This window comes from Mustela putorius, unplaced genomic scaffold (assembly GCF_011764305.1).
Source record: "Mustela putorius furo isolate JIRA1106 unplaced genomic scaffold, ASM1176430v1.1 tig00003923_pilon_pilon_pilon, whole genome shotgun sequence".
NCBI lineage: Eukaryota > Metazoa > Chordata > Mammalia > Carnivora > Mustelidae > Mustela > Mustela putorius.
In genome coordinates this window covers 9,252,628-9,324,716 of record NW_025422068.1, presented here as the reverse complement: position 1 = coordinate 9,324,716, position 72,089 = coordinate 9,252,628, and positions in this window count along the sequence as shown.

Sequence of the window (72,089 nt, the reverse complement as noted above, 5' to 3'; positions counted from 1 at the left end):
GTCTTCCAGGACACTCCCACGGAGGACCTGATTTTTCTGCCGCCCTACCAGGTCTCCCCACCCCCATCTCCTCCAGTAGAGGCATCAGGGGCTGTCAAGGGAGTGCTGCTCCCCCTCCCAGATGGAGGGGCCCCCATGCATGGGCCGGCAGCAGGGACATGTGGACGGACCCATGCAGCGGCCCCAGCCTCAAACCTGGGACCAGCCGATTCCGTTGTCCTTCCCCTCCGCACCATGGGACCCCCCGATGAAACAGGGGGACAGCCCATGTTATATTGGCCATTCTCTACTAGTGATTTATACAACTGGAGAACCCAACATGCAAAGTTCTCCGATAAACCAAAAGATCTGATTGGTCTTTTGGATACTGTTCTTTTCACCCAACAGCCCACCCGGGATGACTGTCAGCAGCTCTTGTAGGTTCTCTCTACCACTGAGAAAAGAGAGAAAATACATATGGATGCCCGGAAGTCCATCCTGGATGACAACAGACAGCCAACTCAGAACTCTGATCTTATAAATGCAGCTTTCCCCTTGTCTTGCCCCACTTGGGACTACAACTTGGCAGAAGGTAAGGAGAGGCTCTGGGTCTACCGCGAGACTCTAATGGCAGGTCTCAAGGCTGCAGCATGCAAGCCTACCAATCTGGCCAAGGTATATGATGTAAAACAGGGTAAAGATGAGAGTCTGGAAGCATTCCTAGAAAGGATAATAGAGGCATTCAGACAGCACACCCCTATGAATCCAGAGGCCCCAGAGACCAAAGCTGCCATAATTATGGCTTTTGTTAACCAAGACGCTCTGGACATTAAAAGGAAATTACAGAGGGTAGAAAGACTAGGAGAGAAGAGCCTATAGGATCTGATAGTGGTGGCAGAAAGAGTCTACAATAACAGAGAGACCCTGGAGGAGCAACAGGCTAGGATAAGTGACCATCAGACTTGGAACCTGGCTAAGATCCTACTGGCCATGACCATGGATAACTCACATGAAAAACAAAGACGTCTCAAGAAGCTGGCTTCAGGAGAAGAAGTTTCCCCAAGCAGGGGCAGAAACCGGGGGAATGGGATTGGCCCAACATTGGCCAGCAATATACATTGAACTAAAGCCAAGAGCAGAACCAGTCAGAGTCCGCCAATACCCCATGCCCCTCACAGCATGGACGGGGATTTCCCCACACAGCCGGCGACTTCTAGACTCAGGCATACTGTGGCCTTGTCAGTCACCATGGAACACTCCCCTGCTGCCAGTACGAAAGCCACACTAATGATTATAGACTGGTCTAGGACTTGAGGGAAGTTAACTGATGGGTGATGGACATGCACCCTATAGTCCCAAACCCCTACACCCTCCTCTCCACCTTGCCCCCACACAAGACTTGGTATACAGTGCTAGACCTAAAGGATGCCTTTTTCAGCTTGCCCTTGGCCCCAAAGAGCCAAGACCTCTTCGCTTTTGAATGGGCAGACCTGGAGAAGGACATCAATGGCCAACTCACCTGGACTCGACTACCGCAAGGATTCAAGAATTTGCCCATCATCGTCGACGAGGCACTGCACGAAGACTTAGGTGAGTTCTGTGCCAAACACCCTAATCTGACTCTATTACAATACATATATGATATCCTGTTGGCAGCAGAGGACCAGAAAACATGCCTACAAGGCACCAAGGACTTTCTTCAAGCAATAGCTGCCTGATCTAACTAAGCCCTTCCATCTTTACGTGAATGAAAAGGAAGGGGTGGCAAAGGGAGTCCTAATTCAATACATGGGCCCCTGGAAGAGACCAGTGACATATCTCTCAAGGAAATTAGATGCCGTGGCCGCTGGATGGCCTCCATGTTTAAAAATTATTGCTGCAGTGGCCACCATGGTTAAAGATGCAGATAAGCTGACTATGGGGCAGGAACTATATGTCACTACCCCACATGCCATTGATGGGGTACTCAAACAACCCCTGGACTGATGGATCAGCAATGACCCATTACCAGAGCTTGCTTGCGAACCCTACTAGAATTTTGTTCCGGGTGCCAACAGCCCTAAACCCAGCGACACTGCTCCCTAACCATGATGGGGAACCCCCCCCATGACTGGCAAGAAATCCTGGCTCAGGTGCATGGAGTCAGAGCTGATCTCCAGGACCAACTGCTGCCAAATGCAGATGACACCTGGTATACAGATGGCAGTAGGTTTGTCCAGGAAGGAATCAGGTATGCAGGGGCAGCTGTGGCCGCAGAGACAGAAACTGGGCGGAACCATTGGCGGCTGGGACATCTGCCCAATGTGCAGAACTGATTGTGCTAACCAAGGCACTAACAATGGGAGCAGGCAAGCGGATAAACATCTATACTGATAGCAGGTACGCCTTTGCCACAGCCCACATCCACAGAGCCATTTATAGAGAAAGAGGACTCTTAACAGCTGAAGGAAAGACTATTAAAAACAAGGCAGGGGGAGGAGTCAAGATGGCGGAGAAGTAGCAGGCTGAGACGACATCAGGTAGTAGGAGACCAGCTAGATAGCTTATCTAACCATTGCGAACACCTACAAATCCAACAGGAAGTTGGAGAGAAGAGCAACAATTCTAGAAACAGAAAATCGATCACTTTCTGAAAGGTAGGACCTGCGGAGAAGTGAATCCAAAGTGACGGGAAGATAGACCGCGGGGGGAGGGGCCAGCACCCAGCAAGCAGTGGAGCAACAGAGCACAAGATCAGGACTTTTAAAAGTCTGTTCCACTGAGGGACATCACTCCAGAGGCTAAACCGGGGTGAAGCCCACGCGGGGTCAGTGTGGCCCCAGGTCCCACAGAGTCACAGAAGGACCAGGGCTGTCTGAGTGTCGCAGAGCTCGCAGGTATTAGAGTGGGGAAGCCAGCTACAGCGACAAAGCCGAGGAATGAGCTCTCAGGTCGGGTTACCTTGAACCGGGCACAGGCTGGGTGAGCTCAGAGCGCAGCCAGAAGCCAGGGAGATGGAATGACTGAGCACTTTTCTCCAAGCACACGGCTGGAGGCCAAGGAGACAGAAGCCACCGAGCACCTTTCTCCAAGCGCGACCAGAGGCTAGGGAGATGGGGTGGTTGGGCACTTTTCTCTGAAGGAGCACTGAGGGGCGGGACCTGGAGCTCTCAGCTCCTCCAGGCCAGAGATTGGGAGGCTGACATTTTCATTCCCATCCTCTGGAACCCTACGAAAGCGCTCAGGGAACAAAAGCTCCCGAAAGCAAACCCGAGCGGATTACTCAGCCTATCCCCTAGTAAGGGCGGTGCAATTCTGCCTCGGGCAAAGACACTTGAGAATCACTACAACAGGCCCCTCCCCCAGAAGATCAACAAGAAACCCAGCCAAGACCAACTTTACTCACCAAGGAGAACAGCGGAATTCCAGAGGAGGAGATAGCAAATCTTATCTGGACAAAATGACAAGGTGGAAAAACTCACCACAAAAAAAAAAAAAGAACAAGAGGCAGTACTGAAGGCTAGGGACCTAATCAATATGGACATTGGTAATATGACAGATCTAGAGTTCAGAATGACGATTCTCAAGGTTCTAGCCAGGCTCAAAAAAGGCATAGAAGATATTAGAGAAACAAAAAACAGAGGCTCTTACTGTTAGGATAAATGAGGCGGAAGAAAGAATTAGTGACATAGAAGACCAAATGACAGAGAATAAAGAAGCTGAGCAAAAGAGAGAAAAACAAATACTGGACCATGAGGAGAGAATTCGAGAGATAAGTGACACTGTAAGACGACACAACATTAGAATAATTGGGATTCCAGAAGAAGAAAGTGAGAGGGGAGCAGAAGGTATATTGGAGATAATTATTGTAGAGAATCTCCCTAATATGGCAAAGGGAACAAGCATCAAAATCCAGGAGATGTAAAGAACGCCCCTCAAAATCAATAAAAATAGGTCCACACCTCGTCACCTGATAGTAAAATTTACAAGTCTTAGCGACAAAGAGAAAATCCTGAAAGCAGCCTGGGAAAAGAAGTCTGTAACATGCAAGGGTAAAAACATTAGATTGTCAGCAGAATTACCCACAGAGACCTGGCAAACCATAAAGAACTGGCATGATATATTCAGAGAACTAAATGACAAAAACATGCAGCCAAGAATACTAATCACTGAAGCTAGGCTATCATTGAAAATAGAAGGAGAGATAAAAAGCTTCCAGGACAAACAAAAACTGAAAGCATTTGCAAACACCAAACCAGCTCTACAGGAAGTATTGAAAGGGGTCATCTAAATGAAGATAAACCCTTAAAGTAGTAGATCAGAAAGGAACAGAGACAATATACAGTAACAGTCACCTTACAGGCAGTACGATGGCACTAAATTCATATCTCTCGATAGTTACCCTGAATGTAAATGGGCTAAATGCCCCAATTAAAAGACACAGGGTATCAGAATGGATTAAAAAAAAAAACCCAAAACCCATCAATATGTTGCCTACAAGAAACTCATTTTAGACCCGAAGACACCTCCAGATTTAAAGTGAGAGGGTGGAAACCAATGTACCATGCTAATGGACATCAGAAGAAAGCTGGGGTGGCAATCCTCAGATCAATTAGATTTTAAGTCAAAGACTATAATAAGAAGTGAGGAAGGACACTATATCATACTCAAAGGGTCTGTCCAACTAGATCTAACAATTTTAAATATCTATGCCCCTAACATGGGAGCAGCCAACTATATAAACCAATTAATAACAAAATCAAAGAAACACATTGACAATAATACAATAATAGTAGGGGACTTTAACACTCCCCTCACTAAAATGGACAGATCATCTAAGCAAAAGGTCAACAAGGAAATAAAGGTCTTAAATGACACACTGGACCAGATGGACATCACAGATATATTCAGAACATTTTATCCCAAAATAACAGAATACACATTCTTCTCTAGTGCACATGGAACATTCTCCAAAAGAGACCACATCCTGGGTCATAAATCAGGTCTCAACTGGTATTGAAAGATTGGGATCATTTCCTGCATATTTTCAGACCACAATGCTCTGAAGCTAGAACTTGATCACAAGAGGAAATTTGGAACGAGCCCAAATACATGGAGCCTAAACAGCATCCTTCTAAAAAATGAATGGGTCAACCAGGAAATTAAAGAAGAATTGAAAAAATTCAAGGAAACAAATGATAATGAAAACACAACTGTTCAAAATCTGTGGGACACAACAAAGGCAGTCCTGAGAGGAAAATATATAGTGGTAAAAGCCTTTCTCAAGAAACAAGAAGGGTCTCAAATACACAACCAAACCCTACACATAAAGGAGCTGGAGAAAGAACAACGAAGAAAGCCTAAGCCCAGCAGGAGAGGAGAAATCATAAAGATCAGAGCAGAAACCAATGAAATAAAAACCAAAAAAAACCAATAGAACAAATCAACAAAACTAGGAGCTGGTTCTTTGAAAGAATTAATAAGATTGATAAACCCCTGGCCAGACATATCAAAAAGAAAAGAGAAAGGACCCAAATAAATAAAATCATGAATGAAAGAGGAGAGGTCACAACCAACACCAAAAAAATACAAACAATTATAAGAACATACTATGAGCAACTCTACACCAACAAATTCAACAACCTGGAAGAAATGTATACATTTCTAGAGACATATAAACAACCACAACTGAACCAGGAAGAAATAGAAAACCTGAAGAGACCCATAACCAGTAAGGAGATTGAAACAGTCATCAAAAATCTCCAAACAAACAAAAGTGCAGGGTCAGACGACTTCCCAGGGGAATTCTACCAAACATTTAAAGAATTAATTCCTATTCTCCTGACACTGTTCCAAAAAATAGAAATGGAAGGGGAAACTTCCAAACTCATTTTATGAGGCCAGCACCACCTTGATCCCAAAACCAGACAAGGATCCCATCAAAAAAGAGAATTACAGACCAATATCCTCGATGAACACAGGTGTGAAAATTCTCACCAAAATACTGGCCAATAGGATTCAACAGTACATTAAAAGGATTATTCACCACAACCAACTGGAATTTATTCCAGGGTTGCAAGGCTGGTTCAGCATCCACAAATCAATGTGATACAATACACTAATAAAAGAAAGAACAAGAACCATATGATCCTCTCAATAGATGCTGAAAAAGCATTTGACAAAGTGCCCCATCCCTTCCTGATTAAAACTCTTCAAAGTGTAGGGATAGAGGGCACATACCTCAATATTACCAAAGCCATCTATGAAAAACCCACTGCAAATTTCATTCTCAATGGAGAAAAACTGAACGCTTTTCCTCTAAGGTCAGGAACATGGCAGGGATGTCCATTATCACTAGCATTATCACTGCTATTCAATATAGTACTAGAAGTCTTAGCCTCAGCAATCAAACAAAAAGAAATTAAAGGCATCCAAATCGGCAAAGTCAAACTATCACTCTTTGCAGATGATATGATACTATATGTGGAAAACCCAAAAGGCTCCATTCCAAAACTGTTAGAACTTGTACAGGAATTCAGTAGTGTCAGAATATAAAGTCAATGCACAGAAATCAATTGCATTTCTTTACACTAACAACAAGACAGAAGAAAGAGAAATTAAGGAGTCAATCCCTTTTACAATTGCACCCAAAACCATAAGATACCTAGGAATAAGCCAAACCAAAGAGGCAAAGAATCTATACTCAGAAAACTATAAAGTACTCATGAAAGAAATTGAGGAGGACACAAAGAAATGGAAAAATGTTCCATGCTCCTGGATTGGAAGAATAAATATTGTGAAAATGTCTATTCTACCTAAAGCAATCTACAAATTTAATGCAATCCCTATCAAAGTACCATCCATTTTTTTAAAGAAATAGAACAAATAATCCTAAAATTTATATGGAACCAGAAAAGACCTCGAATAGCCAAAGGAATATTGAAAAAGAAAGCCAAAGTTGGTGGCATCACAATTCCGGACTTCGAGCTCTATTACAAAGCTGTCATCATCAAAACACTATGGTACTGACACAAAAACAGACATATAGATCAATGGAACAGAATAGAGAGCCCAGAAATAGACCCTCAACTCTATGGTCAACTAATCTTCGACAAAGCAGGAAGGAATGTCCAATGGAACAAAGACAGCCTCTTCAACAAATGGTGCTGGGAAAATTGGACAGCCACATGCAGAAAAATGAAATTGGATTATTTCCTTACTCCACACATGAAAATAGACTCAAAATGGATGAAGGACCTCAGTGTGAGAAAGGAATCCATCAAAATCCTTGAGGAGAACACAGGCAGCAACCTCTTTGACCTCAAGTGCAGCAACTTCTTCCTAGGAACATCACCAAAGGCAAGGGAAGCAAGGGCGAAAATGAACTATTGGGATTTTATCAAGATCAAAAGCTTTTGCACAGCAAAAGAAATAGTTAACAAAACCAAAAGACAACTGACAGAATGGGAGAAGACATTTGCAAACGACGTATCAGATAAAGGGCTAGTATCCAAAATCTATAAAGAATTTAGCAAACTCAACATCCAAAGAACAAATAATCCAATCAAGAAATGGGCAGAGGACATGAACATACATTTCTGCAAAGAAGACATCCAGATGGCCAACAGACACATGAAAAAGTGCTCCACATCACTTGGCATCAGGAAAATACAAATCAAAACCACAATGAGATACCACCTCGCACCAGTCAGAATGGCTAAAATTAACAAGTCAGGAAATGACAGATGCTGGCGAGGATGCGGAGAAAGGGGAACCCTCCTACACTGTTGGTGGGAATGCAAGCTGGTGCAACCACTCTGGAAAACAGTGTGGAGATTCCTCAAAAAACTGAAAATAGAGCTACCCTATGACCCAGCAATTGCACTACTGGGTATATATCCTAAATATACAAACGTGGTGCTCTGAAGGGGCACGGGCACCTGAATTTATAGCAGCAATGTCCACAATAGCCAAACTATGGAAAGAACCTAGATGTCCATCAACAGATGAATGGATAAAGAGGAGGTGGTATATATACACAATGGAATACTATGTAGCCATCAAAAGAAACGAAATCTTCCCATTTGCAACGACATGGATGGAACTAGAGGGTATAATGCTTAGCAAAATAAGTCAATCAGAGAAAGACAATTATAAAATGATCTCCCTGATATGAGGAAGTGGAGATTCAATGTGGGGGGTTTGGGGGTAGGAAAAGAAAAAAATGAAAGAAGGTGGGATCGGGAGGGAGACAAACCATTAAAGACTCAATCTCAAAAAACAGACTGAGGGTTGCTGGGAGGGAGGGGGGACGGGAGAGGGTGGTGGGGATATGGACATTGGAGAGGGTGTGTGCTATGATGAGTGCTGTGAAATGTGTAAACCTGGCGATCCACAGACCTGTACCCCTGGGGATAAAAATACATTATATGTTTATTTAAAAATTTAAGAATTAAAAAAAAAAAAAGGCAGAAATCCTTGAGGTCCTAAGGGCCCTCTGGCTGCCTAAGACACTGGCCATTATCCATTGCCTAAGACATCCAAAAGCAGACACACCAGTGTCCAGGGGAAATAGGCTGGCCGACTTAAAGGCAACAGAGGCAGCTTTTTCAGTGGATCATGTCTTAGTGATCACACTGCCTGATCCAGGAGCACCAAGCTTGCCAGACAACCCCAACTACACTGACGCAGACTTACAATGGATTAGGCGTCTGCCTGGGACACAATGCCTACATGGCTGGTGGAGAGCTGAAGAGAGCAGCATAATCTTACCAGAGGAACTGGGACGGCGACTCCTTTCCAAAATGCACAGGAGTACACATATGGGAACAAAAAAAAAGGAAGACTTGGTGCAACATGCAAAGATCACTATCCAAGACTCCCGATCAGAGATTGAACAGACTGTGGCAAGCTGCCATGCATGCCAATTAACTAATGCCACCGCCCATGGATCTAACGCGGGCACCCGGCTCCAGGGGGACCATCCAGGAGCCTACAGGGAAGTGGACTTCACCGAGATAAAACCTGGAAAATACTGATACAGGTACTTACTGGTATTTGTAGATACTTTTTCAGGATGGACAGAGGCATTTCCCACCAAACATGAAACTGCACAGACCATGACCAAGAAACTGCTGGAAGACATCTTACCGAGGTACGGTCTTCCTGTTAAGATTGGATCAGACAACGGACTGGGATTCGTCTCTAAGGTAACACAGGGAGTGGCACTAGTACTTGGGACAGATTGGAAATTACATTGCGCGTATAGGCCCCAAAGGTCAGGACAGGTAGAGAGGATGAACAGAACATTAAAAGAGACCTTGACTAAATTAGCCTTGGAGACTGGCGGGGATTGGGTGACTCTCCTCCCCTTCGCGAAACTCCCCATATAAGATGGGACTTACTCCTTACGAGATCATGTTCGGTATTCCTCCACCTATTATTCCCAATTTAAAACCTGAGGTGCTTGCTGAGTTTGATGATCACGAACCCCTTTTCTCCCTCCAAATGTTACAATGAACCCATGCACAGGTGTGGCCTAAGCTGAGGGCCCTTTACAAAACTGGGCCACCCCCAGACCCCCATCAATATCAGCCAGGTGACTGGGTGTACATCCAGAGATACCAACACCAGACACTTCAACCACGCTGGAAGGGACCCTACACCGTGATCCTGACCACTCCCACCGCTCTCAAGGTCGACGGGATTACTCCCTGGGTCCACTACACCCACAATCGGCCAGCTGACCCACACGCCATTCTCAAAGACTTCATCCCAGAATGGAAAAGTCAGCCAGACAAGGACAATCCCCTAAAGCTAAGACTGCGCCATTCTCACTTACCCCACTAATTTTGCTTACTTTTGTCAAAGACAGAGTCAGTATAGTTCAGCTCATGGTACTCAGACAGCAATACCAATCACCGGACCTTGTTGCTGAGACCAGCCTGGACCCATGATAGGGTCCTTCCTTAGGTTCCTCTGAGAGGGGGAAATGCGGAGGCCAAGAAAAATTAAAGCCATCCTACCTCAGGTTTAGCCTTAGCATAGGTACAGCCATCTTAGCTCTGGCAGCCATCTCAGACCCCTGTGCCCAAGGGTTGAACTTTCCCCTACTTTACTTTAGTTCTAAGGACCCCCACCCTGCTTTAGTAACAAGAACCTCCACCCTGCTTTGGTTCCAGAGACCCCAACCCTGCTTTAGTAACAGGAAGCCCCACCCTGCTTTGGTTCCAGAGACCCCCACCCTGCTTTAGTTCCAGAAACCCATAAATACCCTTGCCTTAACTAAGCTCAGGGTCCAAGTCCCTACTCTGCTGTGTCAGGTATACTTGGGCCCAAGCTTAAGCTTGTTAAATAAATCTTCAAGTGATTGCATCGGTGTTGGCTCCTTCGTGGTCTCTCAGATGCAAAAACTCGGGTAGAACAACACCATTCTTCAGCTCTTGGCATATGAAAATGCCAATTCTGATTGCAAAAAAACTGGTAGTACCTTTAAGCACAAAGGAACGTTAACAGATTCTATTAAGTTATGTCAAGGAGTGGGAACAGGGACTTACAAAGCTGAAGTTAGCCCAAGTAATGGTTGCTCTAACTACGGGCAAATTTAAAGGCCAGTGCTTTAATTGTGGATAGGCAGGGTATACCAAAGCACACTGCTTTTGTGCTACCTAAAATTACCTCTAAAAACCCACTAACGGAGGTTCCTATTTCCTTTTCTGATGGCTCCATCAAAGGAAAATCTTGTTATTATGGTCCGACCTCAAAAATTATATCTACAGAAGGCCGCTCAGCACAAAAATCAGAATTAATGGCAGTTATTACATTGTTTCAAGATGTTCCTTCTGCATTTAATTAGTTATCTGATTCTTTATATACAGTGTGTGTTTTACAGCACATTGAAACTGCTACTATTTCTACATATGATGTCTCCCTTCACTCACTATTTCACAATTTACAATCCCTTATTCATCAATGTTCTGCCCCTTTTTATGCCACACACATCCAAAGTCATAGTGGCCTTCCTAGCCAATTAACTGAAGAAATGAAATAGCCAACTCTCTCATTTTCTCAGGTTTTCCGGAAGCATCCGATTTTCACTCTTTATACTCACACACAAACCAAAAAGGACTTAGACACAAATTCCCTATAACTAAAGAACTAGCAAATTCTATCCTTCACTCCTGCCCTTGTGCTGCCATCAGTCTGCCTACACAGCCAGTGGGCATCAACCCACAGAGCAAAAGAGCCAATGAAATATGCCAAGTGGATGTCGCTCTATCCCTTCATCTGGGAAACAGTCTTTTGTTCATGTTACTATAGATATGCATTCTTGCTTCATATGGGCCACAGTCCCAACAGGAGAAACTGCTGCACATGTTATCAGACATCTCCACTCTGCCTTTGCGGTCATGGGAATGCCCAAAGCTATAAAAACCGTGAAGGCACCCGCTTATGTTTCCAATAAGCTACAATCCTTCCTTAAGTCATGGAATATTAAACATTCCACTGACATCCCATATAATCCTCAAGGACAAGGAACTGTATAGTGGGCTAATCAAAAATTACAATCACAGTTTAACAAACAAAAGGGGGGAATACAAGGTCCTCCTCAAGAAATATTAGCACAATTTTTATTTGCTCTTAATTTTTTGAAGCGTGATGATGAAAACACTGCAGCAGTAGAAAGACTGTCATGGTCCCTCAGAATAATGGACTGAACCAAACATGCTTGAACATGTACCAGCAACAGGCCTCTGGGGGAGAGCATGATGGACGGCCTTGAAGCCGAGCAGCTGGGAACGCCCAGCCCACTCAGGGTGGAGCACCGCCTGCTTCTTTTTTCTGTTATCTCCCCTTCCCCGGAGATCACTGCAGTTAATCAGATGATTCCTTTAAATGTGTTGTTATGTCCAGAGTCAACCATCCCTCAAATGGACAGAGGACACTCACGATAATGCAAGTCACACATCGAGGTTTATTTCCAGCTAGCTGGGTTCCAAGTATACGCCCAGCACAGCGGGTTTCAACAAGGACCCCGAGCACTCAAAGCCAAGAGTTTATATAGTATTTTCAAAACATCCAACTCACAGTAATTTTCCATTGTTTCAGAGACCATACATACTTTTGGCCTGTGCCACCCTGGCGGTTTAGTAAGATAAGCTCTCTTTAACATCTGAGCCTGGTGGTGCAACTGCCTAGCCGCCCTAGAGGTTTAAGCTGATTAGCTGCTGCCAGGGTGTTGCAGGTGGGGTACTTTTAGAACTAAAGCAGGGTGGGGGTCCCTGAACTAAAGTAAAGTAGGGGAAAGTTCAGCCCTTGGGCCTGAGATGGCTGCCCACGCTAAGATGGCTGTACTTATGCTAACCCACTCTTACAGTGTTTACTCAACCACAAACCCTGTACTGCCTTGATCAGGCATATCTTGCTTATCTATAATCTCCTTCCACTCCTCTTGGACACAACCCAGATCCTCGCCAATATGACTGGGGTCAGGCGGAATCCTGTGAGAAAACTCCAGGAGATGGAGGGCAGGAGTCTTCCTGGGATGATGCCCGCAATAAACATGGGAGGATCCCTGGAGGGTTTTCACGTCCTCTTTTAGATGGATCTGTTAAGTGTGGAGAATCCTTAACTTGCTCTTGTCATTTAAAGCTAAGAGACATTGTCATTCAAAGATAAGAGATGATCATTGTTGTTCACTTGTCTCCCTTGATCGCCTGCATGTAAATCACAGCTCACACGTAGCCCACGCCCTGCACATAAATCTATATCCTGTTTGTAATCAGATCTTGTGGAAGGTAAAAAAGAAGTGATTGTAAGAAATAAAGACCTCTACTGATCCTCAGTCGGTAGTCCCCACATCATTTCAGCTCCGATCACCAGGATCCCCTGTCACCTCGCGAAGGTGACAGCTGCAGACACATCTGCTAGGTTTAAGTACTGTCACCCCATCTGGGAGCCCCTCCCCCTGGGGCATCTCTGGAGGAAGATACTGGTGATCAATAAGCCTCCTTAAACCAGGACTAGGTGCTCATCTAGGAAGCCTTTCAAAGACTCCCCTTCAGGTCACAGGAGACAGACACTGCAGGTGCACCAGAGCCAGGGGGCCCTTTTCTTGGTACCAGGGGTGTCTATATGCAGCCCACCTCCAGGCTTCCAAGAGATAACTTGATGCCATCAGAAATCATGAAGTGTGAAGGAGTCAGGAGTGAACATAATGCTGGCCTGACCAAGGTAGGACCAAGATGACCACTCAGAGTCCCCTCGTCCCCATGCTTCCCTCTGAGACCTGCAGGAGGAGACAGCTGCCAGCAGGGGGCAGCACAGACACCAAATGGCTGAAGAGTCTATAGTGGGGAAGGCATGGCTCCAATTAAGGGGGTGGGCAGGGTTGGTCCCTGAGCACACAGGTGGTCCTTGTGTCTGAGCTCCCTGACCACAGCCCCACCTCACCTACCGGCAGCCTCTTAGACACTTGAGTTTACACGACCAGTACATCCCTCCATTTCTCTCTGCTTCAATTTATTTTCCCATTAGAGTCTTAAAATATCATTTTTCCCACGCCATCCATCCCCATCTCCATCCAGATGGAGAGACTCCATCTCTCCAAATGCATAATGGCCTCTCCACCCAGAACACACATTAGAACCACCAAGGACCTTCAGAACTGCTGCTACTTGGGCCCTGCCTAGACCACATCAGACTCACTGGAAAATGGTCCCTCTTCTGCATTGGGAAGCCTTCTCCAGATGGTTCTGAGGGGCAGTTGCATTCAATACTGGTGTTGTAGATGAGAACTATGTATTACTTAAACTATAACCCCTGGAGGATTTTACTACTAGTTACCAAGCACATTTAGATACAGCCTTAAGAAAAACACATGCTGGCAACAGGTCTTTGGGGTGTAAGGGCCTATTCAGCCAGAACGGCCCCATCCCGGTTGAATTGCCATTTTGTTGTAAAACTTAAATCGACTCTGCCCCACCCCCCAGGGGAACTTACTTAAAAACAAGTCCCCAGGGTGCCTGGGTGGCTCAGTGGGTTAAGCCTCTGCTTTCCACTCAGGTCATGATCTCAGGGTCCTGGGATGAGTCCCATGTCGGGCTCTCTGCTCAGCAGGGAGCCTGCTTCCTCCTCTCTCTCTGCCTGCCTCTCTCTCTGCCTCCCTCTCTGCCTACTTGTTATATCCCTCTGTTTGTCAAATAAATAAATAAAATCTTCAAAAAAAAAAAAAAAGTCCCGGAAACCAGCCCCAGGTAACAAAGTCCAAATACAAGGGTGGGTCAGGCCAGGTGGAGGTATTCAATCAGTGGGGGCACATACTGTCTCCCTAGTTACCAAGGAATATGGGCCCTGACCTTTGGGCACCTTTTGGGCGCCAATTCTGACCAAGGTGATAGGCTGGTTTAAATGTCTACTAGGGTAAATTGTAATTCAATTGGTCACCTAGCATGACTGTGCAGCTTTCTCTGTGTGTTACAATTTCATTGGCCACCTGTGTGTGGCCAGGCCCAACCACATGGCCTTTGCTTTATAAAAGTTAGTCTGTGAAACAGAGAGAGGTCATCATCCTCTCTGTAAGGGGTGGCCCTGACCGGTCTGTTTGACGGTTGGTCTGATTCTTGATGCTTGGTGCGAAATAAAGCTTTGCTTGACCTTCGCTTTGTATCAGTCTCACTCCTTTGACCATGGACCCATTATTGGGGGACCCAACAATGGGGACCCAACAGGGGGAAAGGATGATATGTGACCATGAAGCTGAGCAGCTGGGGATGCCTGGCTCGTTCAGGGCAGAACGAAATACCGCCTGCTTCCCTTTTCCACTGTCTCTCCTTTCTCTTCCCAGAAGTGCCCGTTGTTAGTTAGATGAGTCCTTTGAATGTGCTTGCTTAACTATAAACTTTACCCTCCTTCTTGTTTGTCCACAAGACATGTGACCTTCATTGGTTCCTCTGTTGGCTATTGTTTCTATCTAATAAAAGTGAGACTGTGGAGCTGCTCAGTGCAGTGGTCTTTTTGACTCTTGTCCCCTGCTCCCATTCTCTTGTAGCTGACTTGTTTGTGCCTCATTCTTCTCCCATTTGCCTACTGGAAGCAGCAATTCAACATGAACATCCCAGCTTCCTGGAGTAAGCAGAGGTAGGAGAAGGCCAAGGAGGCCTCCGTTCTCAGGGGGAGCTTATGAAAATGCATGCTGTTCCCACGGCAGATCTCTAGATCTCTAGCCAGGCTTCATGCTGAAGTCACACAGAGGCTTCAAAAATATAAATCCCTGGACCTCCATTCACGTGTACTGAGGTCTCCAACACTGGGACTGACCTTTGAAAAGAGGAGTCCACAGAAGCTTCAGGACTGGGAAGCTGCCTGCAGCTGAATTCACTTGCACACACAATCCATGAACTCATGGAGCTGAGACAAGGAACAACACTGGGATTTGCTAGATGTTAGCTGAGGTCCAGGACAGACTAAGGCGAGAGCACCTATCAGAGGGTTCCTCTCTGACAGGCCTTTATGCACAAGGCAACAGACACCTCAAGCAGGAGCAGGAGCCAGTTGGATGAAGAGCATTTGAAGGCTGCATGCATCCAACACGGCAGGAGCAGAGAGCTCCGGAGACCAATCATGCTTGATGGACACAGCACGGTGCACAAGATCAGTGTCGCTGCAACCCAGACAATGGAGGAAATTCAGCCTGATCAGTGAAGTAGACATAAAGAAAGTCACTGTCCTGAAGAGCCAAACAAGGAGACTTGATCTGCACACAAGGGGCAGTGAGAGTCAGATCCCCATCAGAATACTGCGGCTGTTGACCCTGGGAGGGACCTTCCCTGCCTGGAATTTTGACATCTACTGTGGAAAGACCATCTAGTTCATGACCCACATGTATGATGTAGGATTTCAAGATTCCTGCTCAAGTTGAAGCTGTGAGTGAAGGTTAAAGGGAATTCAGGAAATGTTCCCTAGGAGGAGACACTGTCCATTTGATGAAGTTCTAGAATCCAGGTGAGGTTCAGTGGGGTGAAGTCCGGTGCCGATGACCAAGAAAGAATTCTTGAGACATCTTTGGTGCAAAATGGTGGTTTATTAGAGCACGGGTACAGGACTGGTGGGCCAGGGAGAGCTGTTGCCCAGGGGTTGTGAGGGATGGCAGGTTATGTACCCTGCGGTTAGGGGAAAGGGAGGTTTCAATGGAGCTTTCATATGCTAAAGAAGGCCTACAAAGTGCCTGGATACCAGAGGTCTTGTGGCTTGATCAATGTTGTCTTTCCCTTTTGGCAAGCCATTAACATCAAGATAGTTGGGAGATTCCTAAAGAATGTCACATTTGTCCCACACAGGAGTAGTGGGAGTGAGGGGGAGATTGCGAGGTGTCAGTCTTTTGCTTTGTCCTCAGCCAGCCTTCTGCTCCCTCATCATATTCACCCCCCTTGTGATCTACATGAACATTCTCAAGTCCCCAGTGGGACCCCAACACCCAGTCCTCCCTACTTCCTGTATGGAGGAAGTATACTTCCTGTCTCTTCCCCAGAGACCCAATCCCAGAGGCAATGAGCCATCTTTGCTGGCTAGGCTGAGACCTGAACTTTAAGGCATTTGGAATGCAGATGCCTACTGCACCTGACCCAAGAGGTCATGGCTCCTTCTTATCCCCAAACCCAATAGAATAAAAAGAAGCTGTGTAATTGAATGACAGCACATCTAGTTCTTTTTAGTGCCTGAGACCCCGGCAGAGACCAAGGGACAGGGAGAAAACTCAACTTCCTGGTGCCCTAGGACACTTTATTCTCCCCTCTCTCCTCATAAATCTTCCTGCACAGAAACTCCACACCCAACATGGTGGCTTTCACATCCAAGAAGAGGGAGTTGGAATCCTGCCTTCAGCCTTTCCTGTCTGGAGGATCAGATGGCTCTTCTGTCCTGTTTCTGGACCTAATTCCTTCCATTTCTGTACAGCTGCTGCTTCTCACTTTGGTGGACAATCCTTGCATTACAGTACAAGTCCATAGCACAGTTTCATGATTTTTTATATTTTAGGCCTCTTTCTCCCTTAACAAGTTGACCAAAGTTATCCTACTCAAGGGGATATACATTCTAAGTTCATCTTTGACAATTTGTCAGGTACAACCATTTATGCACACACCTTTTCTCTCTTTCCTAAAAATACCTAAAATAAAAAAAATGGGATGAGAGTATCTGCAAGAAATTCTTTCCCTGTGGAGAATAGAAACTTGGTGAGGACTCAGTTGCCTGATGGGTCAGAGTGGGCATCGATTTGCTCACCCCTGGGGCAGGAAGGAACATCTGCACCTGGGGAAAGGTTTTGGCTGAGAACCTCTGACCTGCATGTTAAATCCTAGGCTGAGGGTCACACTGGGATCTGCTGCCCTGGGCAACACATGACACATCAGTCATCAACAGCCTTGGGTACAGGCAAATGTGCCATGAGCTAGAGCACCACCACCCTGATCAGAGGCCCTCCCTCCAGAGACAAGCTCCTGTGACCAATTACCCACTGAAGGAGCATTGGTCTCAACACCAAGGACAAGACACACAGCATTGCCATTGAGGACACTACTGCCGGTGTCCATGGGAAAAGCCCCTCATGCCAGAACTAATTCCAGAGTGAAGAACCACCTTCTAATCTCACAGTTCTATACACACCGGTGTTTCTGCACTTCCCACTTGCCTGGAAACCCTCAGCAAGGAAAGGATCCTGAAATCAGGTGTGTCCATCTGTGACAATGCCCCATCCTTTCATTCTACAGTGGGGGGCATGGAGCCCAAGGATGAACTGCAGTCTCTGCCCACCGTGTGATCAGGCACACCTTCTCTTGGGGACCAAGTGAAACCCTCACTTAGGGGCACCCGTGATTAAAGACATGTACCCCCAAATCCTAAGTCCTTGAGTTAACCACAGCATCAGTGGATTGGGTTGACTCAATCAGGTGGGGCAGTTAGAAGTTTTCTGGTGGTTTTGAAAACCACAGAGGAGATATCACTGGGCTTACACATCTCAACCAATCATGGGTGAGGTTTCTATGCCCATTAGAGACAATTCTGGCCAAAGGAAGAGGCTAGAAACAAACTAAAAACACTTGTAGATTATGTGCTTGGTTCCTCACATATACAGACACGGAATTTCGACTTGGTTTGTGAATTGTTTCATTGAAAGGTGTTTGAACCCCTGACTCTGGGAACTTCAATCTTCCCTCTAGACCAGAGCATGCCTACTCCCCTCCCAGTATTCCACTTAGAGCCCAGCTCAGGTGCAAGAGGATACCAGAAGAGAATGAAGGCCCAAAATCTGGAATGAACCAAATGGGACAGTGACCTTGTTGGGCCTGACTCAGTCCACAGATAGCCCTGGAATCTTACCACCAGAACACTTCCAGGACCTCCAGAAACAGCTGTCACCTGAGGGGCAAGGGAGCTGAGTCATGGCTATGTCCCAGGACCTTGGGGCTCAGTCCCACATAAGCAGCCTCCCTGCAGTGAGAAGCATCCTGGACACTCCCTCTCCCACACCATGGCTGGGGCTTAGCAGCTGGCACTGGAAGACTTGGGTGTGAAGAGTTGGCAAGTGGTTCCAGAACCTCACTAAGGCAAAAGGCAAATAAAGCTCTCTGGCCCATATTCAAGGTCCATCATCAGAAATCCCACTACCTCCCAGAGTTCTGTCACAACCAGAAGGCTGTCAGCATACAACCAAAGGGGCACTAGAACAAGGTCATGAAAGATATGAAGCCTGTCACCTATTCAAGCTGTGTTTCCATCTTTGGAACCAGCTGCTTTGCCACATACCTGAAGCCTGTGGGATGGGTCACATTCATGGACCGCCAGCTCTAGTGGATGCAGGGGCTGCTCTGACTGAGACCACTCTGACACAGACACTGCTCAGGAGTGTCAACTTCAACCATGACCAGGGCCATCAAAAGTGCAGGGGGCCAAGTAAGTGACGTGTGATGAGACCCTCCAGGCACCCAGAGCCTGAGTCTTCCTTAGTCATCTTCCAGCCCATCTCCTGAATGGTCACCGAGAAGAAGCTACCAGCTCTCCTCAGAAGCAAGACGCAAATTCTCCTCACTCTGAAACTGATCTGGAGGCTCTGAGATTCTTGGGAACGTGGATCCTGACTCCAGTGGGGAGACAAGGAATTAGTAAAGCCCCTGTTCCCATGACTCCTTCCCTGCCCAAGACCAAGATCATGAATAAACTTTGGAATGACAAGTCAACATTCATCCCTTTCTCTCTGTAGCCAGGATTAGAGGAGAGACACAAGGCAGCCAAGTATCTGGGAGCAGGTAAGCTTCCTAGGACCTTGAGACTAACCGCCTTTCTCCCTCTGCTTTCCTGTTCATGCCCAGAGGCTCACTGACCTTCAAGGAACTACTTGAAAATCAGAGAGGACAGCCCTTCAATCCTGCCTTCAGCATTTTCCAGGAGGCCAGCATGGTCCTTTCACTTAGAAGTTCTGGGCCTCATCCTCCTACAATATTAATACTGACTACCAAAGCAGCTGGAGCTCAGTATTTGTGTCGGATATACATGTATTTCAAGGTCACGTGGTCTTAACGTGTTTCTCCACATTCCTTGAAGAACTGTAAATGAACTTTCCTCCCGATATAGATCCCAGCTTCTCTAGGCTTTCTCTTGAAAACCATCATTACACTCAAAAACAATTCACGTTCCTATTATGAATAAGGTTAGTCAAGAACATTAGGATTCAGTCCTTTGACAAATACTGCCTTCCTGCTCTGAACAGATCTTTGTGAGAAGGGAGTGGATTTCATGGTCACCAGAGGGCGCTGGTGAGCGGCCACGGATCTAAGATTGAACCTTCCAGGGAATCCAGACCCCTACTGGGGCTATCAGAGCCCAGGCAGAAGGACCCAACTAGTACTGTGGGGGCAGTACACCCACAGATCCGTCAGACAGATGTGGCTGCAGACACATCTGTTGGGTCTGAGTGCTGTCACCCCTTCTAGGAGCCCCTCCTTGCGGGGCATCTCTGTGGAGATAGATACTGGTGCCTAATTAGCCTCCTTACACCTGGGCTCTATGTGCTCACTGGGGAGGACTTTCAAAGACTCTGCCCTTCAGGGCACAGAGCGAGTGGAGGGCCTTGAGGGGGTGGGGAGGTAGAGTGGAGCAGCTGCCCCAGACCCATCAGTTCAAGTTCCCTGGTCTTGACTCGGAGTGGGGAGGTTAGGGTTCTTGCACTGACTGCAGGCTGGATACCCCCATCTATCTACCCATCCCCTCTAGGCTTCCGAAACAACTCACTGCCCTGAGATTTCTGACTGCACCCAAGGAGTCAAGACTCAACATGTTGCCCAATCCAGGGAGGACCTGGATGATGCAAAAGTGAAACCACTTGGTCCCCATCCTTTCCTGAGTCCTGTGGGAGGTGCCAGCCACCACCAAGGAGCAGCCAAGACACCACAGGGCTGGAGGGTTGATAGTGGGGGAGGCAGGGCTGCTGCTGGTGGGAGGATCAGGGTGGGCCTCACCCTGAGCCAGATGTTGACACTGTATATGTGTCTGATCCCCTGTCCCCAGCCTCGGGCAGACTTATCATACCCAAGAGCTTAAAATGACCTCAAGCATTACCTCAGTTTTTCCCCTTCTCTGCTCCCTTCTACTTTCCCGACAGTCTAAGAATTAAACTTCCCTTCTGTCATTCAGGAATCTGTAATGACTGTCTCTATAAATAGTTGTTTTTTTTTTAAGATTTTATTGGTTGGAGAGAGTGAGTGAGCACACAATCAGGGGGCAGAGGAACAGCAGGCTTCCCAGTGAGCAAGGAACTCAACGTGGGACTCGATCCCAGGACCCTGGGATCACGACCTGAGCCAAAGGCAGACGCTTAACCGACTGAGCCACCCAAGCATCCCTGTAAATACTTTTGACTAACTTCCATGGCACATCAGAAACTCCTGGACTCACTTGGCTCACCCAAGCACCCATTAGTTCAGCATTTAAACACCTTCCAGGAAGACCTAGTAGGTTCATCCACTTACAGTACTTTTTCCTATAAAGGTACTAACAGCGTGTCCCTTGTATTCAAATATTCAATCAAGAACTTCAAGATGTTTACACACTGTTTGTTTGTGTTAAAGCATGTGAATTGGGGCAGGGGAAGAGGGAGAGAGAAAGAATCTCAAGCAGACCCCCTTGCTGAGCAGGGAGCCCATCTCAGGCCTCAATCCCAGGACCCCGAGATCGTGACCTGAGCCAAAAGCCAAGAATTGACACTTAACTGACTGAGCTGCCCAGGTGCCCCTACACAGGAAGCATTTTTAACTGAGGTACTTTCACTGAAAAACAGTGTTTTACACTCAAGGAAACAATTTCGTCTTACAGCACTGGATTTTCCCAAGCTTTAAAGCTGAGTACAGCATTTCCTCATAGAACCTCAAGAAGATGAATAGCTCTAAAAATACGTAATCGCATCTGCAGCCCCCTCCAGAGGCAATGTCAGAAAGAGCTTCGAGGTTAGGCTGGAGTCCTCTGCCTCATGCTGCAAGGTCCTCACTAAGCTAATTTCTCAAGGGCTAAAAAGCAAGAAAAAAAAAAAAAAAAAAGGAAAAACCTGGCCATTTGGACCCTCTTGAAGTGGAACTTCTCTACCCTGATGGTGTTAGAACGACCTGAGACCCTCAGAACTGGGGACACTCTGGACACCCCCCCCCACCCTGGATCATCCCTGGAGAATCACTGAAGGGTGTCCCCTCAGCACTGTGAAACCTTGGAGTTCTAATCCACAGCCTGGGAGTGACTCCATTACTCGAGTCCCCACCTCGCTGGAGCACAGTGAAGTAGGGAAGGCCAAGGAGGCCCCTGCTATCAGGTGCAGCTCATGGCCAAATGCAAGATATTCCTCCAGGGGAACAGCTGTACCCAGGCTGCCCATTGACATCAACGGAGGAACTTTCCACAAATTTGCGGACCTCGGCCCAGAATAATTAACTCTGAATCACTGGCATTGGACTCTGATCAAGGCCTCCTACTGATTCCACTGTAGCATCAGTCCTGGGAAGCTGTTCTACAGCCTACTTTGCTTCTAGGCACGATCCATGATTTCCACGGAGCTTAGAGACCAGTGGGAGGGCTAGACTTGGCCAAGAAGTTAACATGAAGTCCATGAAGTAGGAGGCCATTTTCAGGACTGGAGGACAGGCAGCACCTCTGAATGTCCCCACCCTTTCAGGCCTCTGTGCACAGGTGATAAGAGACCTGAGTGGAAGCAGGAACCACCCTGATGAATGGCCCTGGAGAGGCTGGGTGCAACTGCCCCTCAGAACAATGTATTACTTAAAATATAACCCATGGGAAATTTTACTAATTACCAAGCACATTTAGATATAGACTTAAGAAAAACACATACAGGCAACAGTCTTTTCGACTATTGTCTCCTGCTCCCTTTCTCTTGTAGCTGACTTGTTTGTGCCTCATTCTTCTCCCGTTCTCCGACTGGAAGCAGCAAGTGGTGACTGAACAGGGACCAGAAATGAAATAGGAGAAGAAGCCCCAACATGAGTTTTTGCACAGCCGTGCCTTTTTCCCGCTGGTGAGTTGTGGGTACTTATCGCAGGGTATGGGTCATCTAGAGAGCACGAACGATTATCGCCCTTACGTTTGCCTACTGAGACGGCTCCTAAAGGTGGGAGGAGCAAAAGTCAGCGAGGGCCAGCTTATGGAGTTTTAAAGGTAATTAAAGAACATTGCTCCTGTCCCTATATTAGGGACTCTAGATTTATAAACATGGGAAAAAGTAGGTCATGAGTTAAAACTTTCATATCCTAAAGGAAAGCCAATTCCAATTACTATATGGCCTACTTGGACCCTCATTTGCCCTGTTTTGGGGCCATTACAAACCCGAGATTTGGAGAGCGATAATGAATGTTCAGGAGAAACTAAAAAAGAGGAACCTGGGGGCGCCTGGGTGGCTCAGTGGGTTGAAGCCTCTGCCATCGGCTCGGGTCATGATCCCAGGGTCCTGGGATGGAGCCCCGGGTCAGGCTCTCTGCTCAGGGGGGAGCCTGATTCCCCATCTCTCTCTGCCTGCCTCTCTGCCTACTTGTGATCTCTGTCTGTGAAATAAATAAAATCTTTAAAAAAAAAAAAAAAGAGGAACCTGAACATGCCATCCAGGAGGAGAAAGAAATTACTAAGGCCATCATAAAGGAATATATAAAGGAGAAATCTCCTCCTCCTCCAATAACAGAACAAAAGGTGCAAATGGCACTGCTGCCATTGGCTTCATCATTCTATAAGGCACCATTTAATGAAAAAGATGAAAAAATACATGCTATCAGCCATTCATAAAGACCTCCTTGAAGCACAGCAAGTGGGAGACCTAGATGCCTTACGTTTTAATTTCCTGGTTATTATTAAAGAACATGTCCCTCCGGGACATGATCCTAACAACCCTAATGGTATCTATGAGGCCAAGCATGAGCCATTTCACTTCAAATTACTGAAGGAACTAAAACAAACAGTACAAAACTATGGAGTTAATTCTCCATTTACAACGGGAATCATTCAAGGCATCACAGAAGACAATTGACCTATTCCGAGTGATTGGTCATTGTTAACAAACAGTTCTATCTTCAAGTGAGTTCTTACAAATTAAAACATGGTGGCAAGATCATGCAGAAATAGAAGCTGCCCAGGGGCGCCTGGGTGGCTCAGTGGGTTAAGCCACTGCCTTCAGCTCAGGTCATGATCCCAGGGTCCTGGGATCGAGCCCCGCATCGGGCTCTCTGCTCAGCGGGGAGCCTGCTTCCTCCTCTCTCTCTGTCTGCCTCTCTGCCTGCTTGTGATCTCTCTCTGTCAAATAAATAAATAAAATCTTTAAAAAAAAAAAAAGAAAAAAGAAATAGAAGCTGCCCATAACAGAGCTAGTAATGTTTCTATTTCCATGGAGCAGCTCATGGGTATTGGGCCATGGGCCTGGATACAAGACCAGGTACTAATGAATGATCAAGCTATTGAATAGCTCTGGCGTTGCTGTTTGAGAGCCTGATAGTGCTAGATTAGATATCTCCACTCCCAAAGATGATCTTTTAATGCCTACCAAGCTTCCCGCTAAATTCCAACTAATATTTATGGCCCTTTACCAAAGGGGACCACTGGATTACTTTTGGGGAGATCTAGCCTTACTTCAAAGGGAGTACTACGTCACACTGGCATTACCGATTCAGATTATACTGGTGAAATTTCAGTGATGTTAACTGTGGCCCCATACCATTTTCAAAAAGGAGACTGCACTGCCCAGTTGTTACTTTTACCCTATCTCAGGGTAAATCTAAAAAACAAAGAAACTCCAATGGGTTTGGAAGTACTAGAAAAACTGGAGCATATTTAACTGAGAAAATTTATCAAGATAGACCAATTTGTCATCTTAAAATACAAGGAAAGGAATTTTCAGGTCTAATTGATACTGGAGCTGATGTCTCTATCATAAGCTCATTACACTGGCCTTAAAAGTAGCTATATAATTACTCTTCTGTTACTATTACCAGATTCAAACAGGCTGGCAATGTGTGTCAAAGCCCCAGTATTCTTTTCTGTGAAGAATCTGAGCATCAAAAGGGTTATCTACAGCCATATGTTGTAGACTTACCCATTAACCTTTGGGGGCAAGATTTACTAAGTCAGTAGGGAAGCCTCTCTGGTTATACCTTCCCCTAAGGAGGATTCCCAGATTTTTCACTGAAGGCCACTGCTCCTGAACCCACTAAGTTAAATTGGAAGAATGACAAACCCATTTGGGTGGAGCAGTGGCCCTTAACACAAGAAAAAATTACTTACCTTGCAAACCCTAGTAGAGGAACAGATTAAAAAAAAAAAAAGACATATTGAAGAATCTCATAGTCCTTGGAATTCACCAGTTTTTGTTATCAAGAAAAAATCAGGAAAATGGAGACTTTTAACAGTCCTACGTATGGTTAATTCTGCTATCCAACCCATGGGGTCTCTCCAACCTGGATTGCCTTCGCCTAATCTAGTCCCACGCAAATGGCCAATAACTATCATAGATTTACAGGATTGCTTTTATACTATACCACTCGCTAAGGAAGACTGTCCCCATTTTGCTTTCACTCTTCCCAGTGTAAATTTAAAAAGAACCAGCCAAACGATATCAATGGAAAGTTCTTCCACAAGGGATGTTAAATAGCCCCACTATCTGTCAGGAGTATGTGGCAAAAGTTATACAGCTGGTTAGAAATCAATTTCCACAAGTTTATTTTATCCATTATATGGATAATATATTATGTGCAACCTCTGACAATGTACAATTGCAAGATGCATTCAGAATGCTTCAATTGCAATTTGAAAAATACAAATTATAGCTCCAGAAAAAATACAAGTCACCACACCTTTCTCATATTTGGGGTTCATTATGGACAGGACCTCAGTTAAACCCCAAAAAGTCCAAATCCATAGGATAAAATTACAACCTTGAATGATTTGCAGAAATTATTGGGAGACATTAATTGGATAAGACCTAAAGTTAGAATACCCCCTTATGCTTTACAGCATCTATTTGCCTCTTTAAAGGGAGATCATAATTTAAACAGCCCTAGGACCCTATCAAAAGAGGCTTTAAAATAATTACAATTTGTTGAAAGCCAGATTCATTCAATGCAAACAGAGTCCAACCTGAGATACCATTAGATCTTCTATTTTTCATACCCCACATACACCCACTGGGTTAATTATTCAGGAAAAATTAATTACAGAATGGATTTTTCTCCCAAATAATACTGTTAAAACACTCACTCCCTATATAGACCATATTGGCAGTATTATTCAATTAGGAAGAAAAAAACTCACCAAATACAGGGGTATGATCCACAGGTTATTGTTCTGCCTTTAAATAAGACACAAATTGAAACGACATTCCAAAATAATTTAAATTGGCAAATTGCCCTTAGTGACTTTACTGGAAACACTTCTTCTGATTATCCCTCTTTACCTCTTGTTTCCTTTTAAAACATACTGCTTTTGTCCTTCCTAAAATTACTTCTAAAAATCCAATAACAGAGGGGCACCTGGGTGGCTCAGTGGGTTAAGCTGCTGCCTTCAGCTCAGGTCATGATCTCAGGGTGCTGGGATCAAGTCCCACATCGGGCTCTCTGTTCAGCAGGGGGCCTGCTTCCCTTCCTCTCTATCTGCCTGCCTCTCTGCCTACTTGTGATCTCTGTCTGTCAAATAAATAAAATCTTTAAAAAAAAATACAATAACAGATGCCCCTACTTACTTTTCTGATGGCTCTGTCAAAGGTAAAGCTTGTTATTATGGTCCTACTTCGAAGGTCATATCTACTACCAGTCTCTCAGCAAAAAACTCAGAATTAAAGGCAGTTATTGCATTGTTTCAAGATGTTTCTTCTGCATTTAATCTGTTATCTGATTCTTTGTATATAGTATATGTTTTACAGCATATCAAAACTACTACTGTTTCTACATCTGATGTAATATGATGACCCTCATCACAGTAACTGTACGTCTTCCTGGATGTTATGCACAAATAAATAACTTTACTTACTGGGCTTATATACCCAATCCTCCCCTGCTCTGTCCAGCAGAGTGGAGAAAAATATAATACCAATTTATTTAAATGCCTCAAAATGGGTACCTGGAATTTTGGATCCTAGATTGCCGCTATTGCCCTTAGAGGAGGGCACAAATATTAATCTTACCTTCGGATATCAAAATAGACCAATATGTATTGGCAATCATTCCAGTTGTCTTATCCCTGATGATCAAAGATGGTTGGTGGACTTTCCTACTGATAATTATCTGACTAAAGTTCAGTTACATTTACTCTCCACTAAGGGGTTCCTTGCCAAGGAATATCGGGGTCCTAGCCATAACACAGCAGCACCCTCTATTCCCAAATGCAAACTAACACAAATGTGGTCTGATGTGGGAGGATTGTCGAGCTTCTCACCTCAGTATTGTTTTTAATGATTCCAATGGAATTGTATGGGACTGGTCCCCTAATGGGGTGGCAGTCACCAATTGCACTGGGAGACCCTGCTCCTCTCATTGAAATTTAAAATGGCAAGTTTTTGATGATCGCATTTCACCACAAACCTTAACCTCAGGAGACCCACCTCTGGTCTGGCTTGGGCAAGGACTTTCAATGCCATCCCCTTTTGCTAATTATCATAAAAGACAAAAGAATTTATGAAAGGTCACTACCGCTTTAAATCACATAAGAGCTTGGAACGGCTCTTACATTCATCAGTCTAATGACTATGCATTCTCTTTTTTCCCTAATGGATGAAGAATGGGTAAAAGCTTATGTTAGAGATCCCTATGTTTTTGTTATTAGAAAGATGACTTTTAATCATAGCAATAGAGAAATAAACTGTCTCAAATGTAAAATGTTCACCTGTGTAGATGAGAATGTTTATACAGACAATTCTATCATTCTCATAGCTAGAAGAAGAATAGGCATCTGGTTGCTGGTAAAACACCACCGTGTTTGGGAAAGCTCCCCAGAAAAACATATACTTTTACCAGTATTGAAGGACTAGGTCCATAGAACAAAAAGATTTCTTGGGTTGCTTATAACAGCTATTTTAGGAATTATAGCCATTACTACTACAGCTACCACTGCAGGAATAGCCTTGCACCGAACTGTACAAACTACACAATTTGTACAAAAGTGGCATGATAATGCTAGCAAAACTTGGAATCAACAAATGATCATAGATCAAAAATTAGATGAAAGTATTTCTGATTTAGAAGCAGCTATGATATATATAGGAGATGATCTTCAAAATATAAAATTTAGACTTCATATTTTATGTGACTGGAATGTTTCTTCTGTGTTACTCCCCATGCCTACAATGAATCAGAAATATTTTGGAGCAAAATTCGCTGGCATATTACTAATCATTATGGTGACAATCTAACTTTAGATATTAGACAACTTCAAGATACTATTCAAAGTATTACTCAATCATTACAGTCAGTTCCAGAAGTGAGTTTTACTCAAAGAATGATATTCTGTCTGATTCAAACCCTTCTACTTGGATCAAACATATTAGACCACTTCAAGATACTATTCAAAGTATTACTCACTCATCATTACAATCAGTTTCAGAAGTGAGTTTTACTCAAAGAATTAATGATATTCTGTCTGATTTAAACCCTTCTACTTGGATCAAACAAACTGGTCTTGACATTATATGTGGAATGATTATTCTTCTTGTTGCTATAATCTTTTTATGCTTAGTCCTCAGAAGCATGCGAAAATCCCTCCAACGACTGAAGAATCAAGAAACTGCAAAATCAACTTTTCTACTTCTTCACAAACAAAAAGGGGGAGATGCAACTGCCCCTCAGAACAATGTATTACTTAAAATATAACCCATGGGAAATTTTACTAATTACCAAGCACATTTAGACATAGGCCTAAGAAAAACACATACTGGGGTGCCTGGGTGGCTCAGTGGGTTAAATCCTTTGCCTTCGGCTCAGGTCATGATCCCAGGGTCCTGGGATCGAGCCCCACATCGGGCTTTCTGCACAGCATGGAGCCTGCTTCCCTTCCTCTCTCTGCCTGCCTCTCTGTCTACTTGTAATTTCTGTCTGTCAAATAAATAAATAAAATCTTTTAAAAAAAGAAAAAGAAAAACACATACTGGCAACAGTCTTTTCTACTGTTGTCCCCTGCTCACTTTCTCTTGTAGCTGACTTGTTTGTGCCTCATTCTTCTCCCATTCGCCTACTGGAAGCGGAAGTTGGGGATGATTGAAAGTGAGCACTTCACACAGAGGAACCGAGTCCCCAAGAAAGAATTGTACCCACTGTAGTCAGACAATGAGAAAAGGTAGGTGTTGCTGAGGCCTTGATATCAAGAGAAAGTCCTCTTGATCTGAAGCAGTCAAGTAGACATTGGATGAAGGGTGTCTGCCCTGAACCTAGGAAGGGATTTGATGTGTACCATGGACAGGGACATCAGGGACACCCCCCCCCCCCTCATTATGGGGCCCTGGCTGCTGTCCATGGAAGGGATCCCAAGTGCCTGCACTGTTTGAGATCCAGCGTGAAGAGAATTCCCTATAATCCATTTTAGCTGTTAGGATTTCAAAGGTTCTATTGCTGTGTCTACTATCAGTAAGGAGGGGAGAGGATCCAGGAATTCTACCATTGGCCTCCCCAACGTGTGGTCTACATGGAGCTTCCTCAAGACTTAGATGGGAGTCCTGAGCATTCCATGGCATCTCCATGCTCAATTCCTGCCTTTCTCCAGGCAGTCCCTGCCCTGAGCAACACAACCCACCTTGGACTTGGATCTAGTTTCAGAACTGTAAATGGATTTCACTGCCTCTTGAAAAACAAGGGATGTCAAGACTCCTTTTCCCAAAACCCAGTGGAAGGATAGTAAAATGTAAAATGAACTGGAGGATCCCCTAGCTCTGGCTCGTGGCTAGGGCTTGACTGGAACTCAAAAATACGGAGAGCATCAAGGGGCAGGGACAGAGCAGAGCTTCCTAGTGACTTGGGATCAGTAACCCCAACCCACCCCCCAACAATCTTGCTGCCTGAGGATAATTAGCCCTCGAGGCAGTCTTGCAGACTGGAGTCAGTGGGGTGGTATCTTGCCATTAGCATTCCTGGCTGTGTGAGCTGAATCCTATTATTTGTGTTTGGACCTCATGCCCTCTTTCCTTCAGAACTTCCTTCTGCGAGTAGGATCCAATGTCTTAGGTCTCAAATCTGTTTATCCATACTTCCTGGGTCAAGTTTATAAAACCGTGTCTGCTCTACCATGTAGACCCAAATCTCGCCCATCTTTCTCTTTAAAAGTTCTTGTCAGTTAACATACATGCAAACTTACTCTTCACTTCTCTGCTAAGGACTAAAATAAAGCCAAATTCACTAGTACAGCAGGCCTTAGCCTAATACTGCTTTCCCATTGGAGAATATGAGCTTTAGGAGAACTCAGTCTATGAATGGGTCAACTAACAAGCCCCATCATCTCACCCCTGGGCAAACTACAAGGGGCAGGATCTGTGCAGTCATTTTTTCTGTGTTAAGCCCTGGGCACGGGGAATAGAGCTAGGATTCACTGACGTGGACAGCCCACCTCAGTCAGACCGTTGTGGACACATACAGACTTGCTAGGGACTGTAGCACCACCGAGCCTAGCATCAGAGGCCCATTCCTCCCCCCCACCCCAAGCTACCTTCTCTATCCAGTTAACCCCTGTAAGGTTAGATCTGAACACCAAGGACAATCAAGACAAGTCACCCCCTGAGGATGCATTTTTGCCGTAGTCCATGGGAAAGGCCCTAAAGCCAGATTATTTTAATTCCAGAGTGAAGAAAACCCAGGTCATTCCATGGCTTCCTGGTTTGACGGGAGCTCTCAGGGACGTTCAAGGAAACAGAATGATCCAGAAGTGAGGGGTGGCCATTTGTGAAGAGATAATATAGTGCAGGTGGGGTCTAAGGCCCAGAATCCTTTCTAATCACTACCCTGGTGGAGGCCAGACACACCTTCTCCCAGTTTTCCAATCAGATACTAGTTCAGATTAAGCCAAAGAGATCCGGCAGATGTAACCCATGTCCCAGTCCTAACATGAATTCCAAGGAGAACGCTGGACTAGCTTTCCTCAGTCACAGGTAATATTTAAGTCCTTTTTACCTAGAACCCCCCCACCACGTTTTTTTAAAAGATTGATTTAGAGGAAGGCTACGAGTGAGTTGGGAGAAGGGGCAGAAGGAGAAGGATGGAGAATCTCCAACAGACTCCTCGCTGAGTGGGGAGCTCAACCCCACCACCTGAGCCCACATCAAGAAAACAGTCAGATGCTTAACTGACTGTCCACCCAGAACACCACACCCCTCCTGCCCCATTTTCAATGGAAGGACACCAGGACTCAATGCAGGATATGCCCAACTTCAGAGCCAGTGGAAATGCTTGAACTTAGTACTTGCACAGAAAACCAGAGTTTGGTACCTAGAGCCACTTGTGGGTGGTGGCCAATTTCTGCCAGAGGACCTGGGGTCCCCTCCTCCACCATGTCGAGAATCCCTCTGCCCTGTGCTCTCCTGTCTCACCTATTCCGTCGGCCTCTCTCCTCATGTTTTGGCTAATAATAGTGTCATAATGCTCTCTCCTGGCCAGCAGTTCTCTGCTTCCAACACCTTGATGTCCTCCCTGAAGTATTTGTCTCTTAGAGACTCTTCCAGGACACCCTGTTAGTTTCTGATGCCCGGCTCATTCCAGCCCAGAGCTCAACAGAAACCCCCGGTGGATCCCATGCACACCCACGATTCCCTTCTTTTTCTCTCCAACTTCTTTTGGTTAGCAGCACTTTCCACCCAGGCACACTGCTGTCCCTCCATCGCCGCTGAAACCCCCATCACTTTTACTCATGTTCCTCTCCCTTACTTCCATTCCCTAGAGCTCCAAGATTTAGCTGAGGTTTCCTCAGCTGTACTTCATGTTGGTCTTGAATTTTAAAATCAGTGGCTTTTTATCCCTCAACAGTGTCTTCTCAGATCCTTGAGGAGGCCAGCAGTGCTAAGTCTTGGGGAAACCCACTTCCCTCTCCAGGACCCCTGTTGACCCTTTAAGGGGAGCATTGGGCCAGGGCAGGAGGCTCAGCCCCATGTTTACCGGGAGGCCCCTACTGAACTTTTGTCTGTACCTGCAGCCCCACTGACCCTTCGGTCTGAGAAGCATAGGTTGCCCTGCACAGTGAGAACCACTGTTTCTCCCCCCTCTCCTACCACTTTTTTCACCTGCTTCACCCTTCCAAGACACTGTTCAGGTAAGAATTGCCAGATTCTCCCACATTTTTCTCAGATGCCCAGTCTCCCTTCTCACAGGACACCGAAGCTCTCTTTAGTTTCCCATGTGGGAGCTTTTCTTCCACTTTCCCTGTCACTCAAACCAGAGGAGGCTCCGTTTTGTCCCTGAGGTGAAAATACTTGGCAGTCTCTTCTTTGGCACATAATCTCCCACTGCCCTGCTTAGCCACCCCAATCTCTGCCCTCCTTGGTGAAGGCCGTCCTCCACCGGCCAACACCCGCTACCTTCTTCACCCTTCCGTTACCTTCAGCTACTTTCCCTCCTGCCCTTTCCCCTCATTGCCCTTCCTGTTTCAAAAATATATCCAGGGAGCTCGTAAGTCAATGTTTCATGATCAAGGAGACAGTTTTCCCTAAATTAGATTTTCCCTAAGGTGTAAGAGGTTTAGGATTCAACACTCAGGATTCCCTATCCATAGAAAGACAATAAACCCTAAAGTTCTATGAAATCAATGCCTCAGAAGTCCAAAAGCACCCACCGCCCCCTCAAAGCATGAAATCTCAGAAAAATTTTCCTAGACTAAGCACAAGTTTCCTGCCCCAGAGAGCATCTAAGAGCTAGCCCCCTTTCCGACAACAAACAGCAAGGCCCTGTCCACCCGACCCTTTTTTATTATTATTAATTTATTTATTTTCAGAAAAACAGTATTCATTATTTTTTTCACCACACCCAGTGCTCCATGCAATTCGTGCCCTCTATAATACCCACCACCTGGTACCCCAACCTCCAACCCCCCCCCCGCCACTTCAAACCCCTCAGATTGTTTTTCAGAGTCTATAGTCTCTCATGATTCACCTCCCCTTCCAATTTCCCCCAACTCCCTTCTCCTCTCTAACCCCCCATGTCCTCCATGCTATTTGTTATGCTCCACAAATAAGTGAAACCATATGATAATTGACTCTCTCTGCTTGACTTATTTCACTCAGCATAACCCGACCCTTTTTAAGAACAGTTTCCCTGCCTTAGAACTAGTGCCTTAGAAGCACCTGAGACTTTAGGAGAGTCTCCGCCCCTTGGAGCACAGGTTGGTGGGAAGGACCAAGGACTCAGGTGCGGCTCACCACAAAGGGCACGATGTTCCTCTAGGGAGCAGCAGATCGCAGCCCAGGCTGCAGATGGGACACCCCCAGGCAGCTCTCCCCAAACACCAAGGCCTGGGACCCCCCCAGGATGATTAACTTTTAATCACAGGGATCGACTTTGAAATGCCTTCCAGTTGATTCCATTGCAGAATTAGGCCTGGGCCACTGTTTTACACGTGAATTCACTTGCCCACAAAGATCCATGAGTTTGCTGAATTTGTAGACGGGGGCCTGAGCTAGACTGGACCAGAAGTTCTGCTAAACAGAGTGGTAGTCATGGACAGAATAACAGGGAAGTTAAGTGTGGCCGGAGCCTTGACACACAGCCTGACCTGAAGCTATCCGGTGCACAAGGAATGAAGGATGTTCTGAAAAGTCACAGAACGGTGGGCGGCCCATGGAGGCAAATACAAGCAGGATTCCTCGGAGATGTAATGTCTGTTGTTGTGGAAATCCTCTTGGCGGCTGGAGAGTTTTCATTCCCATGTCGGAAAACAAAACAGTTAATGGCACATGTAGTAGAAGATGGCATGCCCGTCGTTTCTGCTTGAGAAGAATGGTGAGTGTGGTGGTCAGAAGTTGTTTCTGCATTTCTGCTCTGGAAACAGCCTGGAAGTCCCCATTGACCCAAAGGGAGGAGCCCTGATCAGAGGTTCGGCTCTATCATGGGGGAGGAGGGCGACACCGGGGGAAGATACTCTGAGTGGGGTCCCGCTGAGCTTGGAGGCCAAGGGGATCCTGAAAGTTGGATTTCCTACTGCATGACAGGGGCGCTAGGCTGGAGAGGGAAACTTGGTTGTTGGTAGCATCTGGGGAGGGGCTGGGGGTAACATGGTCAGGGTTTAATCTAATGTGGTTCCTTAGGCAGTCTGGGTGGGGTGGATAGGACGGGCCTGGAGTGGGAGCCTCGGTGTCTCATTAGAGGGTTCCCTGGTCATCTGGGCATCAGGAAAGGGTGACCTGCAATCTGTCTATGGAAATGAAGAGCCTGTGATGTTTTCAGGATTCCTCTTGAGCTAGAAAACCCTGAGCCTGAGCTGACTTAAGAAGTTGCCCCTCCTTATAAAGCCCCCTTCCCTGCCTTCCCAAGACGCCATCCTGAGATTAGATGCCAAAAATCTGAAGGCCTAGGGACAACTGGCATGGATGGTCTCCAAGACTTGACTCTTATTCTGAGTGGGGTCCAGAAACTTCCCATGCAGCTGAGCTCCTGATGTCAAAAGACAAGGCCAGGATCATAGTGCTTGTGTTCCTGACCATCCTGTGTCTTCCCTGTCATGCCCTGGGCATCTCTTCACTCTCTCCCACCCTGTGTCCCTCATGCGGCATGCTCAAATCTCAAGCCAGTTCTCCTATTAAGAAAAAAGCTCTCGGGGTGCCTGGGTGGCTCAGTGGGTTAAAGCCTCTGCCTTTGGCTCAGATCATGATTCCGGAGTCCCAGGATGAGTCCTGCATCGGGCTCTCTGCTCCGCAGGGAGCCTGCTTCCCCCTCGCTCTCTCTCTGCTTGCCTCTCTGCCTACTTGTGATCTTTGTCTGTCAAATATATAAAATCTTTAAAAAAAAAAAAAAAGAAAGAAAGAAAGAAAGAAAAAAGCTCTGACCCCCTTCTCCTTGCCTCCAGAAACTCTTCAACCTAAGGTTGAAAGATCTGCAAAGTGGGTCCCACATTGCCTCCACAATTGGTGCTCCCCCAAACAGCTGAAGCCTGCCTGACTCCCCAAACCTCCAAAGTCTAACCCAAGAGTCCTCCTGCCAATCCCGAAGGTCTTCGCTGACTCCTAACACTGACTCATGGAGGGGAGGGTGGCACATCTGTGGCAATGTCACAGCTTCTCACTTTGCATTTGGGGTCGTGAGGTGTCGGGGTCACGCCCCCAAGATGGCGCCGGTCGCACCCCTAAGATGGCGCCAGAGCAGTACAGACAGCCTAAAAAATATCCGCCCTGGCCACACGTGACTTCCTGCTCGTCACATGAGCACCGTGTGCCGCCACTGCCTGCGAGCCCCAGATACCTCCACGTGAACAGCCCTGTGATTGGCTGTATACTCCCTGTTCACGTGAACACCCCTGTGATTGGCTGTCATGCCCTATATAAGGCAAGGGAACTCCCCCGAAGTGGGGGAGAAAGATCGACCAGGGAATAAATAAGAGCTTGTGCATCGACCTGTGTGTGTTGCGTCATCTCTGCGGGCAGGGAGAGCGCGACAGTGAGTGTCTACAGATCCTTAGAATCATGGCCCCCTTGATCTCTAATTAACCCTGGTCCCAGTTAATCAATCAAACTCCAGTATAGCTGATCCAAGGAGGGCCTTTTCTGCAGATGCCAAAAAGTACTAAATCAGCCTATCTTCCGTTAATCTAAAAAGAGTGGGTCAGGTGGATGTAAGTTGAACACATCCAGGACCTTCAGTAAAGGCGGGACCTCCATGGGGTTCAGAGCCTGCCCCCCAGGAGCTTAGAGGAACACACCCATTTCTATACTTAGGGGCTTCCTTCTCTTCTGAATTCCGGCAGCACAGGGTAAGGGCTGGTTGTCAGTCAGCCCTGGATGAGGTCGTGTGGCTATAGCAAAATGAGTCACAGAACTCCGGAATAAAAGTGGAGGTAAATTGGGATAGAACTCAGGTCTGGTGTGTTTCTGGGAGGAGGGCTGCATTGTTGGACCTCATTTTCTTTCCTGAGGATTAAAATGCCTGCCCGCCTACTTCTCCACTCTATGCAAGTATTAATTCATCTAATTCATCTCATTGCAAAGCAGACGGCCGATGTTATTCCTTTGACAGAGAAGGAACCCCAGCCATGGCATGGTAACCGCTTTGAGGAGGGACCCACGGTCTTACTTTCTGAGCTGGGATTAAGAACCCAGCAGTGCGACTCCTAAATCCATGACCTCAATGGTGCCTCTCCCTGCCTGATGGCATTGCTCTCAAATTCCCGATTTTAAGGGGATTGTGCATCGGCTTTGGGATTTGATCTCTAGTTCCATTCAACTGTGTGTGTCTTCCTGTTATCTCTTTATGTTTCCGCTACCTCTCTGTGCTCCACCACAGGGAGTCCATTTCTCATGCCTGTTTATACTCTTTATCCACTAATCCAACTGTCTGTATCATTTCTGGGTCTACCGACTGATTTTCTTCTGCTGGTGGTGATTTGTATTTCTGTTTTGTCACGTGCCGGGTAATTCTAGGTAGATCAGCACTCTGCACTTGTGGGTGCTGGATATTCTGTATTTCTTTAACTAAGATTGGGCTTTTTTCTGTGCCCTAAAGGTACAGATCCTTTCAGGGATGGCTCTTAAATTTTTGTTGGGACCAGAATTGGCTTCAGGCTGTGGATAATTTGGCCCCGCAGCTGAGGCAACAGCTTTCTGAGCACTCTGCTTCAATCCCCTGGGATTAGGGGTCTTTCCACTCTAGCTGTTGGGGGCACAGATTCTTCCAAGTCTGGAGTGACCCCAGGATTTTCCAACCTGCTTTCTTTCCTGGTTCTTTTTGAGCCCAAGTGTTTCCCACCCTCTCATGGGCTCATCTGTTCTTGCATGGGGGGCTTCCATGTAGATTTCCAGAGCCCACATGCTCTCTCTCCCTTTCTCTGTGTTGCTTTCTTATCATGTACGTGCCACTGATTTCCAGAATATTCATGCCAAGTTCTCAACTCAGGACCCCAAGACTCTGTTGGGATTCCCGCTCCTTGCTCTAAGGTCTGGAAACACCACAGGCTCTGAGCTGAGCAATCGTAGAACTTTTCTCCTTCCAGACCACTATCCTATGGTCCTGTTGTCAATGGTCTACTCCCCTGGTTTTTTATGTGTTCAATGCAAGGATGACAAAAGGGAGCACTCTGCTTTGTTTAGAAGTAATGTCCTGGTTAATAGACCAATACCAGTTAATGCCAACTGATATTCTTCATTATTGTAGAATATATTTTTTCTAGATCAGTTCTTAGGAGTTGAGAATGATTTTCATTTTTAATTCCGTGACTGGCTAATTATTGAATCAATCACACCTGATTCATTAAGTGATGATTGACTATGTAAATAGTCATCTTTTGTTTTTATCTGGAAAGTGATTTCCAATGGAAATTACTAGAAAATTTACTAGAAAATTACAACGGGAAGTAAAGGAGGAAAAAGAAACAGAGAGCAGGAAAGCCCTCAGCTACAATGTTCTTGTTCATGTTTAGAGAGAACTTTTTTTTTGAGATTTGATTCATTGATGGATTGACTGATTGATTTCAGAGACAGAAAAGGAGCATAAGCTGGGGGAGGAGCAGAAGGGAGAAGGAAAAGCAGGCTCCATGCTGAGGCCGACATGGGGCTCGATCTCACGGCTGGGAGATCATGACCTGAGCTGAAACCAAGAATCAGATGCTCAACCGACCGAGCCACCCCAGAGCCCCTAGAGAAAACCTTCTTTCCACCTCCTTCATCTTCCCCAGCCTGCTGTGCTCACCCCAAGCCCCAGATGGGGACAGCTCCAGCAATGATGGAGGCATCTTGAGGTGGGAGGCCCCACTAGGGGTGGGGGGTGAACCCCACATGAGCAGAGCCCTCCCAGACAGTAAATGAACCATTGAAGCCCTGCCAGTATTCTCTGACATACCACCAGAATAACCACCAGATTCTCAGAAACTCCCTGACCTGACTCTGGGATGGTGTGGCTTGATCCTTCACATGCCGGCAGATGCTGAATCCCTGAACTTCTCACCTAAGGTTTTATATCTCCCCCTAACTGAACAAAGTCCTGTTTGGGCTTGTCGGTATACAGGGAGGGTCTTTGGGAAACCCTCAAAAGTGCATACCAGCTGTGCCCAAGTGCCTCTATATTCCTCTCTCCTTGCCAGGTCCTGGAGTTGACCATGAGATTCAGACTTACCTATAAGAATAGGGATTCCCAGGGTGCCTGGGTGGCTCAGTGGGTTAAGTCTTTGCCTTCAGCTCAGGTCATGACCTCAGGGTCCTGGGATTGAGCCCGCATCAGGCTTTCTGCTCAGCAGGGAGCCTGCTTCTCTCTCTCTCTCTCTCTGCCTGCCTCTCTGCCTACTTGTAATCTATCAAATAAATAAATAAAATCTTAAAAAAAAAAAAAAGAACGGGGATTCCCTTACTATGCAGCTCTCAAAAGAAATGAAATCTTGCCATTTGCAATGATGTGGGTGGAACTAGAGGGTATTATGCTGAGCGAAATAAGTCAGTCAGAGAAAGACAATTATCATATGATCTCTCTGATATGAGGAATTTGAGAGGCAGGGCAGGGGGTTTGGTGGGTAGGGAAGGAAAAAAATGAAACAAGATGGGGTCAGGAGGGAGACAAACCGTAAGAGATTCTTAATCTCACAAAACAAACTGAGGGTGCTGGGGGGAGGTGGGGAGGAAGAGGGGGGTGGGGTTATGGACACTGGGGAGGGTATGTGATATGGTGAGTGCTGTGAAGTGTGTAAGCCTGATGATTCACAGACCTATACCCCTGGGGCTAATAATACATTATATGTTAATAGAAATAATTAATTTTAAAAATCATTAAAAAAAAAAAGAACAGGGATTCCTTGAATGCAAAGAGTTGAGGAAGAATCACATTGCACAGATAGCAACTGCCTAGTGTCTCAAGCACAGGGACCCAAAGAAAAGCGATGATGAGGTCTCCAGATGTTCCTAAGCATGAGGGATGTCCTACTGGATCGTTTGTGAGGCCAACCAGAGTCTACAGAGCCAATCTTTGTCCTGCTCTGATGGAGAGCCCCTTCATCGGATCCCAGGACACAGAAGGGAAAACAATGTCTTCCCAGGTTTGTCTCTTCTATATGCATCTTCACAGTCCTTTCATGAGTGGAATCGGCTGGTTCCACACTCACACTGTCCTGAGCAGGACAGAACAAGACCAGCCCTGCGCATACGTGTTCCCTCTATACACGGGACAAAGACTCAATGCTTGGAGCATCCACCTGCTTCTCTATCCTATTTGCTCCTCAACAATGTGCCTAAAGCTGTGGCCTGGGGGACTTTTCTCCTAGACTTGTTCAGAGAGGACACGGCTTCTGGACATGGCTAGGTCAGAGGCAAAGATTCAGGGAAATGGTGGATGATGTCCTCATGAGTTCTCCATGTGCCTTTTTTCTTCCTGGTCCTCCTCCCTGTGCTGATGTGGTTGACCTCCCACCTCCAAGTACCAGCCCAACACCTGTGCCATCCCAGATCCCTCTGAGAGGATGCAGTGTCCCTCCACCCCATACAAGGGATCCAGGTCAAGGACCCTCAGGTACCCAGATGGGAGCCCTGAAACATGACACTTCATGGTCAAGTCCATGCCTGTTTCCTGACTTTCTTCCTACAGCCCCCAGCACCCAGCAGCTGTGGCTGGACTCCCTTGAAATGGATTCAGATTCAAAATTAAAGACAATTGAACCTGGATCCCAATTTTATTGGAAAGACAATGGAATAGAACAACTCTCTACATTCATGATTCCTTCCTTTCCCAGACCAATGTAACAAAAATAAAATGTCAAATAAAATGTCAAATTAAATGCATGACTGTGAACCTTGTCCCTCTCTGCCTTATGATTGGGGCTTGGATGGGACCCAGAATTACAGAAGCCAAGGGGCAGGGAGGGAGGTTGGCAGCCCAGTGACTTGGGACCCGTCATCCTCTCCCCATGCTCTCCATCGCACTTTCAGCACAGAACTTTCCTTTGCTTCTGAGCTTTAAGTTCCTCCCATTATAAATGGAGGCTGACGTTTCTTACTTCAGGAGATATTTTTAGGATATCACAAACACACACACACACAGACAGCATAATCACTGTGTATGTGCAATTTGTTTCCCCACATTTCTTGTGTTCCTCTTTTTTGAGGGAAACTTCGAGATCATTATAGTTCCACATGTAGTTGTGACAAATACTACTACTGCAGAGGGGTCCCAGAGATACCCCTCATACCCTTATCCAGGTTTCCACAATGGTAGTATCTCAGAAAACAAAGTATAATAGCATAACTGGGATGATGACATGGTTACAAACAGGATCTGGAATCACCATTAGGATCCTCTGTGTTGTCCTTTTCTGGGCATATGCACGACCCTCTCACACACACTGCCTCCTTTATTTCTGCCAACCACTGAGATAGTCTCTATTTCTCTCTGTTTGTCATTTCAAGAATAGTATATTATATATATATATACATACATATGTATATGTGTATATATATGCATATGTATATACACATATACATATATATGTGTGTGTATATATAATCATACAGAATGTAATTTTGGGGGGCTGGCTTTTTTCGCTAGCCTTAATCTCAGGAGTCACTGAGATTTTTGCCTGTCTCATTAATTTGTTCCTTTTTATTGCTGAATACTGTTCTGCTGCATGGATGGGCCACAGTTCAACCCTTTGCCCATTGGGACATCTGGGTTGTTTGCAGCTTAAAGCTTTTATGACTAAAACTGCTATAAACATTCAGTTACAGGTTTTGGTGTAAACACAAGTTGTCATGTAGGATAAATGCCCAGAAATGAAACACCTAAGTGTATGGTAATTGCATGCTTAATTTTGTAAAGAAACTGCCCAACTGCTTTCCAGATGGCTGTAACATTTTATGTTCCCACCAGCAGTATGTGAGTGAATCTCTTTCTCGGAGTCCTCACCAGCAATTTGTGCTGTCTCTGTTTGTATTTTAGTGCTTCTGATGGTCTTTCAGTGGGTGGCATCAGCTGGCCCAGGCCATGATCATGTGCCCTGAGCAGAGCTTAGTATGACAGGTCTGGCCTCTGCCCAGAAGTCTCCTCTGTACATCAGCCCAAAGTAGTGAGAGCTCACTGATGTTTCAGTTTGCAGTCCTAACCAGCTAATGATGTTGAACATCTGTTCATGTGCTGATTTGCCATATGTATATCTTCTTCAGTGACATGTCTCTTCAGATTTTTTGCCCATTTTCTAGCTGGCGTGTTTGCTTTCACTCTTATGAGCTGGGAGTTCTTTATGTATTGTAAATACTAGTCCACTATAGGATATGTCTTGTGAAAATATTTTCCCCCTCTTTGCGGCTTGTCTTTTCAGCCTCTTCAAGATAAAAATATTTTATTTATTTACTTAGTTGATAAAGAGAGGAGAGAGCACAAACATGGGGAGCAGCAGAGGGAGAGGGAGAAACAGGCTTCCCATGGAGCAGGAAGCCCAATGCAGGGCTCAATCCCAGGACCTGGAGATCATGATCTGAGCCAAAGGCAGATGCTCAACGGACTGAGCCACTCAGGCACCCCTATTTCTGCTCCTATAATTATTATCTGTTTCTTCTGCTTTCTTTGGGTTCAGTCTGCCATTCTTATTCTAGATTCTTAAAGTGGCAGATTATCATTTGGAGAATTTTCCCTTTTTCTAATGAATGGATTTAGTACTATAAATTTCCTTATCACCACTGCTGTGGTTGTCCTTCAAAAATTCTCTTATGTTGCATTTTAATTTTACTTCATGTATGTTCTGCTTTTCTTAAGACTTGTTCTGTGACCAATGGGGCATTTAGAAACATGTTTTGAGTTTTCAAGAGTTGGCGATTCTTATGTTGTCTTTCTGTTACTGATTTCTAGTTTGATTTCACTGAGGTTAGAGAACACACTCTATGTATATATGATTCAGTTCTTTAAGTGTGTTGAAGTTTGTTTTATGGCCCAGGAGCTGGTCTATCTTAGTATGTGTTCTGTGGGGACTTGAAAAGAACATGGATTCTGCTGTTGCTGATTGAAGTATTCTGCAAATATTGATAGGATCCTCTGGGTTAATGGGGTTGTGTGTTACCATGCATATTTGGCTTTACTTTCTAGTTGCTGTTTTCAGGTAGGAAATTGGAATAATTCAAAAGTTATGCCACAACTGTCATCTTCCCTGAATCCCCCTGTGAGCAGTGCTAATTTGCATTTGTATTACCACTGGCTTCTTTTTCTATGTTGCAGGGCCATTTAGACTTACCTTCCTGATCAAATCTTTGTCTAGGTTTCTATTAGGCTGGTCTTTTTCTTAATTTTTTAATCTAGAGAGGAACGGGTTTTTTTTTTGAAAACTTAATTGAAAATATTTTTCCTCTGTCTGCTATCTTTTGACTCTACTGGGTAGTTTTTCCTAACCACAACTATCTTGTTTTTATGCAGTGTTGTATTATTGACTATTATTGAGTATTATCAGTGTTGTTTTTATCGACTATTTGGAAATATTTCAATATTTAAATGTGATTCTGTTAAAAAAAGAAACTTAACCACAACACCATGTCACACCTAAAAGAAATGGACAGTAAGTTCTTCATTTCCTTGATTATCACATCAATGATCACATTTTCCACAGTCTCATAAATATGTTTTGTTTTATTTTCACATCTTGCCATGGAGATGAGAATCCAAATAAGGTCAACATACTGTGATGGAGTTCCCATGTCCCTTGAGCTTCTTTTAGTCTACAGGGTTCTCTCCCATAATGGGCACAGAAATACTAATACATAATACAAAAGCACAGCTGAGATGCAATCGGAGGAAAATGTCAGGGTGGGGGGGGGGGGAACTGAAGAATATGTTCAAAATAAACTCATTCCTTAAAGATGGAGCAGGAGAGCTGGGACCAGAAATATCAGTCATTTTCAGGCAACCAGCTCACATTTACTGAACACCAGATATAAGTAACCCACAACCCAGTGGGCAGATGACATTGAACATTTAAAAAGTTCCACACTATTGCAAGAACTAAACAGATTAAGACCACAACCCAAGAGATGGCCACGGATCATTGGACTGTCTGCAATTTTAGCTCTCACTTCGTTTTTTCTGGACATGGACAGTATAAGTCCTTCAGAAGCAAGAAAATCTAATCTAAATTCTAGCCAGGCAGTTAAATCACCCCAGCAAAATAAGTAGTCCATTTAGCTGGTCTCCATTACTATAGTAACTTATATTCAATAAGTGCTTTTAAAAAATATTTATGCATTTGAGAGAGAGAAGGAGAAAGCACGAGCAGAGGGGAGGATCAAAAGCAGAAGCAGACTCCCCACCAAACAGGGAGCCCAACACGGGGCTCGATCCCAAGACCCTGGGATGATGACCTGAGCCAACGGCAGACACTTTACCGACTGAGCCACCCAGGCATTCTTCCACCCCCGTAAGTGCTTTTTGAGCAAGTCCCCATGAGCTGCCCTGTGCCAGGTAAAGTGGATTATGGAAAAAGGTTTGTAATACATTCCTTCCCTTCCTCCTGTAAATCCTAAATATCTTGCTAGCCAAGATGTCTAAGCAAACCTAGATTATAGACATGGAGGACAGGGAGCTCAGAGAGTGCTCAGGAATGGTAACTAGTCCATGCTGTAATCCACTGCCTAACACAGTGCCTGACACACAGTAGGGCCTCTGCAAGCATTTGTTCAATGAATTGAAGAGTGGATAGATTAATGGGTCTGTGGTAGAGAGCTGAACCTTCACATCCCAACATCTGCATCCAACCCTGGCCTTCACTTTCTTTCCTAAAAAAAAGAAAAAGGAAAAAAAGTACTCTGCAAATATTTTATAAAGTAATTTGACCTGGACAGACAATTTTCCTAATTTTGTTTAGTTGTTTATCTGTGCTCTCTTTTTCACTAACTGAGCCTCCTTATGACCGTTATTTTGAATTATCTGTCTGGGGGTTTATATATTTTCATTTCTTTGGGATTGGTTTCTGGAGATTTAATTTGTTCTTTTGGATAGGCTATGTTTCTGTGTCTTTGGGATATGGTTTCATGCTGTGAGTGCTTTCTCCAACCAGTCCAGCTAGAGATTGTGAAGCCCTCTCAAGCCTTTCTCCATTGGCGTCCTCTCCGGGCTCCTAACCAGCGAGCTAACTGAAGAGGATAGCCAGCCTCTGCTCAGGGGCTCCCCCTGGTGTCTGTCCGCGATACTCCGGCCTTGCCGTTGTTGCTGTAAGCCTTGGGACTGGAGCTCCACCTAGTGTCCTTTAGTGGTACTGCACACTTTGGTGCTCGACCAAAATTGGATCTCCAAACTGGAATCCACATTCTGTCCACACCTAGATCCGGGCGAGACAGAAACCCGTCCCTCTAGCTACACCCAAAATACTCGGAAGGACACCCAGATACTGTAACACACCAGTGTCCTGCACGTGAGGACTTGGCCTCACTGAAGGTGTCAGGGAGGTCCCTGGCTGCCAAAACATAGAGAAGCTGACCAAGGCCAGGATGCTCATGTAGCTTGGGACCCAGTAGAAGGTGGTGGCTGCGCCCTTGTTATACTTTACACTGACAAGTCCAGGCTCGGGGTATAGGTCTGTGTCTGGGAAGCAAGGAGAGTCCACCAGTCACACTCCACAGAGCATCCCTGGGACCAGCGAGCAGATGAGAAAGGAGTCAGAGGCTCCAGGCCCCATGCACTGCCTGGCCCTGCTCCCCGGCCCCATGGCCATGAAGGCCAGATCCATGGTGAGGGTCTTTGCCAAAATGATGGGAAGAGCTACCGTGAACACAACTCCAATTATAGTCCTCTGTTTGTCGGAGAAGGTAGGTCACTGTGGAAGGACAGCCAGCAAAGAGCAAGGAGCAAGAAGAGGAAGCCAATATTCAGGACGATGAGGAGAATAAAGCTGAGAGACTGATGGTTGGCTTTCACCAAAGACCCCCAGAACCAGAGCTGTGAGGAGAGATAAGAAAAGAACTGCATGGGCCCAGGTCATTCCCAGGGGTTCTGCCATGGCCAGGAAGGTGGTGGCCCAGGGGAAGCAGATATCTCTCCCCCTGTTTGGGTACTGGTCCAAGTCTGAAAGGGACAGGAGGGTGTATAGCAGGAATGGGTTCAGGGTGCCTTGGTGGCTCAGTAGGTTAGGTGTCTGCCTTCAGCTCAGGTCACCATTCCAGGGTCATGGGATCAAGTCCTGCATCGGGCTCCCTGCTCAGCATGGAGTCTTCTTCTCCCATCCCTCTGCCCCTCCCCCCACTCATGCACTCTAAATAAATAAATAATAATTACAAAAAAGATTTGTTCTTATGGTTTTCCATAGGGAGATGAATCCATCGATTTACCAACTTTCCTAAACTTTATGATCTGATAAGTTTTATCCGAGCTCTTCTCTAACAGGCTTTGAGTCAAACACTTACTAACTCCCTGAACCCTCACACCTGGTTTGGTTTTGCTTTTTTCTTTTTTAACATTAAACAGCATTATCTCAATTACATAAAGAAAAAGCTGGGGCTTTCAGACTTTTAGAAAAAAGTTCCCAAGCCTTAATAATGCCCTCCAGGGCCCTAAATGACATGTACTGGCCTGTCTCTTCCGCCTCACCCTGTACCATTCTCCAGCCCTCCCTCCATTGCAGCACAGGAGGCTTCTAGTTCCTTGGAAGAGTAACACCACCTACCCTTCAGATTTTTACACCTTCTAATCCCTGTGCTGGGAACACTCCCGGGGAAGCTAGAAGGTTCACTTAGGTAGCTCCCACTCAGTTCATTTTAATGTTACTTCCTAAAAGAAAAGCATTCCCTGCCAAGAGAGATACATCCATGTGATTTTACCTGTGTTATTTTATGGCCTCATTGTACCCTGTACAGTAATTCACTTCATCTCCCTCATCACAGCATTATGGTTACATACCTGTGGCGTTCTTTGATTAACACCAATCTCTACAAAAGGGGAAAGTACCTAAACTTAGACATCATACTTCATTTCACCCCATATTGTCCCCAGAACTTAGCACAGTACTTGGCACATAGTAGATGTGAATAATTATGTCTTTCAGGAATGCATGAATCAGCCCTCTTGTTCTCAGAATTACACTAATGGTTTTCCCGGATCTCCATCTTATAGATGGTTACAATGGTAGGATCTGATCCTTTTAATAAATCTTTTTACATAGAGTACATCCTTCTTTATGGATATGGTTTGTTGGTTCTGCCTCTCTGGCAACACTGGCCAATAGAGATGGCTATTACCAAAAACAGGAGCAACAACAACAACAACAAAAACAGAAAATAACAATTGTTGATGAAGCTGTGCAGACATCGAAAACTCTTGTCCATTGCTGATAGAACATAAAGTGGGGCAGATGCCTTGGGAAAATGGTATGGTTCCCATGGAAAATGGTATAGTGGGTCCTCAAAAAATTAAATATAAGACTACTACATGGCCTACCAATTTCACTTCTGGGCATATCCCCCCAAGAATTAAAAGTACAATGGTGGTTTCCAGGGACTGGAGGAAGAGCAATGGAGAGTTAGTGTTTCAGCTGGGAAAAATGAAAAAGTTCTGGAGACGGACAGTAGTGCTGTCTATGCAAGAGTATAAATGCATTTACACCACTGACATGTGACCTGTGTATCAACATAAATGTATTTAATGTTACTGAACTGCATGCTTTTAAGTGGTTCACATGGTCAATGTAGACCATGTGTCTTTTGTCACAATAAAAATCATGAACCACAAGAACTCATGTAGTTGTAAGCCAACTAGCCTGGTCCACCATTTCAGAGCCAATCTTACTTTCTGGGGATTAGATCCTTCACTTGGTCTTCTACTGATCCTACTTCCGATCTGATCAGGAAGATGCCAGGCCTGGGCCATGGCATGCACAGCACAGTATAACCATGTGTAGATGTGGTCACTTCAAAATACTGTACTGGAATCCTGTCCAAAGAATTATTCAGGGAGCACTCATATTCCTCAAGGGGTGCCACCACCTCTGAGAACTTAAGAGCTGCATACCGGAAACTCTTCTGAAAAAATGTTTTCTGGGTATTTAGAAGAATGGAATCTCCCAAGGAATGTTTCCAATTTCAGCAACCTCCTCTCTGATGAGCAAACAGCAGAGTGCCATGAAAACCAAATCCACTCTGGAACATGGGCCTCGGAGCAACATCTCAGTGAGGGCAGACAACCCACACCTTCACTGTTCTTGCATGAGGGGCTGTGAAGAGCACACGACCACCAGGGTAGTGGTACCTCCATGAATGACAACCACCAGAGCTCCTGGTTGTGTTGCTCTGACTGATGAATTATCAAACACCTCCTCATGGCCTCTTGCACTCAGATACAGTCTCTGAAAAGGCAACCCTAATCCCTTTCTTGGCCATTTCTTCTCCCCAAGCTGAGAGAAACTGTTTATCTCTCATGTCATCTGAGGTGGCATGTTCCATCCAGGCCCGTCTAACATAGAGCATCATCTGGGCCATGGCCAGGGGCAAGGAGTCATCTTTGGGGGCTGTATGATAGAGGGATGCATATTGGACTTCTTTACTGAGCATGGGCTCAAAGGGGCCATATATGATCTGAATGGGAAAAAAAGAAAAGCCATTTTGGGTTTTAAATAAGTAGAACTTAATTGCAATGAAATAATTATTGCAATGACATTAAAACAGCCCCTCTGGGGCTCCTGGGTGACTCAGTGGGTTAAAGCCTCTGCCTTAGGCTCGGGTCTTGATCCCAGGGTCCTGGTGGGCTCTCTGCTCAGCGGGGAGCCTGCTTCCTCCTCTCTCTCTGTCTGCTTCTCTGCCTACTTGTGATCTCTGTCTGTCAAATAAATAAATAAAATCTTTTTTAAAAATAAAAATAAAAATAAAACAGCCCTTCTTGGTTCTTCCTATAAAAAGATTTTAAAATACTGTGAAACTCATTTTAAATTCTATAGGACTGGGTTCAAAAGAGGAGAGCAATATCATCAGCCTAAGGGTCATAGACCCACCCTTCCTTTCTTCTTGAAAGTCAAATGCTGAGGTACAGAATCTTCCAGCATCCTTGGAATCTCTACTGTAACACATGCAAAAGGAGTCCATGAACTCTGCATCACCTGGGGAAAACTTCAGAGCTCAAGAAGCACCCCATCTGGACAGATGGGAGTGAGACTGCACCTCTGATAAACAGATGCTGACTCATGGTCACCTCTGAGAGTTGTGATTTGACATAGTCCTATCCCTTCCAAACACAGAGCTTTCCAGAGTCTTATCCCTGTGGTAGACATTGTTGGGCAAAGACAGGGTCCCAGCTGAACTCCAGAGCAAATGCTAGAGCCAGGACCTATTGGAAATGTCTGTGGAGCCACCTGCAGGAAGAGGAAAGAATCCTAAATCTGCTCTGAACTTTCAAGGGACTGTAACTTCTAGTTAGACCAAATCTCTGGCCATTGTTCAGGGGATCTCTAATGTGGACAACAGCCTCCCCAGTACCCTTATGGTCATATGGGTCCACTTAATTCTCTTGCTACTGCAACACACTTCCATGTGTTCATATGTCCTCAGTAAGCTGCCAGACCACCATGAACTAGGTAAGGTACTTTATGATTTCAGTGAATATTAGGACAATGGAGATAACTTACACAGTGATTCAAATGGGAAATTAAAAACTCCATTTATTAGAATGATTAAGTATTGTTGGTGGGAATGCAGAGTGGTACAGCCCCTGTGGAAACAGCATGGTGATTCCTCAAAAATTAAGTGTAGAATTATCGTACAATTCAGCAATTCCACTTCTGGGTGTATATTCAAAAGAATTGAGAGCAGGGTCTCAAAGCGATATCTATACACCCATGTTCATAGCAGCATTATTCACAATGGCCAAAGGTGGATGAAGGGATAAACAAAATGTGTAAATACATACAAGGGAGCATTATTCACCCTAAAAAGAACATTCTGGTGTAACTGGGATCAAGCCCCACATCAGGCTCCCTGCTTAGCAGGGAGTCTGCTTTTCCCTCTCCCTGTCCCCCGACTCTTGCTTGTGAGTATTCTCTCTCCCTCTCTCTGAAATAAATACAATCTTTTCTTTTTTAAAAAGGACATTCTGACACATGCTATAATATGGATGAAGCTTGAAGATATCTGCTAAGTGAAATCAGCCAGTCACAAACAAATACTATACAATTCCACTTAAATGCGATAACTCAAGTAGTCAAATTCATAGTGCCAGAAAGCAGAATGTAGGTCACCAGAGGCCGGAGGAGGGGAAGCAGGGAGTTACTGTTTAACAGATATATAGAGTTTCTGGTCTGCAAGATGAAAAGAGTTCTGAGATGCATGGTGGAGATGATCACACAACAATGTGAATCACACTTAAAACTAGTTACAGGGTGCCTAAGTGGCTCAGTGGGTTAAGCCTCTGCCTTCAGCTCAGGTTATGGTCTCAGAGTCCTGGGATCGAGCCCCACATCAGGCTCTCTGCTCAGCAGGGAACCTGCTTCCCCCGCTCTGTCTGCCTGCCTCTCTGCTTACTTGTGATCTCTCTCTCTCTGTCAAATAAATAAACAAAATCTTTAAAAAAATTCTTAAAAATTTTTTTAAATAAAATGAAACTAGTTACAATGGTAAATTGTATGTTCTGTGTTTTTAACGAGTTTTACAATGGTTCCCTCTTCAACAGATCATTGTAGTGATGTTTCTCACATGGACTACCTTTGTGCACTCATCTGGAACCATAATCTACAGAGAGTCAGAGATGCTGGTACAATGTACAAGGCAGGGAATAAAGAAGCAGGACAGTGGTGGTTAAGAACATGGGTTTGAAGCATTCTGCTGCTGTGTGGCTCACATGTCTGTCCTTACCAAGTTTCCTAATTTCAGTGTGCCTCTCTGTTTCCTCATCTGTAAAATAGGAATAATAATAATACTTGGTGAGAATGAAATTAGCTAATATTGGGGAGGAGTCAAGATGGCAGAGAAGTAGCAGGCTGAGACTACATCAGGTACCAGGAGATCACCTAGATAGCTTATCAAACCATTGCAAACACCTACAAATCCAATGGGACATCGAAGAAAAGAAGAACAGCAATTCTAGAAACAGAAAATTGACCACTCTCTGAAAGGTAGGACCTGCGAAGAAGTGAATCCAAAGCAACAGGAAGATCAACCGCAGGGGGGAGGGGCCAGCTCCCAGCAAGTGGTGGAGCAACAGAGCACAAAATTAGGACTTTTAAAAGTCTGCTCCACTGAGGGACATAGCTCCAGAGGCTAAACCGGGGTGAAGCCCACATGGGGCCAGCGTGGCCCTAAGTCCCACAGGGTGAAGAAGGATCAGGGGTGTCTGAGTGTCACAGAGCTCACGGGTATTAGACCAGGAAGCCAGTTACAGAGACAGAGCAGAGCAGTGAGCTCTCAGCTCAGGGTTACCTTGAACTGGTCACAGGCTGGGTGAGCTTGGAGCGTGGCCAGAGGTCAGGGAGATGGGAGTGATTGGGCTTTTTTCTCTGAGGGCGCACTGAGGAGTGGGGACCCGAGCTCTCGGCTCCTCCAGGCCGGAGACTGGGAGGCCACCATTTTCATTCCCATCCTCCAGAACTCTATGGAAAGTGTTCAGGGGACAAAAGCTCCCAAAAGCGAACCCGAGCAGATTACTTAGCCCAGCCCCTGGTAAGGGCAGTGCAATTCTGCCTCGGGCAAATACACTTGAGAATCACTACAACAGGCCCCTCCCCCAGAAGATCAACAAGAAATCCAGCCAAGACAAAGTTCACCTACCAAGGAGAGCAGCAGAATTCCAGTGGAGGAAAAAGCAAAGCACAGAACTCATGGCTTTCTCCCCATGATTCTTTAGTCTGGCCGTTAATTTAATTTTTTTTTTATTTTTTTCTTTTCTTCTGCTAAATTTTCTTAACTTTTACCCTTTTCTTTTTTAAGGTTTTTTAACTAGTTTATCTAATATATAGATTTTTTTTCTTTTTTATATTTTTTCTTTATTTGTTTTCTTTTTAAGATTTTTTTTCCCAAACTTCTTTTTATCCCCTTTCCCCCTCCCATGATTTGGGCTATCTTCTGATTTGGTTAAAGCACATTTTCCTGGGGTCTTTGCCACCCTTTAAGTATTTTATTTGCTTCTTCATATACTCTTATCTGGACAAAATAACAAGGCAGGAAAAGTCACCACAAAAAAAACAACAAGAGGCAGTGCCAAAGGCTAGGGACCTAAGCAATACAGACATTGATAATATGTCAGATATAGAGTTCAGAATGACGATTCTCAAGGTTCTAGCCAGGCTCGAAAAAGACATGGAAGATATTAGAGAAACCCTCTCTGGAGAGATAAAAGCCCTTTCTGAGGAGTGGGGACCCGAGAACTAAAATCTAATCAAGTTGAAATTTAAAAAGCTATTAATGAGGTACAATAAGAAAATGGAGGCTCTTACTGCTAGGATAAACGAGGAAGAAGAAAGAATTAGTGATATAGAAGACCAAATGACAGAGAATAAAGAAGCTGAGCAAAACAGCTACTGGACCACAAGGGGAGAATTTGAGAGGTAAGTGACACCATAAGATGAAACAACATTAGAATAACTGGGATTCCAGAAGAAGAAAAAAGAGGGGAGCAGAAGGTATATTGGAGAGAATTATTGTAGAGAATTTCCCTAATATGGCAAAGGGAACAAGCATCAAAATCCAGGAGGTACAGAGAACCCCCCCTCAAAATCAACAAGAATAGGTCCACATCCCATCACCTAAAAGTAAAATTTATAAGTCTTAGCAACAAAGAGAAAATCCTGAAAGCAGCCTGGAAAAATAAGTCTGTAACATACAATGGTAAAAATATTAGATTGGAAGCTGACTTATCCACAGAGACCTAACAGGCCAGAAAGAGCTGCCATAATATATTCAGAGCACTAAATAAGAAAAACATACAGCCAAGAATACTATCATTGAAGCTAAGCTATCATTGAAAATAGAAGGAGAGATAAAAAGCTTCCAGGACAAACAAAAACTGAAAGCATTTGCAAACACCAAACCAGCTCTACAGGAAATATTGAAAGGGGTGCTCTAAACAAAGAGAGACCCTAAAAGTAGTAGCTCAGAAAGAAACAGAGACAATATACAGTAACAGTCACCTTACAGGCAATACAATGGCACTAAATTCATATCTCTCGATAGTTACCCTAAATGTTAATGGGCTAAATGCCCCAATCAAAAGACACAGGGTATCAGAATGGATAAAAAAAAAAAACCATCAATATCTTGCCTACAAGAAACTCATTTTAGACCTGAAGACACCTCCAGATTTAAAGCAAGAGGGTGGAGAACAATTTATCCTGCTAATGGACATCAGAAGAAAGCTGGGGTGGCAATCCTTGTTATCAGATCAATTAGATTTTAAGCCAAAGACTATAATAAGAGATGAGGAAGGACACTATATCATACTCAAAGGGTCTGTCCAACAAGAAGATCTAACAATTTTAAATATCTATGCCCCTAATATGGAAGCAGCCAACTATATAAACCAATTAATAACAAAATCAAAGAAACACATCGACAATAATACAATAATAGTAGGGGACTTTAACACTCCTCTCACTGAAATGGACAGATTATCCAAGCAAAAGATCAACAAGTAAATAAAGGCCTTAAATGACACACTGGACCAAATGGACATCACAGATATATTCAGAAAATTTCGTCCCAAAGCAACAGAATATACATTCTTCTCTAATGCATTCTCCAGAACATTCTCCAGAACAGATCACATCCTGGGTCATAAATCAGGTCTCAACCAGTATCAAAAGACTGGGATCATTCCCTGCATATTTTCAGACCACAATTCTCTGAAGCTAGAACTCAATCACAAGAGGAAATTTGGAAAGAACACAAATACAAATTTGACAATCTGGAGACTAAACAGCATCCTTCTAAAGAATGAATGGGTCAACCAGGAAATTAAAGAAGAATTGAAAAAATTCATAGAAACAAATGATAATGAAAACACAACGGTTCAAAATCTGTGGGACACAACAAAGGCAGTCCTGAGAGGAAAATATATAGCAGTACAAGCCTTTCTCAAGAAATAAGAAAGGTCTCAAATACACAACCTAACCCTACACCTAAAGGAGCTGGAGAAAGAACAACAAAGAAAGCCTAAACCCAGCAGGAGAAGAGAAATCATAAAGATCAGAGCAGAAATTAATGAAATAGAAACCAAAAATAAATAAATAAATAAATAAATAGAACAAATCAACCTAACTAGGAGCTGGTTCTTTGAAAGAATTAATAAGATTGACAAACCCCTGGCCTGACTTATCAAAAAGAAAAGAGAAAGGACCCAAATAAATAAAATCATGAATGAAAGAGGAGAGATCACAACTAACACCAAAGAAATACAAGCAATTATAAGAACATACTATGAGTAACTCTATGCAAACAAATTTGACAATCTGGAAGAAATGGATGCATTCCTAGAGACACATAAACTACCACAACTGAACCAGGAAGAAATAGAAAACCTGAAGAGACCCATAACCAGTAAGGAGATTGAAACAGTCATCAAAAATCTCCAAACAAACAAAAGCCCAGGGCCAGACGGCTTCCCAGGGGAATTCTACCAAACATTTAAAGAACTAATTCCTATTCTCCTGAAACTGTTCCAAAAAATAGAAATGGAAGGAAAACTTCCAAACCCATTTTATGAGGCCAGCGTCACCTTGATCCCAAAACCAGACAAGGATCCCATCAAAAAAGAGAATTACAGACCAATATCTTTAATGAACACAGATGCGAAAATTCTCACCAAAATACTGGCCAATAGGATTCAACAATACATTAAAAGGATTATTCACCACGACCAAGTGGGATTTATTCCAGGGCTGCAAGGTTGGTTCAACATCCACAAATCAATCAATGTGATACCCATACACTAATAAAAGAAAGAACAAGAACCATATGATCCTCTCAATAGATGCTGAAAAAGCATTTGACAAAGTACAGCATCCCTTCCTGATTAAAACTCTTCAAAGTGTAGGGATAGAGGGCACAAACCTCAATATTATCAAAGCCATCTACAAAAAACCCACTGCAATATCATTATCAATGGGAAAAAACTGAAAGCTTTTCCACTAGGGCAGGAACACATCAGGGGTGTCCATTATCACCACTGCTATTCAACATACTACTAGAAGTCCTAGCCTCAGCAATCAGACAACAAAAAGAAATTAAAGGCATCCAAATCGGCAAAGAAGAAGTCAAACTATCACTCTTCATAGATGATATGATACTATATGTGGAAAACCCAAAAGACTCCACTCCAAAATGGCTAGAACTTGTACAGGAATTTAGTAAAGTGTCCAGATATAAAATCAATGCACAGAAATCAGTTGTATTTCTCTATACCAACAACAAGACAGAAGAAAGAGAAATTAGGGAGTCAATCCCATTTACAATTGCACCCAAAACCATAAGATACCTAGGAATAAACCTAACCAAAGAGGCAAAGAATCTATACTCAGAAAACTATAAAGTACTCATGAAAGAAATTGAGGACACAAAGAAATGGAAAAATGTTCCATGCTCCTGGATTGGAAGAATAAATATTGTGGAAAAGTCTATTCTACCTAAAGCAATCTACACATTTAATGCAATTCCTATCAAAGTACCATCCATCTTTTTCAAAGAAATGGAACAAATAATCCTAAAATTTATATGGAACCAGAAAAGACCTCGAATAGCCAAAGGAATATTGAAAAAGAAAGCCAAAGTTGGTGGCATCACAATTCCGGACTTCAAAGCTCTATTTTAAAGCTGTCATCATCAAGACAGCATGGTACTGGCACAAAAAACAGACACATAGATCAATGGAATAGAATAGAGAGCCCAGAAATAGACCCTCAACTCTATGGTCAACTAATCTTCAACAAAGCAGGAAAGAATATCCAATGGAAAAAAGATAGCCTCTTCAATAAATGGTGTTAGGAAAATTGGACGGCCACATGCAGAAAAATGAAATTGGACCATTTCTTTATACCACACACAAAAATAGACTCAAAATGGATGAAGGACCTCAGTGTGAGGAAGGAATCCATCAAAATCCTTGAGGAGAACACAGGCAGCAACCTCTTCGACCTCCGCCGCAGCAACTTCTTTTAGGAACATAGTCAAAGGCAAGGGAAACAAGGGCAAAAATGAACTATTGGGATTTCATCAAGATCAAAAGCTTTTGCACAGCAAAGGAAACAGTTAACAAAACCAAAAGACAACTGACAGAATGGGAGAAGATATTTGCAAATGACATATCAGATAAAGTGCTAGTGTCCAAAATCTATAAAGAACTTAGCAAACTCAACACCCAAAGAACAAATAATCCAATCAAGAAATGGGCAGAGGACATGAACAGACATTTCTGCAAAGAAGACATCCAGATGGCCAACAAACACATTAAAAAGTGCTCCACATCACTCGGCATCAGGGAAATACAAATCAAAACCACAATGAGATACCACCTCACACCAGTCAGAATGGCTAAAATTAACCAGTCAGGAAATGACAGATGCTGGCGAGGATGCGGAGAAAGGGGAACCCTCCTACACTGTTGGTGGGAATGCAAGCTGGTGCAACCACTCTGGAAAACAGCATGGTGGTTCCTCAAAAAGTTGAAAATAGAACTACCCTATGACCCAGCAATTGCACTACTGGGTATTTACCCTAAAGATACAAACGTAGTGATCCGAAGGGGCATGTGCACCTGAATGTTTATAGCAGCAATGTCCACAATAGCCAAACTATGGAAAGAACCTAGATGTCCATCAAAAAATGAATGGATAAAGAAGAGGTGGTATGTGTGTATGTGTGTGTGTGTGTATATATATATATATATATATATATATATATATATATATATATATGGAATACTATGCAGCCATCAAAAGAAATGAAATCTTGCCATTTGCAACGACTTGGATGGAACTAGAGGGTATCATGCTTAGTGAAGTAAGTCAATCAGAGAAAGACAACTATCATATGATCTCCCTGATATGAGGAAGTGGAGATGCAATGTGGGGGGTTAGGGGGGTAGGAGAAGAATAAATGAAACAAGATGGGATCGGGAGGGAGACAAACCTTAAGTGACTCTTAATCTCACAAAACAAACTGAGGGTTGCTAGGGAGAGGGGGGTCAGGAGGGGTGTGGTTATGGGCATTGGGGAGGGTATGTGCTACGGTGAGTGTTGTGAAGTGTGTAAACCTGGAGATTCACAGACCTGTACCCCTGGGGATAAAAATACATCATATGTTTATAAAAAAAAATTAGGGGTGCCTGGGTGGCTCAGTGGGTTAAAGCCTCTGCCTTTGGCTCAGGTCGTGATCCCAGGGTCCTGGGATCAAGCCCCACATCTGGCTCTCTGCTCTGCAGGGAGCCTGCTTCCTCCTCTCTCTCTCTCTGCCTACCTGCAATCTCTCTCTGTCAAATAAATAAATAAAATCTTAAAAATTTTTAATTAAGAAAAAAGAAATTAGCTAATATTTGTAAGACTCTCAAAAGAGTTAGTGTCTAGTTCACGATGATAAGAAATAACAGGTTATTCCCCCTGCTGCTCATCTGTTGATCCTTGCAGGGTAGTGATGACCCCTGACTTCTAAGAATTAAGTGGACCCATATGCCATAATTAAGTAGACTCATATGCTTGAGTCTCTTCTGATGATGGAATCTTATTGTCTGAACTGGGACACACCTTCATCTGTGCTTCTGATGGTGTTTGTGATGTAACTGGCCCAGACATTGATGGATGAACCATCAGAGGCAGCCACCTAAGGCTCACCTGCAAGCAGAATTCTCACTCAGATCCTCGATCACCTCCACCCAGGAACACGTGTAGTCTTACCCATGAACCCCTATGAATATGTGAGTAGAAAACATACTTCTTCCACCCATTGTTGTGCATCTGGCATGCAGTGAGAGGCTGGCATGTCATCCATGCTTGGTAAATAGGTCTGAATGAATGAAAGAAGGAATGTTTTAAATGGAAACACCCTTCAATGCAGTGATCATATACAGCCTCACAACAGAGTTTCTGAGTAAAGACTGCGGAGTAAAGAGAGGAGAGTTCAAGGTCTAGATCACATACAAGGAAGGAACAATGACGAAGGGAAGAAAAATAGCATTTTACCGTGCAGAAGATTTGTACTCCCAACTATAATGAAGAAACTCTCTGCTTTCTACTGGGATAGAGCATATGACTTAGGTCTAAAGACTGCTTTTTCCTCCCTTACACCCCCAAACATACCACAGGCTTGTTACAAGAGATGGAAGCAATTAAAAGCAGGACACTCAAGTGAAAAGAAACAAATATCAGCTGATGAATGCACAGACTAATTCAATCATGGAGCAGTAGGTGATTGCAGAGGAGAATGGATTAGAGGAGTACTGACAAAAAGAAAAGCCATACATCTATTTATTCCTCCCTGTTTATTTTTTTTATTGCTTCCTGTTTATATTGGTTGTCCCTCAGAGAAGAAAACTGAAGGATTACCCACTAACTTCCAAAAATGTCCCAACATCCCTGTTAAATCTTGTCCAGATTCTAGATGACATCTGTATTCCTCCTCCATTCATTCAATCATGTTGAGAAGCTCATTGCTGCTGGAGCAATTCACCACACTGTCAAAATGCAAGTTCCCTAGCATCAGCCCAGCCCTCATAACTGCCTTTCACAGACACATGGTAAGCTTCGCTTCCTTTAGTGGTATTTTTTTGGAAACCTTCATTACCTTTTTTAGACCCTGTGCCTTCTGCATCCCCACCCTCTTAGTGCATCACTTTTCCCTTGCTTCATTAAGAATGAGCAGGCTGGGGATGCCTGGGTGGCTCAGTGGGTTAAGCTGCTGCCTTCAGCTCAGGTCATGATCCCAGGGTTCTGGGATCAAACCCCACATCAGGTGGCTTGCTCAGCAGGGAGCCTGCTTCTCTCTCTGCCTCTGCCTGTTTGTGCTCTCTCTCTCTCGCTCCCTCTCTCTGACAAATAAATAAAATCTTTAAAAAAAAAAAGAAAAGAAAAGAAAATGCAGGCTGGTATAAAGAATTCCCTCCATATCCACACAGACTTCCCTGGCTGTGCTCTCAAATAATATCTTGCCTGTTTGAGGACAGAAGCATCACTGTTCCTTTCTGGACACTTTGCATCTCGTTTTACCCCAATATCCCACTGATCTGGCTGCACCAGCCATAACTTTCCTTCTTCCTCCTCACTCCCCTCCTCCCTTCAGTATTATTTCACTATTATAAACATGGATACATCTCTCCCATTCTTGAAAATAATAAGATTCTCTTTGCTATCATATTTGCTCTCATTCTCTTTAAGTTTTTTTTTATTATTAATTTTTGCTAGAGAGAGAGCTCAAGCACAGGGAGGGACAGAGGGAGAAGCAGACTCCCCACTGAGAAGGGAGCCCAATGTAGGCCTCGATCCCAGGGACCTGGGATTATGATCTGAGCCGAAGGCAGACGATTAACTGACTAATTTACCCAGGAGCCTCTGCTCTCATTCTCTGAAGACCCAAACTTTTAGAAATCATCATTTCCACTATCTTTCTCTATAACCTGATCGCTTATCATTTTCTCAACCCTACTGAAATAAGACTTTTAATCTACCTCAACCCAACTGAAATTACTGCCCCCCCTTTTCACTTTTTTTCTTTTTGGAAATCTGGGAGCACATACGAGATTAATCACAGTCTTGCGTATGTCCATGACACGGAAAAAAATGGAAACAAATTTTTTGCTGAATGACTGAGTCCTCGTTGAAATAGGGATTCCAGGAACCTAATAATAGATAGATATATGGAAGATGGGAATGGAGAAACAGGATGTTGACAGAGAAGAGAGAGGAGGAGAATGGGGTGGGGGTAGGAACACGGGCATGTAAAATCTTCTATTTGTCCTGGTTTTCTATTCGTGCTTTCAAATCAAGGTTGTTGGGGAGGAAAAGTTTTCCTTTATCTTTCAAAATGTTCTTGTGGCTGTCTTAAGAATTAAACTGGCATGAGACAGGAGCAAGATGGCAGAAGAATAGAGGACCTTGTTTCATCTGGTGCCCTGAATTTAGCTAGATAACTATCAAAGCATTCCAAACACCTATGAATTCAACCTGAGATGTAAGAAAAGAATTGCTGGGCCTCAGCCACAACAACTTCTTGCTAGGCACATCTCCAAAGGCAAGGGAACAAAAGCAAAAATGAACTATTGGGACTTCATCAAAATAAAAAGTTTCTGCACAGCACGAGATAGTCAACAAAACTAAAAGGCAACCTATGGAATGGGAGAAGATATTTTCAAATGACCTATCAGATAAAAGGCTAGTATCCAAGATCTATAAAGAACTTCTCAAACTCAACACTCAAACAACAAATAATCCAGTCAAAAAATGGGCAGAAGACATGAACAGACATTTCTTCAAAGACGTACAAATGGCCAACACACCCAAAAAAGGTGCTCAACATCATTTGGCCTCGGAGAAATACAAATCAAAACCACAATGAGATATCACCTCACACCAGTCAGAATGGCTAAAATCAACAAGTCAGGAAATGACAGATGTTGGCGAGGATGCGGAGAAAGAGGAACCCTCCTACACTGTTGGTGGGAATGCAAGCTGGTGCAGTCACTCTGGAAAATAGTATGGAGGTTCCTCAAGATGTTAAAAATAGAGTTACTCTATGACCCAGCAATTGCACTACTATGTACTTATCCAAGAGATATATACATAGTGATCTGAAAGAACACCTATACCACAATGTTCATAGCAGCAATGTCCACAACAGGCAAACTGTGGAAAGAGCCAGGATATCTATAAACTGATGAATGGATAAAGAAGATGTGGTCCATATATACAATGGAATATTACTCAGCCATTAGAAAGGATGAATACTTAACTTTTGCATCAACGTGCATGGAACTGGAGGGGATTATGCTGAGTGAAATAAGTCATTTGGAGAAAGACAACTATCATATGGTTTCACTCATATGTGGAATATAGGAAACAGCACATAGGATCATAGGGGAAGGGAGGGAAAACCGAATAAGAAGTCATCAGAGAGGAGAGAAAAACCATGAGAGATTCTTAACTATAAGAAACAAACAGGGTTGCTGGAGGGGAGGGGGGTGGGGGATGGGTAAGTGGGTGATGAGAATTAAGGAGGGCATCTGATGTAATGAGCGCTGGGTGTTATACACAACTGATAAACTGTTGAACACTACTGACACTAATGATGTACTATATATTGGCTAATTGAATTTAGATTAAAAAATAAAAAATAAATTGGCATGAGTCAGATTAACAGGAGAAAATAAAACTTAATTTCCTATGTATGGGAACCTCACATACATGAGAAATTCCAAAGCAGAAAAGCTAAAATGAGGTATATACACCATCCTGGCCTAAGAACGGGACAAGGTCCTGGGGCTTCAAAGGAGAGGAAAGCAATTCACAGGGCAATAAGAAGAACAAATGTCTGGTAATTAGATATTTGCCCTGTCATAGAGATAATTCCTTCAGATAAAATTTATCTCCTATAATAACTCTAATTCTGCAAAGGACCCCATTTAGATTCTTCTAAGTAGTTAAGAGAGGGGCAAAACTTTCTCTTAGCCACACAGGGTCTCAACTGTCTTCAGCTCAAAATAGTCCATATGCCACAGTGACACATTTTGGGGATACTTGCTCTTGAACTCGTTCAAGGTCAATTGTGAAACCTCCCTCTGCCTTTTCCATACCTCAGAATGGCACCTGGACCAGAAAATGAGTAATCAACCTACCAGAAGTTTTGAACTGTCTTAGATCACAGGCTCTAATTTTGTTCCAGAATCCTTACCATGTTGGTTTGACTCGTAAGCCTCTCTTAGCCCTAGGTGCCGGATCTCTTTTTCCTCGTTTCTCCCCCACCTTCTGTTCTAGGAGACTAGGAGCCTGAAGTCCCATGTTTCTCCCTCCCCTCTGTTATGCTGCAAACTGAACTGCCATCCTAGTTTGGTAAGATGAAGAAAATAATGAAAATGCTAAAAATTCTAACCACATAGATTGTACCTGGAGAGGGGATGCTGTAGACATAAACAACAAACACTTGCAGAGGATTCGCACGCTAGACCTAGTTCTAAGTTCCTGTGTGTACATAAAACCCTTAATCTTTGCAACTACTCCTAGTGGGCAGTATTATTATCTCCAAATTACAGACAAGTATACGGAGGCATGGAAGTTCAGTAATGAAGAGGTACACAGTGTAATTTACAGAACAAGTGCAAAAGACAGCAGTTGAACCAAGGCAAGATGGGGTTAGAATGCATAGCCTTCACCATTCAGCTATGCCGCTTTCCAATAAATAGTAGGAGAACTAACTAATTATATACATATAATTAATATTTATTTTGTGTTTATTATTATAAGTCAATTATAATATATTTATAACATTTATTATTAACTGATTTGTATTGATTACTATTAATAATTTGTTACATAATATAACTTAAATATATATATCATATAATTTATATATCACTATATTTATAATAATTTATTATAACTTTTTAAAAAGATTATTTATTTATTTATTTATTTGACAGACAGAGATCACAAGTAGGCAGAGAGGCAGGCAGAGAGAGAGAGGAGGAAGCAGACTCCCTGCTGAGCAGAGAGCCTGATGCAGGGCTCAATCCCATGACCCTGGGATCATGACCTGAGCCAAAGGCAGAGGCTTTAACCCACTGAGCCACCCAGGTGCCCCGATTATAACATTTTTAATAATAAATAAGGTATGTATTTATATATTATATATTATATAATTATATAATGATATATATTATATTTTAATGTAATCATACATTTTATATAAATTATATATCATTATATAATTATATAATATATATAAATATATATAATATATTATATATTATATATTAATATATAATAATTAATAATCATATAATTATATAATGATTATATAATTATATAATATATATTATATATTAATATATATTATAATTAATGATTATATAATATATAATATATAAATACATAAGTTATTTATATATAATTATATATCATTATATATAATTATATATAAATATATAAATATATTAAAATTATATATCATTATATATTAATAATAATTATATTAATTCTATATAATTAATATACTATAATAATTCTATATTAATTATATAGAATTAATATAATTAAATATAATTATATCACTATATAATTAATATATTAATAATTATGCTAAGTTTATATAATTAATATTATTATTAATATATTAATATATATTTATGATTATATATAAAATGTATGATTACATTAAAATATAAACATAAACTATGAAGACTATTATAAGTACTTATAATTATAAAAATACTAAAAATAATTATATAACAAATTACATAATAGATAAAATATTGATTTTATTGAATATCTTTAAGTAATGATTAAATACATTAAATATTAGAGAAATACATGTATTAAAATATACATTTAATATGTATATTAAATCAACAGGTATAGATATCAAATTAAAACTATAATTAACGACAGAATATTGTGGAGGGGCACCTAGGTGGCTCAGCTGCTTGAGTGTACCACTCTTGATCCTAGCTCAAATCAAGATCTCAGTGTCTTGTGATCAAGCCCCGTGTCAGGAATCTATGCTCAGTGGAGAGTTGGCTTGAAATTCTCTCCCTCTGCCCTTCCCCCTGCACACACACACAGACACACACACACACAGACACACACACACACACACTCACTCTCTCTCTCAAAAAAATAAATCTTAAAAAAAAAAAAAAGGAAAAAAAGAAAAGATTGAGGAACATGTCCCCAACATGTCAAAATTACTCAGCAAATAACTGGCAAGTTTTTTACCTCAGCAGTGGTGATTAGCAACTGGGCCGAGCCACAGCCAAATGCGCCTGCCCCTTTCCAACTCACTACCCAATGCCACTGTGAGGGTTTTATCCAACACCAGCTGAATGTTTCTACAATTCGACTCAATTCTGACACCTACCTGGAGGTAGCATCGGAACCCCCAGGGTAAGGACCTCATCCTACAAGACTCTTCCTCCTTGAGCCGCCAGTGATAAATCCAGGTTGCTCCCTATGCTTCTGACTAATCAGCTTTAAACTGGAGGTTGTGAGGACGCCCTCCTCAGGTTCTGTTCATTTGCCAGAGCGGCTCGAGCAACTCGGAGAACATTTTACTTAGTAGATCACCAGCTGATTATAATAGGATAGAACTCAGGTGCTGCCAGCTGGAAGACAGGTGTGTAAGGATTTCAGCCTAAAAGGAGGTATTAAATGGAGAATCTCATACAGGTGCCCTGTATAACAAAATTTAACCGAGACACTGATTTGCTGTAAATGCCTGATTTGCAGAAGACTGAAACTTACCTCCTTGACTAATGACTCTCTGCCAAGACTCTCTCCCCATCCTCAAGCCAGTGGACTCCCTGGTGGGACTCTGATGGGTCTCCCCTTCTTGGTGCTCCTTGCCCATAAATACCGCCCACCCAAACCCTCAGCAGACTCACTTGCAGCTTGCATTTCCTGAATTGCAATCCCTCTGCTGTTCTTGAACAAACTCGGTTTCTGGAGCTTATCTCAGTTTACCTCTTTATTTGGGTGGACAGGTGTAGGGGCAAGGTATGGAAAAAAGGCATGGACCTTCCCTGCACTCTCCCCATACGTCCACGTGTTTGCTGGCCTGGAAGGTCTCCAAGCCCCGCCTTTTGGGGGTTTTAGGGAGGTTTCCTGACATAGGCATGTTTGATTAACTCACTGGCCATTGGTGACTGGACTCAATCTCCAGCATTCTGCTCCCCAACCCCAGATCAGTTGGAGAGGGTGAGGCTAAAATTTCCAACCCTTTAATCACTTGTTAGGCTCCAAAGGTACCCATCACCCCACCCTCAGGTGCAATCCCAAAGCCATTCACTAATATAACAAAAGACATCTTTATAGCTCCCTCCTCACAGGAAATTCCAAGGATTGTTTTTTAATTTAAATTCAATTAACTAACATATATTATTTGTTTCAGGAGTGCAGATCTGTGATTCATCAGTCTTATATAACACATTACAACACATACCCTCCCCAATGTCCATCACTCAGTTACCCCATCCCTCCACCCCTTGCCCCTCCTGCATCCCTCAGTTTGTTTCCTGAGATTGAGTCTCTTATGGTTTGTCTCCGTCTCTGGTTTTGTCTTGTTTCATATTTCCCTCCCTTCCCCTATGATCCTCTGTCCTGTTTCTCAAATTCCTCTTATCAGTGAGATCATATGATAATTCTCTTTCTCTGACTGACTTATTTCGCTTATCATAACACCCTCTAGTTCCATCCACATCGTTGAAAATGGCAAGATTTCATTTCTTTTGATGGCTGCATAGTATTCCATTGTGTATATATACCACCTCTTCTTTATCCATTCATCTGTTGATGGACATTTAGGCTCTTTCCATAGTTGGGCTATTGTGGACATTGCTGCTATAAACATTCGGGTGCACGTGCCCCTTCAGACCCCTACATTTGTATCTTTAGGGTAAATACCCAGTAGTGCGATTGCTGGGTCATAGGATAGCTCTATTTACAACTCTTTGAGGAACCCCCATGCTGTTTTCCAGAGTGGCTGCACCAGCTTGCACTCCCACCAACAGTGTAGGAGGGTTCCCCTTTCTCCACATCCTCACCAACACCTGTCATTTCCTGACTTATTAATTTTAGCCATTCTGACTGGTGTGAGGTGATATCTCACTGGGCTTTTGATTTGTATTTCCCTGATGCCGAGTGATATTGAGTACTTTTTCATGTGTCTATTAGCCATCTGGATGTCTTCTTTGCAGAAATGTCTGTTCATAGCTCCCTCCTCACAGGAAATCCCAAGTATTTTAAGAGCTCTTTGCTAGAAACTGGGAGGAAGACCAAACATATATTTCCTACTCTACATCACAACACCACACCTTTATCATCAGAAGCTGGGCTAGCAACACAGGCTGATCCTAGTCTACTCCATGCAAGTCAATAAACACCATTATAATCAGATCCTTTCACCACCCGGAAGGAATGAGGTAAGCCATCTGCATGTAACTTTACATATGGCTGCCCACAGCAGCTATCACCCAGCAGCTGGCTCCCCTCCTGCCGCCCAGCACCCCAGCACAGAGTCCAGAGGCTTAGCAGGGAATGGGAGGATTGCTGATGTTCAGCACCAGGGAGCACTGCCCTAGAACCTCATGGTTGGCTTCACAGGCTATTCTAATGCTGATTACAGAGAAGGAAGCAGAGCTTCTATGAAAAAGGGCCAAGAGGAGAATGGGACAGTCTGAATTCCTGTTAGGTGCAAAGAGTTGAGGACTAACTCTGAGGGACTACAGAGCAGGGAAGAACCACAGACCCTCCTGACTGGCCCTCTGCAAGCTCTGGGAGAAACCAGCCCAAACAAGCCCATTCAAAAATGGACAGGTGACTTGAAAAGATATTTTTCCAAAGAGCGCACACAAATAGCTAATAAGCACATGAAAAGAGGTTCAACATCCCTAATCATTAGGAGGGAAAAAAAACACAAGATACCACTTTATACCAGTTAGGATGGTTACTATCCAAGATAACAAAACAAAACAGAAACAAACACACAGAGAACAATAGCATAGGGGCACCTGGGTGGCTCAGTCGGTTGGGCATCTGCCTTCAGCTCAGGTCATGATCCCAGGGTCCTGGGATCAAGCCCTGCATTGCCCTGGCTCCCTGCTCACTGGGGAACCTGCTTCTCCCTCTCCCACTTCCCCTGCTTGTGTTCCTGCTCTCATTATCTCTCTCTGTCAAATGAGTAAACAAAATCTTAAAAAAAAATAAGCATTGGCAAGAATATGGAAATATTGGAATACTAGTGTACCATTGGTGGGAAGGTAAAATGGTGCAGCCACTGTACAGAACTAAAAACAGAACTACCATATGATTCAGCAATTCTGTTTCTGGGTGTTTACCCAAAAGATTTGAAAACAAGGACTCAGAGAGATATTTGTACACCTGGGTTCACAGCAACAACATCACTCAGAACAGCTAAATCATGGAAGCAATGCAAGCGTCCATCAAAGGATGAATACATAAGCAAAATTATGCACATATATATACAATGGAATATTATTCAGACTTACGGAAGAAAATTCTGCAGCATGCTACAACATGGATGAACATTGAGGACCTTATGCTAATAAACCAGTCACAAGAAAACAAACACTGTATGATTTCAGTTTTATGAAAGACTTCAAGAAATCAAAATCATAGAGATGAAAGTGAAATGGGCTGGGGGAGGGAAAATGCAGAGTTAGTGTTTAATGGTTGGAATTTCAATGATACAAGATGAAAAGCATTGTGGAGATGATGGTGGGGACGGCTGCACAACACAGTGAATATATTTAATATATTTAATTCCACTGAAATGTATACTTCAAAATGGTCAAGATGTAAATTTCAGGTCATGTGTATTTTACCGCAATAAAAGAAATTGGGGGGAGGGGAAGCAAAAAAAAAAAAAAAAATCAAGGTATCCCGAATTGGGCACAGAAGCAGATACAAAGATGGAGGTTCTGGGCTCCTATGGATAATGATAACTTATAATGAGCTGAACTAAAGAAACAAACAGGCGTGTTGAGATTTGCTACAGGCTCCATGGTGAGTACTGGTGACTCATTTCTGGTTGTGTTTTCCTGCACATGAAGCACTCACAGGACATGAACAGATCATAAATTAAAACTCAGCATCACTGGGGGCCTCTAGGGACCTCTCCCCGATGGAAACAGATGCAGGGCCAGGCTGGCAGAGTCCTCCCTGGGAGCAACCAGGAAATCAGGACTGTGTCTGGGAATTCACCCTCCAGGGCCTGCTCTCTGCAGCTGGGTGTCCCAACAGACACCATAGGCATTCCTCATAGGCAACTTCCATGTAGCACTAATGAGCCACTAGGGGCCAACTCTTCACAGGCAGTTGAAGCAACTTGCAGAGAATGTTGAAAGAGAGGCTCATCCCTCTCCCCAGGGGAGCAGGGACCACTCAGTGTCATTGCCATTTCAATGAGATGTCTTCCAGGTTCACGAAATCATCTCCCTCCAACTTGTGCTTTAAGTGTCTACTCCAAGCCCATGCCAACAACGGAGTCTTCCAGGAGAGCCTGGTATCATCTCTTAGGAGCTGAAGCCTTTCCCAGGGGATTTCAAGTCACTGTCCTGCCTGTAGTATCTTGTCTCCCATATGCTTGTGGGCAGAAGCTAAGCTTCCCATGGACTTTGCCTCACAACTTCAACCGGCCTTCAGCAGATGACTTTGTTTTGGCTGCTGACCTTCTGTTGTATTTACCTTTTGTCAATGAAAGTTGATGTTGTCTAACTGATGAACTCTGATCCCTAAAAATCATTATCTAGACTGACTTTTCGTGTGAGCCTCGAAGAGTTCATCGGGATCTGCCAAACTCATTTTCAGAACAGGCTACCTTCTATTTGCCCAAAACTTTAGGCATCTCATATTGTCAGTCAAAAACTACTGGGTTGGGCTCATTATAATTTTTCAATATGAGATACAAATGATATTTTGGAATATCCCTGTCTTTTTTTTTAATGTATTTGCCAAGAAGGATGCAGATCATTTGTGCTTTTTCTTAGGTCTTTGTATATAGACAGATAAATCACTTTTGAGCCAAGTGACAAGAGCACAATCCAGACTTCCCATAACTGATGTTCACATACATCGGTTCATACATTTGATACAACATGTCATTTAATACCTTTCAGAACTTGATAGAAAGTGCAGTTTCCAGAAATTGTAGGCAGAGACATGACATAAGGCAAGTGTTGATTTTATTCCAACCATTTATGCATGGGAAGCTGTGCTCTCTCTCCAACTAGGGTGAAAGCAGTGTGAATGCGGGCCTACTCCATCCCATTTCTCTCTCCTGTAGAACTGGAGCTCTCCCTATCATACAGCAAGGGTCCAATAAATACTGACTAAATAAATCATATAACCAGAGAAGGAATGTTGGCAATTAGACCAGCAACATCAGGTGAGGCTGGAGAGATGTGGGACACAAGAGCTCCAGGCTCTGCTCCAGGACGGACCCTGGTAACTCCCTCAGCACAATCACAGATCATGATGACGGTCAATATCATACCCGGCATCCAATCATCCCACCACACCAACGACAACATGGAGATTAGGAACCTTAATCCCCAAACACTCAGATGCAGCATGGCACAGCCTACTACCCGAACTCTGTTTTCTGGCATTTTCCACTCTGTCACATCACAGATGGTTCTCCAACATCTTGTGCCATTTTAACCAATCCCCCAAATATATATTCAGAATAATCAAAGGATAAGATGGGTCTGCTCTAAATTACAACCTAGATCTGTCAACTCTCAGTCCTCTGATGAAGGCAAAAGAGGCCAGAGAGTTCTGAGGAAGGACATGGCTAGCCCTCTTCAGGGAATGTGCATCTGTGCCCACACTCCAGCTGGGTCTTGAGCTAACCTGGAAGATTCCCAACAGGAAAAGCTCTTACGTCTCTGACCTACAATATGAATGCAATCCTCTTTCTTTCCACTTTAGCCCCTAGGGTAGGTGATTTGTTTGTCATCTTCAGAACAGGGACAAATTCCCTGTGGATTGCCTGTAATCAGGAGTGTTGGGCATTCACTTTGGTGGGGACCATAAAATCCCTCCAATAGTAGGGACAGTGTTCCAGCCTAGAGGATAAGAGAACCGGCCGTGCTGCCCCGGACCCCAGGTATTGTCCCTGTGCCCCAGAGCAGTGAGATTTGTGTAGGCTGCTACCCATAAGTCCACAAGCATACTTCCCAGACTTGTGCATCGTTAACTGTAATTATCCATGGAGTGATCACACTTGCCATCTGACCCAGCTACTTCATAGGGCTGCAGATAGGTAAGTCAGGTCATGTATAGGGAAGGTCTTTATACATTTGAGTCAATATAACTCTTTTTCTTTGGAGATCTAATTTTTTTATTTGAGGGAGGGAGAGCAAGCACAGGGAGAAGCAGAGATAGAGAAACATGCAGACTCCCCACTGAGCACAGAGCCCAATGCAGAGCTCAATCCCATAGCTTAGAGATCATGACCTGAGCCAAAATCAGAAGTCAAGACATTCAACCCCGATTGAACCACCCAAGTGCCCCTGAATCACCCTAACTTTTTCAGATGTTATTGAATCACAGCTTGAGAATGCTATCAGCTAACCCCATTAGAAACAACAAAGTGCAAAATGTAGTCACACTGGTAACTCATACGACAGCTCTATGCCCTGGGCTCAAGCAACTGCAGATCCCCCGTTCCCAAACCAGGACCTCACCTTCTGCACAATGGCACAATTGTCTACTTCAAACGACACTCCACAGTCCCACAGATAAGACCTTGGCGTCACCCTAAATTCCTAATCTATAGAAATTTTTAACCAAAGGATTCAAAGAGAAGCAAGCTATTCTGGGAAGGAGCAGGTGCCCCCCCACTGAGGGAGAGCATGTAGTGGGAGCGCTCTCACTTCCAGAGGTGCTCCTGGCCAGTTTCTCCTGTAGGTGGGAGGCTGCAGCAGTCCATTCCACCTGCCACAGCCCTGTTTCCCTTGATCCTGTTCCAGGTAGGGCAGTCACGGAATCTGCCGCCAGTCCCGGAGGAGAGAAGTGAAGGCCAGACTGCAATCTAGGGAAGGAACTGAGATCAGCACAGGCAGCCAGGTGGGACCCAGGGAAGCTGGAACAGAGGAGAAGCTCAGACACAGATACCCTCAATGTGAGGTTATCAGATTCACATGTGGTGTTACATGACCTTTCATATAACAGCTCCTCTAAGGGAGGGGAGTGTCTGGCCTCTGGGTGTCCCTCTGTCAGCATTCTGCATGACATCTAATAAGGTTCTGAGGAAAGGATGTAACAGCAATGGGGAACTGCTGCCCACAGACTTCCACGTAACATGGAAGGACTGTGCCAGGCACTTTCAGTCACCCTCTCTCTCGTCCTCCCAGGCCATCTGCATTGTTCGGAGAGGGAAAAGGAGAACAAGCAGTCAAATCCACTTCAAGACAAAAGGTGAGCCAGATCATCAGTGTCACCCATCTTGCCCAGTGAGCAGCAGAGAATTCTAGAGAATGGGACATGGGCCTGCATGGTGCAAAGTCCTACACAAACAGAATGGATTTTTTGATGTTTCCATTTAAGGCTCCTGAGCCAAACACTAGGCAATGTGGAATTTTAAAGAAAATATTGAGGAGAGGGCGCCTGGGTGGCTCAGTGGGTTAAAGCCTCTGCCTTCGGCTCAGGTCATGATCCCAGGGTCCTGGGATCGAGCCCCACATCGGGGTCTCTGCTCCTCAGAGAGCCTGCTTCCTCCTCTCTCTCTCTCTCTCTCTGCCTGCCTCTCTGCCTACTTTTGATATCTCTCTCTGTGTCAAATAAATAAAATCTTTAAAAAAAAAAAAAAAAGAAAGAAAGAAAATATTGAGGAGGATGTCTTTATTGTCTTACGGTTCCTAGTATTCTCCCAACACACCAGGCGACTGCCTTCGACTCAGGTCATGATTCTGGAGTCCCCCATCGGGCTCCCTGCTTGATGGGTCTCCTTCTCCTGCTGACCTCTCTCCTCTTGTGTTCCCTCTCTCTCTCAAATAACAGATAAATAAAATCTTTTAAAAAATATTGGCGGACATGAACAACTCTGCACCTAAAATCAGATCCCCATAAGCAGCTAAACTTTGTGCAAATTCTTCATCCTAGCTTTCAAAAAATCCTTCAGAATTTAGACTTCCTGGGGATAACGCAATCTTGAGAAATTATAGCTTTTAGAAGATATGAGAGAGGACGGCACATGGAAAGTGCGTAGACTTGCCCAGAGTGATTCCAGGGGCAGGAACAGGAGACAACCACGGTGATGAAAATCAGCTAACACAGGACATCCTGGAGAGGAATGCCACTAGCTCTGTGGCTCTGGGAGTATCACTTAATTCTGCTGTGCATCCCCTGCCTCATGTGGAACAGGGACATTTAGAAAATGACTGCAGAGGAGGGCTCTGAGGAATACCGGAGGCATCTGTGTACAGCACTAAGCACAAGGAGCACTTGGCAAGTATTAGCTGTTCACCTTCCCCAGCTGATTGCTGCTGGCCAAGAATGAGAGTCCAACGTCTCCAGGTCAGCTGATTTTCCAAGAAGAGGCAAAATCCAGATTTTATAGGAAATCCTTGATTTTTTAAAAGATTTATTTATGTATCTATTTGAGAGACAGAGGGAGAGAGAAAGAAGCAGACTTCCCGCTGAGCAGGGAGCCCAATGCGGGGCTCAATGCCAAGACCGCGGGATCATGACCGGAGCCAAAGGCAGATGCTTAACAGAGTGAGCCACCCAGGCCAGGCACCCCATGATCCTTGATTTTTAAAATGTCAGCAAATAGGAAATATCCTGTAGATCATTAAGGGTTTAAACCAAATAAATACACCTGCAGGCAGTGTCTGGTTTCCTCCTCTGGTCTACAGTGGTCACAGGTCCTGGATCACATGGACTGGATACATAATTACTCCTCATTTATATACTCCAGGAAATTCCTATTGACACAGAGCCAGGCTCAAGCCTGCCTGCCTTTCACTCTGCTCTTAGAAACACCTGCAGGGGTACTGGGGCGGGGCGGGGGCGGGGGGGGGGTGCTGAGTCAGTTAAGGGTCTGCCTGCAGCTCAGGTCATGATTCCGGGATCCTGGCTTTGAGCCCTATGTTAGGCTCCCTACTCAACCGGGAGTCTGCTTCTCCTCTGCATGAGCTCTCTCTCTCTCTCTCTCTCTCTCTCTTAAGTAAATAAAATCTTCAAAAAGGAAGAAACAAACAAACACCTGGAATTTATGCTATAAGCCAAAACTTTTTTTGCTAAATGCATTCATTAATCACAACAGAACATTTCTCATTCAGTGTGTTGTCCGCGTGTTTTCTATGGGTCAATTTTGGTATGCAGTACATTTGTGAAAGTTCATTCTTCCCTTTGACAGCTCTGTTGAGGACTGACCAGGTGCTGCGGATTGTTCCAGGCACTGGGCACACGACAGAGAATAGCGTCGACACAACCCTGTTCTCAGGAGGGAATGGTCTCATAGGGAAAACCCACCATAAACTAGTTCACAGTTGACATAACCTCCCACAGAGATTCAAAGGTGACAAATCACCACATGAAGGTCCAGGTGGAGAGAACACGGAGCCAAGAACAGCCCATGCAAAGGCCCTGTTCTGAGGCAGGTAAGGCACACAGTCCCAGGTGGCTGGCAGGACATGCAGTCAGATAAATAGGCAAGAACTAAGGTACCAAGTCCTTTCTAAAGAGGATATGCTGGCTGAATTGAGCTCGAAGATTCAGGACACTGCCCTCAGAATGCAGCACTGGAGGAACGAGGCGGGTCCTCTGTAGAAGGATGGGTGAGGCACAGGATCTGGGCTCAGACT